This window comes from Chrysemys picta, chromosome 2 (genome assembly GCF_011386835.1).
Source record: "Chrysemys picta bellii isolate R12L10 chromosome 2, ASM1138683v2, whole genome shotgun sequence".
Lineage (NCBI taxonomy): Eukaryota > Metazoa > Chordata > Testudines > Emydidae > Chrysemys > Chrysemys picta.
Window position 1 is genome coordinate 242,630,159 of NC_088792.1, and position 55,865 is coordinate 242,686,023.

The window sequence follows — 55,865 nt, forward strand, 5'->3', positions numbered from 1 at the left end:
TTTGGTCTGGACAGAAAGAGACACGTCTGGAGGAGAGCGAGAGAGAGAGGGGGAGATGTAAGTTGTCAGCATAGAGTTGAATTTGTGTTTGCAGATGAGATTACCCATAGATAAAGTGTAGAAGGGGAAGAAAATGTGATCAAGGACAGAGCCATGTGCAGCCCCCACAGAAAGTTAGAGGGGGAATGAGGAGTATCTTCTAAAGGACATGGTGAAGAAGTGATTAGAGTTGCACTGGTCTCCTGCTGAATCTGGAGACAGATGTTTATGGATATTGGTTAAGGGCAAATATCTCATGTGCATATGTGGGGTGTCAGGCATTTCATGGGAAAGGGGTGTCCCATTAAGTGGGAGCATGTATGGAATGTGAATCTCTTAAAGGTTACTTATTGAGGAGCATTTGTCTCCCAGGGAGAATGTACAGGAAATGTGTTTTCTAGGACAGTTTAGGGAACCACAACTGACCTTCCCACCATAATATTGTTTTCTCTAGAGAGCATGGGTCAGCCAGCCACCAGCCACCTCCCCATATATATTTTAGCTAGAGCAGAAGCTGGTGGTTTGCTTCACCTCATATGTATCTCATTTGGATTTTGTTGTGATACACTTTGTACAACCTTCCCTTTATTGAGGTACTCCTTTTTCATTTACCATGCCCTTATTGAGGTGGTTGGCAAAGACAAAAGTTTCTAATCTGCTGTATCAGTAGATATACTGCAAACTAAGATTTTTATTCTATATTTCCACATGGATAATGTTATCAGTGTGGTTTGACAGCTCTGCCTCCATATTTTATTAGTCTTTCTGGCCTTATGTGAATGTTTCTGTGGTTTGATTTGAACTGTTCTCACCTATTTGAATGTTCTTGTCAGACTGTAGCGTTCAAGGTCAATAAGAGACGTAAAGCTGTACCTTGCTAGAGAAGAGTTGCCAGTCTGCTGGAATTTCAGAGCAGACGCCTGGAGCTTATAAAAGGTCAGATTTTCATTCTTGGATTATTTGGAGTCAGACTGTGCCAGAGTGTATAAAAGTAGATAGCTCAGCTCGGATTTTCATTCTTGAATAGAGATTTGGATTTCAGTTGCGTGTCATGCAAGCAAATTCCAATGACAAATGTATAATAGTCACTTACTTACAGTGATTATGATGTTCACTGAATCAAATCTGGAAGCTGTTCCTTAAATGGATAAAAATGTTATGCTGTAGAAGTCCCATATGTATGTATTGATTCATTGATTAGATGTATACATTGATTCTGATCTTCTCTTTATTGTATGCTCATTTGATCAGATTTCATAGGGAAAACTCTCTTATTTTGCCTCTTAGTTGCTGATGCCAAATAAACTCTGCTGTTTATTTTTTTTATGCTAGTTTACCTTTCATTGAGTAAAAATGAATGTAGGTCATGGACTGGTTACTGAACTGTAGCATAACTGTGATGGGATTTGGCATGTCCGCTGCTATGTACTGTGCTGACAGTATATCACTATATGCCTACTGAAATAAAAAGGGATAGAAAAGGTCTGTCTAATCTTTGTCTATGTGTGGTAGATTCTGCTGTTTGTCAAAAAAGAAAATGTAAATAAACTGGCAAATCTCCGTGTGTTATGAAGGCAGCAGAACCTATCTCCATATACTGCCCTTTTTGGTTTGGCAGCTCTTCCTACAAAGATCTGACTGTTAATGGGATTTCCATCCACGCCTACCATGCTTTCCATATCCAGGCATGCATCTCAGTGAAGTAAAAGACAGTGACAATCTGGCTCTTTGGCTGTGACATGCCTCCTAACTATGGCATTCCTCAATCAAAAGCACAGTGTGACATGCCTTTCTCAAACTGCCAGGCATGCCATGTGCAACATGCCACCAACCGCCGCAGTCCCACTCCTACTTTGCGTAATCATTTTCCATGTTGTTGTATTCTTTTCTCTCACAAAAGCTGTTACATAAAAAGGATATTTTATTTTTGCAGTGTGTTTTGAATAATTATGCCCGGATTATTTTATAAGATTATTGGGCCATCTTCCACACTGCAGTACAGTCACTTTGCACCACTTTATGGTGCAAAATAGCCTTAAAACAAGTATAGCTGATCATGTAAGGCAAGCTCACACCAGTATCAAATGGTATACAGACAGTGTAGTAACTTTTATGCCTCCCCTCTTCTTGCTGCTACAAGGGCCTTAGCCAGGACTTCTCTGTAAATCAACCATCCTCAGCTGCCATGTTGGCACCTGGAAGCTGTTGGCAATTGACATAAATTTGATCATAGCAGCCTTTCTTCTGTTTTAATTTATGCCCAGGGACTGGCCCAGCCCAGCATACAATTGACCCATGATTAGTGGAGTGCTAAAGCCACCTTTGCACATCCCCTCCCCTCTAATTGCACTGTGTTCTATGGGTGCAGCCAAGAATCAGGGCCCATATCCATATTGTTTCAAATCCTGTTCACCTTACTCAAGTGAAAAGCCCCACTGTCCTCAGTTGGGCTACTTGCATAAGAAAACTGAGCCGGATTTTGCCTATTGTATCTGTCCCAGGGGAGAAGTTGCATATTGATTCAAAATCCACCAGCAAGTGTTTCACATCCATGCACTGTTAACTAGTGCTGGCTCTTCTGTTTGGATTTTTCACGTAGATGACAGCTGTGCAAAATCCCCTTTGGATGGACAGTTTCTTATTGACTAGGAGTGAGAGGAGGCTACCAGGTGTTATTTATTCCAGTAATCTCTTGAAATATGTTGCAGTCCTGAAATAGATTCCTCATATTCAGACATAAGTGTATATATAACTGGAATGTAGCTAAAACCTCTCTGCTTTGGCCAAACTACACCCCATCTTGTTTTTCCTGAAACATAGGAGTGGATGATGTGTGTATTCGTCTGACCTACTGAAACATACTTTATGGGTGACTGTAGTATTGTAGCAGAGAAGCAGTTTAGCACGAAGGCTTGTGTTAGCATCTAATAATGTACCTGGATTATTCTCCCTATTCATGCTTTACATGTACAGATATGAGAGCAGAATGAAGCCATCTGTCAATAATCTTCTCGGAGACAGTACATAATTAGCATTATTTTAAAAAAAAATCAGTTTCCATGTCATGTCACCTGTATTTGGAATATTTTATTGAATTAAGTCTTTCAACTAAAAATGGAGAGCAGATTTATCGACATGTTAACTCATATTTACATTTTATCATCATTGTACTGACTGTGTTTTGCAGTAATTATGCAAAGATGGGTTATAAGAAGCTATATATTCTATATTTAGCATTTATTCAAAGTACAGTTTATCTGGTACCTTGTTTGTTTCTTGTTTTAAAAACAAAATAGGAATAAGTAGAGCATTCTCCTCTCTGCAATTAAAATCATAGATAACAACCTTGCCAACATTCTTTAAACCTAATCAGTAGTAATACTCCTGAAATGGGTGATAGTCTTGGCTCTATTTCATTACTTCCACAGTTTTCCTCTCCTACTTCCACTTTCCTGCTTCCTATCCCATTTTGTCATTGTAGCAAATTTGATCTTTCTGGTGAAACAGAAGTTTATCTGTGACCAAAGTCCATCTGTTACAGTGCTATCATTCAGCATTACTGTATGCAGATATGTTCTCTGGGAGTAAACATGGCCTTCTAATTAAGGCACTGGACTGGGACTCAGGAGATCTGTGTTTGGTATCCTGCTCTTCCACAGACTTCCTGTGTAACCATGGGCAAACTGGTATTTTCAAAAGCACCTAAGTGATGTAGGAGCACAAATCTCATTAAGCATTTTTAAAAATCCCACCTTTTAAACTTTCTGTGTCTCATTTCCCCATCTGTAAAATGGTCCATTTACTAATGGTTGTGATATGCCCAGATACTTCAGTGATTTAGGAGTGTGAGGTGGTTTTTATATACCTACATACTTACAAGTTCTTAAGTCACTTGGCAGTGATTTAAACTGAGCTTGTTTTGCTGACCTTTGATATTTTATTTCTTCTGGAAACTGCTCTGTTGGATAGTGCATTGACCGTAAGCACTGGAGAGGTTTAACAGAATAAATATTTGCTGCACACAGTTGTAAATTCATTAGGTATTTATCTTCTGCTTAAGCTTTCAAGGCTGGTCATTTCTTAACCAAATAATGATAGCTGCTGGAATATCTTAATTTCATGATTTGCAGAAAATATTTGCCTGCAAGAAAAAGGGGAAGGGGACAAGATGGATCTTAGGTTGACAAATAATTAATGACAAGCTTATGAACCAAAAAGGTCCTTTGTTGCCAATATCTGAAGAAGGGATATTTGGGGAGAGGGCCAAAAACATTTTAGTATGACTATTTGTTGAGCCAACTAAAGGTATCACATTCTCTACTTTGTCCAATTCATTTCATGATGAAATGCAAAGGCAAAGGAGTGACAAATATAAGTCAAAACCATACAATGTGAGACAGCTTACCAATTGTGACTGATTCCACATATTTTTTTTTACTGATTCTACATTTGTCACTTACCTGTGAACCTGTGCTGAAAGATTACAGTTTTCTGTAGTTCACAGTGAACTTATTTTGTTTGTACAATGGAATCAAGTAAAGTTCACTGGAAAGCTATAATCGTAAAGGCTTTCCTGTGGTTTGTAGGAATTCTTAATGGAAGTGATTGCTCTTAAAAAAAAAATGGAAGAAAACAATTCAGAAAAAGAGTTGGCGTGACTCTTCTTTTTGTAGTAAAAAATGTATCCCTTATTTCCATAAATGGCTCTATTATGTGTTCTTTTTCTATGTGAAGTAGATTAAATGTGCCTCTCAGCAAGACTGCTAAAGCCACCTGTTTATAATGACCAAACAACTATGAGCTGCTCCAAATGGAATTTGATGATCTCATAAATGTTTCTGTCTCTCAGTAGGTGAGGAAGAAACCATTTCTGAGGGATTAACGCCTGTGCTAAGATTTATGAATTAAAATTGCAGTAGGGGTCAGTTTTATATGCATGTGCTAAAAACAAAAGTGAGATAATACATTAACTGATGGCATGTAATGAAGGGTAAGATTATACCAGCGATTCCTTTGTGAAACTGAAAACATGTATTTATCTTTTTCAATACTGAGTTTTCAAATCATTGCCATATATTTTGCTGAATCTAGTACCGTTAAAGGAACACACAAGGAATGAGATTTTTTACAGGCCACTCCTACAAATGACCTGATCTTTCTAGCTCAATAGTACCAGGAGTTGGTGCTTCTCCTGTGACATTTTCATAATAGGAATCACTAAAGCAGTATAAATTGTCAGCAGAGGACCAAATCCCAGCAATATGAAATGTCTGAAGTGAAGGTAATAATACATTTATATCAGAAGGACTATTCTTTACTAATTCATAAAAGTAATATGAGGACTCCTAGGTTAATGTTCATGCATAGTCTGAGTGAGGTATTGGGATGAATTTATAGAGCCACATGATCCCATGTTAAAAATCTTTACAGGCTGCAATTTGACCCTCTAACCTGGCTGAACAATGCTTTAATAGCCTCTTACTCATATTCTCAATCAAACAGTAGTGGGAAAATTCTGAGGCCAGAGATGAAAGGGTCTGAGCAGCTGTTTTATTGGGCTCGTTTCTGATCTCTCTTGAAAAAAAAGTGAGTAACTTGGAATATTAAGGGTATCTTTGTACTCTATAAGGGCAACATAACTTACACATACTCCTTTGTTTGTTTTGGCAGGCATGTGGATGCAGATCTGGCTGTGAACAGGGTTTCCATGTCTTTGTTACTGCCAAATATAACCCACATATACCTAGGAAAATATATGGCCTTCTACTTAGGCATTTTTGGGCTTGCTTCACTAAAGGACTTAGGTGCCTAATTGATAGTTTATGTGCCTAAATCCCGGAAATCAGGCCCCGCTGGGATTCACAAGACCCCCACTTAGCTGTTGCCATACCTTGTTGGTGCTTAAACTCACTCAGTACCTATATTTTTGCAATAAAAGTTCCCTAGACACCTATGTTTCTGCTTCCGCTCATGCACGCTTTAGCCTTAGGGTACGTCTATACTTACCTCCGGGTTTGGCGGTAAGCAATCGATCTTCTGGGATCAATTTATCGCGTCTTGTCTAGATGCGATAAATCGATCCCGGAAGTGCTCGCCGTCGACACCGGTACTCCTGCTCCGCGAGAGGAGTACTCGGAGTCGACGGGGAAGCCTGCCTGCCGCGTGTGGACCTGTGGTAAGTACCTTGTAGTTCAAACTAAGATACTTCGACTTCAGCTACGTTATTCACGTAGCTGAAGTTGCGTATCTTAGTTCGAACTGGGGGGTTAGTGTGGACCAGCCCTATGTCTACATGTCTGGAAGCCGCAACCCCAAGGCGATGTGCAAACCAGGGGAAGATAGGCATTCCTAACTCACCCTGCAAGGCCCAATCCAGTAGGTGTGCTGAGAGCTCACCTACTGGATTGGGCCCCCATAGGCAAGCTCACACAAAACAGCTGGGGAGGGGGCCCCCCATCATAACTTTTAGTCCAGTAGTTTTGGTAGTCACCTGGGATGTGGGAGATCATTGGTTCAAATCCCTCTCTTTATCTGAAGGGGAGAAGGGATTTGAACAGTGATCTGCCATCACTCAGGTGAGTGCCCTAACCAGTAGGCTATGGGATAGTCTGATATCAGGTATTTCTGTTAAAGTTCTTCCCTTGTGACTAAATAATAAATAATGGAGATATCCTATCTCCTAGAGCTGGAAGGGACCTTGCAAGGTCATCGAGTCCAGCCCCCTGCCTTCACTAGCAGGACCAAATACTGATTTTGCCCCAGATCCCTAAGTGGCCCCCCCAAGGATTGGGCTCATAACCCTGGGTTTAGCAGGCCAATGCTCAAACCACTGAGCTATCCCTTCCCCCATAATGACTCTTTCAATAATGAAAGAGTCATTGGGGCAGGGGGACTGGATCCTAGGTCTCCCACATACATGCTCTAATGAATAGTCATTCTCATGCTGGCTCACTCTGGCCTCCTCCTCATTTCCCCAGCTTCTTTCAGAAACAGTGTAGTTACCTACTGCCAAGAGAGGGTTTGCAGCTGAGAATCTCAAGCAGAGAAAGGTGCCCAGACTTGGGCACCAAAGTGCCTGAGGTGGGCAGGTTTTAGGACACACCCCTGGCTTTGGCGTAGCCCACTGGCTAACTTAGGCAAGAAGCCACTTCGCTTGCTGGTTTTTGAGAGTCTCTCCCCATTCATTGCACAGAGAGCCTAGATGCCTAACTCAGCCTTTGTGAATCTAGCCATTTGTGCCTACTGTGTGTCTTTTTCTCACTGGCCAATATGGTATGAGCTTTCTGGCTCTTCTTCACTATTCTGTCACAGTCCTCATTCTAACAGTGATTAGCATTACTGAGAAAAATATCTATCCACCACTGTATAGTCTAAACAGCATATGTGTGAGAAGGAAATACACCCTTCCAACTTTGATCTCTTAGCCAGCAATACCCCTTGGTCACTTGCATTGGAATTGTTAGTGTACTTGTCCAAATTAGACTGCTGGCTCCTGGATTAGGGATCTTGTTTTTCATGTGTCTGTACAGGGAGGTGTATATTTATGGTGTACTTTAAATAATGAAGAAGAGAGGTAAAATATAGAAGTGATATTCTGCTAATCAATCAATGACAGTGCTAATTTTGGGTCCCCTGAGCAAAGTGCAAGTAAAAGGACTTTTGCAGAGGAGCTATGTAAGGGCTGATATGAACGGAATCCTCCTCTGCTGTCTGGTGGTGGTCTGTGAAACATAAGCACACCCGCTCCAGGCTCTATAGCTTCTAGCAGTCTCTGTACCCACTGATCTCATCACCACTAACCCAACAGGGGCTTTGGTCAGTGGATCCTCATAGCTGCAAATCCAGTCTCCTGCCATTCCCCCATACTCAGACTGTGCTGTGCACTGCCATGGAAGATGCCTCTGTTGAGCACTTTTCATGGACATGTAGGGCTGTAAATTCCTTCTGTGAAGCCTCTTCACAGCCTGCCCCATCACTCCCCATGGCAGTCAGTTCTAATACTTCATGGTCCTTGTGCAGCTGCACAAGATAGGAGCAGGATATGTCTTACAGTGCTGAAAGCATGCAGATTAACAATATATTTGCACATAAGCATCTATCCCCAAAGTACCTTCTAAGGCTGGGTCTACACTACCCGCCTGAATCGGCGGGTAGAAATTGACCTCTCGGGGATCGATTTATCGCGTCCCGTTGGGATGCGACAATCGATCCCCGAATCGACACTCTTACTCCACCAGCGGAGGTGGGAGTAAGCGCCGTCGACGGGAAGCCGCAGAGGTCGATTTTGCCGCCGTCCCTACAGTGGGGTAAGTCGGCTGCGATACGTCGAATTCAGCTACGCTATTTGCGTAGCTGAATTTGCGTATCTTAAATCGACCCCCCCCCCCCGTAGTGTAGATGTAGCCTAATAAAGATCATGCCTAACATGATCAAGTGAGCTCACCTCAAAAGGAAGTGTGAACATTGTAAGAGATACGAATAGATTGGGAGTTGGGACCATTGTTATGGTTTATGTAGGGATTAGTTTCAGCTTTTGTGTATGTGTATTTTGGTACTCACCTTAATATTTCTGGCACAGCAATTAGGGTTGATGGCTAGGGAAAAATACTGGCTTTCCCTGTAGTCATCTGCACTTTTTTCCAAACTGTTCTGATACCCTTCAGTTTTATCTGTTCCCAGTTGACTGAATATTCACCTTAAACTGTACAATTCAAGGTCAACGTGAGACACAAAGCTCTACCTTTGCAGAGAAGAGCCACCAATCTGCTGGAATTTAAGAGCAGACATGTCCGAAGTTTATAAAAGCAAACAGCTTAGATCAGATTTTCATTCCTGGATTACTCTGAGTCAGACTGTGCCAAAGTGTATAAAAGCAGAGAGCTCAGCTCACATTTTCATTCTTGTATTGAGACTTGGATTTCAGTGTGCGTGCCATGTATGCGAATGCCTGTTGCAAAAATATAGTAGTCAACTAGTTAGAGAAATTATGGGGTACTATGTGTTCAATTCCTATGTTGTTGTTTTAAAGAGCAGAAATTCACCTGTAACGTTTTTTTAACTTCACCTTTGATATAGGGCTCCAGACTCCACAGGAAAGATACACAGCTGAACATTTGTCTCACTGAAATTGCAACACTCAGGGGAAAATATCTATTTAGCAACTTGTGTTGAGCTCAATGCCAAAAACTTTGTTATGTGTACCTAGACTGATAGATTAGATTAGATGGCTGAATCGATTCTGGCCTTTAAATCTATCAATATTTATAAAGCCCCTATTGCCATATTATTTATGGACTTGATCCAAAACTCATGAAATCAAAGGGAATCTTTCTATTGACTTCAATGGGTGTTCTACTGTGCCCTAGGTGTTACATGTGGCATAATCTGGTCCTTAGTAACTATTGATATCCATAAGATACCGAGGTTTTTATTTCTGATGTATGTTTCTTTCCAGTCTGGTTTTCCTTTTACCTTTGTACTTATTTTTTCAAAAATAACCCTTTTCAAACATTGTGTAATATATAGCAGTGAACAGGTATAATTGACTCTCCATGGGCTTTTTAACACTATTGATACCCTAGTATTATCCCAAGCAATCGTTAAAGGGTCAGTTTTTATGAACATTTGCCTAAGTATGTGCCATCACTATAACAGCCTGCCTCAACCACTACATTCTCCAGCTTCATGCTCTCTCTCATCTGTCTGTCTTCTGAGTCATTTATGCTTGTGGCAAGCTTATTTTAGTCTCCTATTGTTCTGTCTTCTTCCTTCTTCTTAACTTTCAAAGCACTCTATAGCGTAGGCCCTGCCTACTTTTCCCCTCTTGTTTTCTTCTAAACCGCTTTCCATTCCATGTGGTCCATCCCACCTTCTCTCCTGATTGTTCCCTTTGGGTGACATTTTCAAAAATACTTAAAGGCCAGATATTCAAAGATATTTAGGCACTTTAAAATGCAGATCGGCACTTCATGAGATATTCAAAAGCACCTAAGCAGGTTAGGCACCTAAATCCCATTAATTTCCGTAGTTAGGTGCTTTTTCAATATCTCACAAGATGCCTACCTGCATCTTTAGGAGCCTAGATACATTTGATCTATCCCTAAGTGATTTAGGTGCCTGTGACCTGATTTCAAAAGTGACTTAGGAAGCTAGGTCCCATTGACTTTGACTTTCAGTGAGACTTAGGGCATATGCAGCAAATGACTCTTTATGTGGGGAGGCTTGCGTGAGTGCTGGGAGCTCCCTAGAAGTGGGGGGGGGCACGGTACCATGGACCCATCCCCACCCTGCCTCTTCCCCTGAGGCCCTGCTCCGCCTCTTCCCACAAGGACCCACCCTCCATCTGCCTCTTCCCCAGACCTGTCCTTTCAGCATTCTCATGACTCTTTGAACCCTCTCCAATTTATCAACATCTTCCTTGAACTGTGGACAACAGTACTGGACACAGTATTCTGGTAGCGGTCGGACCAGTGCCAAATACAGAGTTCATATAACCTCCCTACTCCTATTCAATATTTCCCTGTTTACATATCCAAAGATTGCATTAGTCCTTTTGGCCACAGTTAGGGTTACCATATTTCAGCAAGCAAAAAAGAGGACGGGAGGAGCCCTGCCCTAGCCCCGCCCCCATCCTGCCCTAGCCCCCCCCTGCCCCTCCCACTCCCCCCCCCCCCTCAGAACCCCTAACCCTCCCCCTGCTCCTTGTCCCCTGACTGCCCCCTCCTGGGACCCCTGCCCCTAACTACCCCCCAGGACTCCACCCCCTACCTAAGCCTCCCTGCCTCTTGTCCCCTGACTGCCCCCTCCTAAGACCCCACCCAACTGCCCCCCAGGACCCTACCCCCTACCTGTACCCTGACAGCCCAAAACCTTATCCACACCCCCACCCCCAGAAAGCCCCCCCTGAACTCCCGACCCCCCCGTCTCTTGACTGCCCCCTCCAAAACCTCCCTGTCCCTTCTCTGACTCCATGGCCCCCTTGTTGTTGGCCTTCGCCTAATGTCTCTGTGAACTTGCTCAGGAACGGCCTGAGCAGTTTGTCCCGTCCCCGCACGCTGGGCAGCAGTGGGGGAGGAGCTCCAGACTGCCGGAGGCGAATGCAGGGAGGGAGGGAGTGATCTCTGCTGCAGAGGAGGCGGAGGACGTGCTCTCTCTGGCTGTCGGAGCCCCATGTAAGTGGCACCATCAGGCCGGCTGCCCTGTTAGCCGCGCGCGCTCTGCATGGGGGGAAGTCCGGAAATTTACAAATTCCCCCCGGACGCTAACTTTAGCTCAAAAAGCCGGACATGTCCGGGGGAATCCAGACGAATGGTAACCCTAGCCACAGTGTCACACTGAGAGCTCATGTTCAGCTGATTATCCACCATGACCAGTTTTTAATCCATTTAATGCTTACCATAGTGATTTTTATATTGTTCTAGTTGCTTAATCAAAATGTTGTGCAGTGCCAAATCAAATGACTTACAGAAGTCTATGTACATCACATCAACACTAATTGTAATCAAACTTGTAATCGCATCAAAAATGATATCAAGTTAATTTGACAAGATCTAGTTTCTATAAACCCAGGTTAATTGACATTAATCATATTACCTTCCTTTAATTCTTTATTAATTAAGTCCCTCATTCAGCCATTCCATTATTTTTCCCAGGATCAATTTCATGCTAACAGACCCATAATTAGCCAAGTCATGTTGTTTACCCTTTTTAAATATTGGCACAACACTTGTTTTCCTCTAGTCTTCTGGAACTTCCATTGTGTTCTAAGACTTATGGGAAATCAACATTAACAGTCTAGAGAGCTCCTCAGTCAGCTCTATTAAAGAATGACCTGTCAGCAACCCTCCCTCCCTCCCCATTTAAGTTGGAGAGACTCTGAACTTAGGCATCTCTGCTGATCATAGCTGTAGTAGTATTGCAGAAGGAAACAAGGGTCTCCCCAATAGGCAGATATCAGACCATTTGAGCTTTATAGGTCCAAAATAACACATTAAACTTCACCTTGAAGCCAGTAAGTAACCAGTGCAGATCATGGACTGCAAAATTGCAAACTTGATTATCAAATAGCAAATGCACACCTTTAATCAAGGGGGATGACGTAATCACTGCCATTGCTTCCAGTTGATTCCCATACCTACCAATATAATGTCTTATATGGATTGAGCTTCAACCAGTCAGCCCTCACTCATACCCCATTTCAGTACTATGCTGGAGAAAAGTTAATTGGTTATTCTTGTAGTGGAGCCTTGAAAATCAACTTCCAACTGGGAGCTCTGGGTCAGGCTGTGTGTTCCCCACATATGTAATTCACCTGCAGGCTGCGTGCAAGTCAACAAGTATGATTAGAGTTTTGCGTGCAATTTGGTGTATAACTCCCTACTTAGTGAAGTCAAAATGGAAGGAAGGAAGTTCTTGGAGACTACCTTCATATAGCGTAATGATTTTGCAGCTTAATAGGATTCCTCTTTATAGAAAGTAGCTCCTTTAAAAAGGCTAGGAAAGTGGATATTCACTCCAAATGTTGCCTTGGTGCAGTTAGACTGTTTGTGAAGCCAATGGGACACTATAGAGTTTATGCAGGGATTAAAGCAAACTCATCCCTGGTGGAACTCTAACCCCAGAATTAAATTCAACACAATGTGGGGAAAAAATGTTGCTGAAACTGTGTCTCCTTGAGGTACTATTTCCATCTGGGCCCTCCTACTGTTACAAACTGGCTCTCCCGGAGCCATCTCCACACTGTATATAGCCATTTTTCTCCTACTACCAGAACCCAGAGAGGAATGGGAGCAGCTGTCAAATATGATAAAACATGAACAGTGGCACCATAAGTTTTATGCTATGGAGAAGTTATTAGCATGGAGCAGCTTCTATATGTCAACCTGCACAGTCAGACAGCTGCAGTGTTATGACAGTGTCTACTCAATGTGACATATCAATACTCTGCATTTTTTCAACCTGGCCAAAGAATTTGACCAATTCACATTGACAGCAGGGGTAGGGGTGGGAAGCAAGATTTTTTTTTCAAGAATAGAAACCTATCAGTTTATGCTTCCCATATATATTTTTAAATCCTTCAGTAATGAAAATGATTTCTATCATGTCACATGCATGCAGAGACAGCAGCAGGAGGAGACAGTAGCTTTGTTAAGAAGTCTGTTTCCTTTCTCAAATCTCTCCAGAATTTTTCCCACAAGTTCACTATAAGGAACAAATTTAGATTGTCCCTGACTCTAACAGACTATTCTCATCTGGAAATTGATTGCTTTTTAAAAAAATGAGCACAAAATTTAATAATTAATGGTGAAATGTGAAACATAAACTGAGAACCATGAAATAGACTGTATCCGTTAAAACCTGTCCGAGTCAGCCAAGGGCGGCATCTTAACGACATAACTCATCTAATGAATTATATGGTCTCTGCACTGCCACTGATGCATTTACTGAGATTTTAATTTATTTGTAGTACTGGTTTAAATTGATTGGAATCACTAGAGTACAAAGGAGAAGAGCTGTACTTTTGAAACTTCAATTTAAATATGCCACAGAGATTCCAGCCCAGTCCCCGTTTGCTATGCACTTCACATTTAAATAACTTGAAAAAAACAAAAACCGCCACTATGGGCATTTTTGTGAACACCTTCTGCGGCAAGGGAGCGGTATAAGACATATGGTTAAGTATAAGTTAGTCTCTCTTCCCACGCACGGCGATGTGCAATGATTTGTGCAACGCCCTGAAGTAACAAGCCATAAAGATAAATCTTGTTCCCAGGCACTAACCAAGCCAGGGGTGCACGCTGAGCCGCCATTCATGCCCAGGGTTATCAGCCCACTCTTTGTGGGGCACATGGACAATTCCAAGTAAAAAAACGACCACACGAGTGTGCTCAGCAGGGTTCTTTGATGTCTCAGCACAGGGCAGCACGAAGAATGTCTGGTTAATATGTGGACCGCTGCTGAGCATCAGTTGTACCTGCCGCCCGCTTCCCCAGACCCACCTCCCGAGAGGGAGACGGATCAAACCCCTCGTTCAATTAAAAATACAAACTAACGATCGCGTGGGGCTGCAGCCGGGAACTAGCTCTGCGGGGGCCGAGCCTGCCAGGTGCGAGCCAGACGCGCAGGGCAGCGGGGCAGAGCGAGCTGCCCCGGGCTGGCGAGCAGGGCCCTTGCTGCGCACAGACGCGCCCGGCTGTTCTGATTGCCCGGCTGCTGCCAGAGGGGAGTCCAGGGGATCGCTCTCTCCGCCCCCTGCGCTCCGGCCAGACACACCCGCCCCCTCTGTCCCTCTCCACCCCGACCGGGGGCACGGAGTTGGCGGGAGCCTATAAAAGCCCCTGGCGGAGCCGGCGCCACCGTCCTGCAGGAGCGGTCAGAGCAGCCCAGGCACAAAGTGCTGAGACCCCGCGCCGAGAGCATGGCCCAGCAATCCTGTCAGTGGGGCTATGACAGTGACAACGGTGAGTGAGGGGCAGGGCGACCCCGCTGCGCCCCGCAGATCCCCTGGGGCGGGAGCCTGCAGCGCTCGCGGCGAGCCCGGTCTCCGCTGTCACAGCATCTGTCCGGCACCGCTTGTCCGGCAGACGCTGTAAGGTGTGAGACTGGGCTGGGCTGGGTGGGGGCTGGCTCCTGGCTCCTGCATCTTCTGCTTCCATTGTAATAAATCTGGGCACAACTTTACAGCCAGATCCGCCCACGTTCCCAGTCCGATCTCCACCCTCACCCGGAAAGTGGCTACTGGACAGCTCCGGGAGCGCCGCAATCCAGGCGGCCAACCCCAGCGCCCCGACTGTAAGGGGCAGTGCAGTTCGATGGCTAAGCACAATATTCATCTGTAAAAAAAGTTTCTTAAAAGGAGTCACGGCTAATGCTTCAAATGCCTCCGTCTCGAAACCAAAAGGAGGAAAAATATCCGCAGTGAATGGCACAGCTGTGAGGCGATGTATGAATAATGTGTAACATTGATTGTATTTGTATTAAACAGATGTCAACTTTATGCCTAAGTGGAAGAGATTTTCATGACATTCCTTTTGCATTTCTTCCTAGGACCTGAGCACTGGCACAAATATTACCCTATTGCCAAAGGAGACCATCAGTCACCTATTGAAATCAATTCCAAAGAGGTCCAGCATGACCCCTCTTTACCGCCTTGGTTTGTTGGTTATGATCCCGGTGCAGCGAAGACCATACTGAACAATGGGAGAACCTGCAGAGTTGTGTTTGATGACACTTTTGATAGATCAGGTTAGTTTTAGTTTTATCCTAAGAAGTTATTCTGAATTAGTTAATGGTTGCAAAGTGCTTGGAAGACAACCTATGCTCTGCTTTATTCATTACTGCTGAAGGATCTCTGTACTGGCCCTGAACAGACCAGCACAGAAGGCCACATTAGGGATGGAACCTGGATAGACCATGATCTGCATTTGAGAGGGTCCAGTTGCCCCAATTCTCAACACAACTGGGGGAGGGAGACTGTGACTCCTATAGCAGCCCCTAGGTTTAGTCTCAGCTGGTGGTGGGGGTGAGGGAGGGAGGGGCTGCAGCAGACATGGTATCTTGGCCCTGGGCTGGAGGTTGGATTTCACCTCCCCAGCCACACTGCACTCCACCTACGTGAAGTCCAAATCCTCAGGCTTTCTGTGAGAGGAGTGAATTTTACCCAAAAGGCTTTAAGGTACACAGCTGGAATGCCTATGTAAAAGCAAAGCATCATTTCTGAAAAGTGTAATCATACTATTTTTTGATAAAACAATTTAGCTATATAGATAAACCCCAAATCCTGCTGTCCTTGCTCAAACAATGACATTAATGAGATTTTTGCCTGTTAGGACTGCAGGATTAGGTCTATAATATTTCTGCTAAATGAGACCTCAGGTACAAAAGTCTGAGAAATTTCAGCTTAAAATGAGCTTCTTTAAAGCAAACATTAACACTGTTATCATTACTCTTATTAACCTGTCCACCCACAAATACTTTACAACTGCATGCAATATGCTGCATATTTATTATGTGGCTCTTAAGGGTTAGAGTGGCCATACATTTTTACTAGATATACCGATGCTGCTTGGCAAGTGCTAGAAGTATTTATAATCTGTTGATTTAACCACTGAAATTTCATATTGATACTGTTGGCTGCACTTCATAGAAAAAAGTAATTGGCAAGAAGCTGTGAAATTTCTTCCCTACTGCATTAAAAAGGAAATCAGATGAATAATATTGCAACTCTAATTCTTGCATCTCTAGAAATCAAATGATTCTAAACTTGCTTCCACCTTTGCAAAGCATTTAGTGCATAATCCTGAATGCAGACTAGCAATAATTGCCAAGATGCCACAAACAGCTTTTGAAAAGTTATACAATATTTGGACCCAAGGATACAATCTTTGTACTTGTGTGTAAGGTCTGCAGGATTTTGCCATATATTTGTAATATGTGTAGTGCCAAGCTACAGCAAGGAAAAACAAACGTGTACATTTTATGTAGTGACAGAGCACCCAAAAAACACAACATATGGTGTTATTTCTAAACTACACAGTAAACTTCAACTACTATTGCTGAATTGTTAGTAGGGATAGTCATAATTTGTAAGAGGAATTTTGCTAATAGACTCAATGTTCTTAAATATTTAAGTGTGTGTGCATCTTAATTTTGATTTTCTTTCATTTTTTGATGGGTTAATAAATATAAATCCAAAGTCAAAATATGTATAAGCTGAGTAATCCAATAAAATAAAAAAACTAGAAACACACAAAAGACTGGGAATAGTTGCAGGATTTTGATTAGTTCTCTAGCAAAATAAAAAACAAATCTACTTCCCTAAGATCACATAGCATTTCTTTCTAATATGTTATTTATTTATTTTCATTAGATTAATTTTGTTGTCATTCGCATTAGAATTCTTTTCTTGATAAACCTCATCAAGTTATATCATTAAAGAGATGTAGCTGGAGTATATTGAAAGATCTCCATAACCACTGCTGATCATGTTTGTCTCCTTTTTCCTTTTGCTCCCCATCTGTATGTTGCATCAACTTGTTATTGTCTCTCATCTTATATTTGGATTATAAACTCTTCAGGGCTTTTTATTTATGTATTTGTACAGTGTCTAGTACTGCCAGGCTTGATCCATTAACTATCCTCACTGTTACAATTTACACCTTATTTCCAATCTGAATTTGTTTAGCTTCAACTCCCAGCCATTGGATCATGTTATATCTTTCTCTGCTAGATTGAAGAGTCCATTATCAAGTATTTGTTTCCCATGTAGGTACATACAGACCTGTGATCAAGTCACCCCTTAACCTTCTGTTTGTTAATCTTAATACATTTAGCTCCTGGAGTCTATCATTGTAAGGCATGTTTGCTAATCCTTTAATCATTCTCTGAGTACTCTTCTCTGAACCCTCTCCAATTTAATAACATCCTTCTTGAACTGGACATGGTATTCCAGCAGCGGTTATATATATTTTCTTGGAAATAGACCCTGATTCTTCCAAGGTTGGAGCTACCCCAGGAAGGCACCAGTGTCTCTCCTCACGTGCAAATTCTCTGGCCATCTGCATTCCCACCCTCCTGCTGTTGACTTTCTGTAAGCTGCAGGAAAGGAACGTGGTGCTGCACAGTTCAGACACACTTTCCTGCCAGCCTCCCCTGTGTTCATGCAGGACCTTCCACTGCAGCATTACAGCCTTTCATAGGCATGTTTCTCTTTGGAAGTAGTCCATGCATAAACCTGATAACTGAATTTTAAAGTAAAAATTGTATATGTAGACATTTCACAAAGAACATTTTATTTATCAACTTTTGATGAATGAATGTTCATTTGTTGGCTTCTGAGATAGAAACAATGAGGACAAATAATAATTAAAAACTCTGTTTTTAACTGGAAAAATCTAGCCTAAGCATGGCTTTTATTTGGTCTAATCCTACTTAAATTTAGTGTGTTAAACAAAGCCATCTGTAAGTCAAAGAGAACCAAAACCCCAAAGATATTATTTTTAAGTGCAGCAATCTATTCTAGACCCACACCTCACATTACAGGAAGACAGCATTGTCTAGCTGTGAACTAGGAAACTGTGCCAGAAAACTTTCCAGCTCTGCCACTGATTTGCTGTCTGACTTTAGGTAAGTAACTTAGCCTTTGTCTCAGTTTCCCCATAGGTAAAAGTGAAATAGGGGTTCTTCAGAGGATCCTTCTCATCTGCTTTCCAATTTTCTGTGGGTGTTCCACTGGGCTATGTCCTTGGTCCTCTTCTCTTCTCCCTCTACATCTTATCCATAGTTAATCTCATCCATAAACACCAATTCAACTACCATCTGTATGCTGATGACTCACAGATCTTCTTCTCTTCTCCTGACCAAACTAAAATCTTGGCCTGTCTCTCTAACATCTCATGGATTCATAGCCATTAGCTCAAACTCAACATGGCTAAAACAGAGCTACTAATCTTCATTTCCCACCCTCCCTATTACCTCCTTTCTCAATCAGTGTGGACAACATGTCAGTCATTTAGACATGTAACCTGAGCTCCATCTTTGATTCAGACATCTGTCTAGGTCCTCATATCCAGGCTAGATCTAAATCTTGCCAGTTCTTCCTGCATAACATCTCTAACATACAGTCTTTCTTATCCATCCACACAGCTAAAACACTCGTCCAAGCTCTCATCATCTCATGTCTCGATTACTGCAACATCATGATTTCCTTGTATTCCCCTTTCTGTCTGCATATATCTGTTGTCTCTTGTCATACTTAGACTGAAAGCTCCTTGGGGCAGGGACTGTCTTTTTGTAATGTGTTTGTACAGTGCTTAGCCAGGTCCATGACTAAGGCTCCTAGTAATTACAGGTAAATACTTATTTATCTTTGCATAGCACTTCGAGATTCTTTTATAAAAGGCTTTATATAACTGCAAATTATTTATGATGATTTATTTATGTATTACTGAAGTCAATAAGACTTACAAGAATTACACAGCTAAAGCCCAATATAATGCTTTTCTTATGTATGCCAGTGGATATGGCACATGCCAACTAAAGACAAACAGCAAAGTTAAGCCTTTCACTTTGTGTTTAGCACATCTTTTATCCCTTGATATTCCAGAATGTCTGGTATTTAGCATTAATTTGAGACCAGCAGTGCTTATGCACAAGAGGATTTAAGAATTGTATTAATGTTAATTTTGAACCTCCATGATATTGTTGGAGGTCAGAACTTCAGTGCTTTTCAGACCCTGTCTTCTGGAACTGCAATAGATGTTTGGGTTATCAATTTTCTGCCTCCGGAGTCATGGACTGTATTCTTGCTTTAGGTCAAACATGAAAATGAATTTGGGAGCTTATTTTATACCAGTGTCTGCTCAAACAGGCCCAGAATTGAAAGACTAGGGTGTTTTGGGTAGTAAGTCAGGATTGATGTGTGCTGGAAAATGGTGTGAGAAGCCCACTCTTTATTCTTCAGCATAGACACTGCCATTTGTTCCTAAAGAACCCCAAATTCACATACAAATAAACCCCTTATTTCTTTTGAGTGTTATCTTCCCTTTTTAACAGTTACTTAGAGAATTCCATTTAAAAATGTCAGCGATGTAACTATGTATTGAAGACCTTTCAGAAAAGTGCTTACCTGACTTAATTAGCCACAATGACTGTGGGTGTACTGATATCTTCTGTTGAGCAATTGCTTATTTATTTATGGATTTTATAATGTATCATTGACATAATGAGCTGTAACATTTGCTCACGATATTGTGTCTTTGTTTTCTTGCAAAGCAATATTTTCTATCTCAGGGAATAATGCCCCATTATGTTCCCTGGTGGGTTATCACCTGGCCTTGTAGATCAGGCAACAGGTGAGTGTTTTAAAACATGTTTGCAAGGACAAATCTTCCTCATGTCTATAATAAACAGGGCTGACCTTCTGTGCCAAACTGATTTTTGTCACCTGACCCTCAGTGAGACAAGCCACACAGAGGAGTCTCTGCTCACCTTAGTTGCATCCGCCTGCACAGCATTGACCTTCACTGGCTATGCCTGCCTCACTGACTTCACTGACAACTGAAAAACTGCACTGTTTGATCCAAACTCTACCTCTTGCTAATCAGAAAACAGCTCTATGATGGATAACCATGAGGAGCGCAGGAAATGGAGAGTCTCCACTCTATCAGGCATCTGTCTCTGCACACTGAGTTACAGGCCCTGCATTGTGACAGAGGCCTCTTTTAAATAGGTGCTAGGAACACTAAATTTCAGGAAGCATCTTGGACTGACTTCTCTTATTCATTGAATATTTATTACTGTGGTGCCCAAAGGCCATATCCAAGATCAGGGCCCTACTATGCTAGGCAATATACAAATACACAGAGTATGAACCAGTCACTGACCAGTGGGATGAGAGCTTGTTTTCACAAGGGTCCTCTCAGAACCAAAATGCTGCAAGTACTTTCTCCACTGAAACCCCCTGGGCTGTTTCACTCCTAGAGAAATGCACCCAAATGGCTTAGTCCATGTTGCTTGAGCCCAGCAACAGCAAACCTGAGGGAGTCACTTTTTGACTGCTGTAGATCCCTCAATGTGGCTACAATGTTACTTCCTGAAGAATGGACTGTGGGAAATTCCCAGAATCCAGAACTGATACATCAGGCCAAACACTCAGCTAAATGCTTAAAGAGGGTAAGGCACTCTTGAAGTGGACATCTCCGCCAACAAAAACGCTGGATGCCCAAACACCATGAGAAAGCCTGTGAGCTACATTATTAAGCCTTTGCTTGCTATTTTCTGCCATCCCAGCTCAGAGACCATTAAAAGAAGCTGAGAGATATTGTTGGGATTTCAATCTAGACTGTTCAGAGAGCCTCAGTTTAGCTGAGGTGTTTGTCCAATTTTAATTTTCCAGAAAAGTGTTTCTCATTAGGACAAAATAAATTCAAAGCTTAGGGACAAAGGAATTATGTGGATTATGCGCACTGAGGTGCAGAGGAACATTGTGGGTTCCAAGCTGTCCTTGCATTGAATACGACATTGCCCAGAGCTACTACAGAAGATGGGAAAGTGGGACGTTCTCTTGGAAGAGGAGGCTCCATGATAGCAGGCCAGACTCACTGCTGGGTTAATAGTGCCCATGTAGAGCAAATATTAGAGAACTCATGCAGGGGCGGCTCTAGCTTTTTTGCCGCCCCAAGCATGGCAGGCAGGCTGCCTTTGGCAGCATGCCTGTGGGAGGTCCCTGGTCCCGCGGATTTGGAGACATGCCTGCGGGAGGTCCGCCAGTCCCGCAGCTTCAGCATACCTGCCACCAAATTGCCACCGAATCCGTGGGACCGGCGGACCTCCCGCAGGCATGCCGCCGAAGGCTGCCTGACTGCTGCCCTCGCAAGGACCGGCAGGGCGCCACCTGCGGCTTGCCACCCCAGGCACATGCTTGGAGCGCTGGTGCCTGGAGCCGCTGCTGACTCATGGGTAGGAAAAGTCCTGCCCAAACCACTTGTGGTCCCTAATTGGACAATTCAGTGTTCCTAAGGCATAGTAATAGTGAAGTTTAAGAACAGAGAAGACATCTTCAGCTCTTTGGCTGGGATAGCAAACTTCAAGCCAAACAGGAAGAAGACCAAGAGGATGCAGTATCCAGCCTGAAAAAGAATTTTCAACCTTCACTTGTCTGCTCCATCTCAAGGCAAGACTATTCACCAACCAGGCGATGTGAGATCTGGGAAAGGTAAGCACAGTTTTCTTACTGACTTACAGGATAAGAGGTTGAAACTGGCAGAGTCCTTTAAATGCAGCCACTCTACATTCACTTGCAGAGATTCTTTTCAACAGTCAAAGCAGACATTTTCAAAGGCAGGAATGCTAGGGTTTTGTGTTTGAACTTGGAAAAGGTTCAATCTTCTCCTATGAATGCTGTGATAGACACCAGACAGGCTAAAATTATAGTTCAGCTCTAATCCAGTGCAGGGGGACCATTTTATATATAAACTTAGAGCTATTACTCTAGTGTGGTGGGGCGTACTTGCCCTGCTCTGGACAAGAAGGGGTTAACCCCACACTCTGGGCAGAGGAAGCCATGCATCTTTGCCCCTGCTGGGCATGCTACAACTGCTGCTTCAGTATAAAAGGGAGCAGCCCAGCTCGTTGTAGGCTGACCGCCAGAGAGTAAGGACACACCTCACAGGCTCCAGCCCAGGAGCAGATGGAACCCCAAACCACAGGAGCCAGAGGTGCTGATACCCAGGCAGATGCTCAGATACCTGTGGATGCCCATGGGAAGTTGGAGCTGCCAGGAGCAGTGCAGGGTGAGGAACACAAAGATCTTGAAGACATCCAGACCACAGAATTGGGGAGAACGGTAGGAAGTAGCCTGGGGAACTTGACCGTGGACAGTGAACTGGATTTTCGGCCGGATCCCATCTGACTCAGTGGCATGCACACTTGCCACTACCAAGGCCCTGGGCCAGGACCTGGTGGAGAGGGAGGGCCCAGGTCCCCCTACCCTGGCTGCCAACAAACTGCCTACAGTATGACTTTTGGATTTATTTTTCTGTATCCTTCAGATACTTTCTTTCTAGGACATTTCAGAAAAGAGCTGGGCATGGACTTACTCCTTGTCTTTTCAGATCCAGGGATGTAATTGTCTCTACCTGGTATGTCCCAGGTCCCCCTACCCTGGCTGCCAACAAACTGCCTACAGTATGACTTTTGGATTTATTTTTCTGTATCCTTCAGATACTTTCTTTCTAGGACATTTCAGAAAAGAGCTGGGCATGGACTTACTCCTTGTCTTTTCAGATCCAGGGATGTAATTGTCTCTACCTGGTATGTCCCAGGTCCCCCTACCCTGGCTGCCAACAAACTGCCTACAGTATGACTTTTGGATTTATTTTTCTGTATCCTTCAGATACTTTCTTTCTAGGACATTTCAGAAAAGAGCTGGGCATGGACTTACTCCTTGTCTTTTCAGATCCAGGGATGTAATTGTCTCTACCTGGTATGTCTTTACCATACGGACCCAATCCTGTGATGTACAGATCCCTTGTAGAAGCTATTTGAGCACCTTTAACTTCCATGAAAGTCAATGGGTATTGAGGATGCTCAGAGCCTGCAAGGATCAGACCTAAGCTAATAGTTGGAAAGTATGTAATTCATGATGATATCATAAAATACACGTACCTTGGTCTTTGTGGTCTACAAAGTAAAACCTTCCTATTGCTTGAAATAATGGTGGTAATGGTGGTAATGTTGCCATGGTTATTACACATACTGAACTTTTTCAGAGAATAAGGTTTGTCTGAATGCTCAGTACCACTTTTTAGCTCATCTGTTTTTATCTTTTTCTTCTGCCTTTCCTCAGGAAATAGACCTTTCCCTAGAGATAACAGACTACACTGTAAACATTGCTTGCAACATAGGTTAAAAAGCCATTACTGGTCTGGATCATAGGCAGGGCTTGTATGGCACCTCTAGGCCAGCAGCAGTACTACGTGGCTCCTCTAGGCCAGTTTCACAGAGATTCCCATCAGATCCTCAGCATAAAATTGTGAATTCCATAACAGGACATTCACTGGCGAATGATGAGCCATCCGGAGCACCCATCCTCCCCAAACTATGATACATTCTGCCATGAGGGGAATGGGATATGTGCTATAATTGGCATCCCATTCTGTGGTTTTACCCTGATTCATGGTAATTTCTATAGCTACGAAATCAAATAGTGCTGTATAGCCCAGTGATAGATAGATACAGGCCCAATCATGCAAGGTGCTGAGTGCCCTCAACTCCCACTGAAATCAGCTGGAATTGCTGTAGGTGCTCAACACCTTCAAAATTTTGGACTCTTCTGTGGTAACTGTATACACCTCTATTTTGAATCAAAGCTTCTTTGAAAAGATCTGTACCTAATGTTAATGTGAATTGTCAATTGCAGTGCTGCGAGGTGGACCACTCCCAGGAACCTACAGGCTGCGGCAGTTCCACTTTCATTGGGGTTCGTCTGATGACCATGGCTCTGAGCACATTGTAGATGGAGTGAAATATGCAGCAGAGGTGGGACCTGTTTTTGTATATATTAGCATATTGGGCAACACTAACTGCTTTCCTTTTCAAGTATTTATTGATTTTGTATGAAATATATTATTGCTGTGACTATTCATAAATGTGCCCTGGGGTGAATCATTTCTGCCAACAAACACAACTTTTCATAACAAAAATACACACACACACACACCACGCCCCCTACCAAAACTGTACATTTTTGTAAATATGCCCCAACCTTAAATTCACCATTTTTAATGAGATCTTTTTGCAGCAAACACAACTTTGGTGGCCATATTTTATTCTTACTCAAACTTCTGATATCATTTTTTGCTGGTTTTATTGGTCAGTAGGAGTTTTTGGTATACATTTAATTATTTATAAGAATAAAGTCCCAGGATTTATTTTTTCAGATGCATTACCAGTGGGAGAAAAAAACTTTATTACAAGGACATGTCAATTAGTTTAAAACTGGTGTGGTGAAGAATATCCTCTAGAGTCTAACTATCTGTTTTTAAAAATCTATCAGTGTATTGTCTAGAATTGTTTTACATAAATATTTGCTGCTATTTTGGCATGAACACACAAACTACTGAGGGCTAAACTCACTGTAGTTAATGGCTGAGTTTGACTCAGTGTGTGTTCGGTGTGGGCTTAAGCTCTGATAGCAATAAATTAATAACAAATTCTGCCTTCTTTCCACATCCTACATGGGAGGAAGTGTAAGTCTCAAACTACCATGGAAACAACATGTTTTTTCTCTGTGAGGAGTCATGCAGCAGCCTGCTAGTGTTCTTTCCAACTCTGAAAGCCCGTACATGTCACATGTACATACTGTGCAGCTCTGCACCAGCTCCCATCAGGAAGAAATGGTGGTAGACAAGATGCATATCATAGATCCCCTGGCCCAAAACTTTGTGTGGGCGCTTTGCGTGATTTTCCTCTTTCCTCCCTTTGTCTAGTAGCATCAGCCATGGTCCAGTTCCACGGGTATCCCAGTTACTACTAGTGGATTGAGTGGGAGCATTCTGTCCCCCCAAACTTTTGTTTTTAGTTCCATCAAGAAAAGCCTTTTTACTTTGCCTTTGTTTGCGGGACTAAGATTTAACCCTTAGGCCTTTACACAGAGGAGAAACAATATATAGAGTGAACAGTGCTTTGCTAGAATACAAGTGGAGCCTGTGGGCCATGTTGCTTTTATCCTCAACAATGATGTGAGTAACAACAGAGGAGTAAATAAAGAGCAATATATTATATGCCACATTCAGGGAGGGTGCTATTTTTTAAAATATCAGTGTACATTAGCTAAATTTAATGAAACTGCTGAATAATCTCATTGTGAATGAAGTCATACCATATTTGTATAATACGAAGATAAGACCAGATTCTGCATATATTCAGATACAACGGTGATGGCCATGTTATTAGAAGCTAAATAAATAGATAGCAGTCCTCTGGAAGAATAAATAAAACATTATGAAAAATTTCCTTAACATTTAGTATTGTAGACAGTAGAGATGAGAAAGAACGACAGGGTCACCTGGTCCATTCACTACGAGTGCAGGGGAGTGGGATGGAAAGTAGAGCAAGAACTGCAGAGCCATGGTTTATAAAGCACAAATAAATTTCAATTTTTTTAAAGAATTTCTTTAACCGGAAAATACAATTGAGATTAAACACATCAGTGGATAACTTCTGCATTGCATATGTGCATGTTACATGCATTTGTAAGCATCTCCTCTATTATATTATTTGATTAATTTCAAGCAAGTTTTATATTATGTTGTGCAGTCTCTCTATTCTAATTTTTATGCTTCATTTAAAACTAAAGTAGTTGACAAGCAATTGTTGCAAAAAACACAAGCTTGTGGAAGAGCAGTAGAAGCAATAGGCCATATTTATACCTATTTTCTTTTGGGGGCCCAATTCTGCATTCCCTGTGCATTCAAAACTCTTTCAGCAGGATGCACAAGGAATGCAGGACTTGCCCTGTGATGGCTTTTTATTGCATAACAGTATTTCTAACATTTACATTTCTTTGGTTCAAGCTTCATATGGTACACTGGAATCCGAAATATAGTAATTTTGCTGAAGCTTTGAAACAAGCTGATGGAGTGGCTGTTGTGGGCATTTTTCTGAAAGTAAGTTTGGAAGTGTTCATTCTTTATACTGTTGCATACCTGTATTCTTATGCTAATTGCAGGAAAAAAAGTTCCTGTTGTACTTACTTCTCAGCAATATATCTCATTAGAGGATAATATTCAGAATGATGCACACATTGGGATTATGTTGGGCCTGGATCCATAGAAATTTACTGCACCCATAAAACAGACTTTTAGCACCACCCCTAACATTCAGTAGTGCGTGTCATACATGTACCTGAATAAGAGTAATTTTATCTGCAGTCTGTACCTGTTGCTACATCTACAACACTGAGACCTCTTCTCTGGGTGCAGTATCAATAGTATGTATCTGCTCAGTAGCAATCAGCTGTGCAGTGTTACTCACTGAATGATTTCCATGACAGAGATCTCGCTTAAAGAATCTGCCTTAATCTTACCCTGACAAAAACATGCTAAAAACCAGGGTCACTTCTTCCACTGTTCATGGCAACCTGTCCCACAGCCACCCCCATCAACAGAGCTTTTCATCCGACCTCAGCAATGTACGCGATGATTTCTCATTAAGTTTATATAGGGATTATGATAAAAACCTTCTCACTGTTCAGGTCCAAAGTTTTATTCATAGATTCTAAGCCCAGAAGGGATCACTGTGATCATGTAGTCTCACCCCCTTTGTAACATAGGCCAGAGAACTTCCCTGAAATAATTCCTGTTTGAACTAGAACATATATTTTAGGGAAAAAATCTAATCATGATTTTAAAATTGCCTGTGATGGAGAATCTGCCACAACCTTTGCTAAGTTGTTTCAATGGTTAATCACGCTCACTATTAAAAATGTATGCCTTATTATTTCTAGTCTGATTTTCTCTAGCTTCAACTTCCAACCATTGGAACTTGTTGTGCCTGTGTCTGCTAGTCTGAGGAGCCCATTCTCAAATATTTGTTCCCCGTGTAGGTACTTATAGCCTGTAATCAAGTCACGCCTTCATTTTCTGTTTGTTAAACTAAATAGATTGAGCTCCTTGAATCTATCACTATAAAGCAAGTTTTCCAATCCTTTAATCATTCTTGTGGCTCTTCTCTGAACCCTCTTCAATTCATCGACAACCTTCTTGAATTGTAAAAACCAGAACTGGACACAGTATTCTAGCTGCAGTCTCACGAGTGCTAAATACAGAGGTAATATAACCTCCCTTTGACTACATGAGATTGCCCTGTTAACGCATTTAAGGATTGCATTAGCCCTTTTGGTCAGAGAGTCACCCTCTTGTTTAGCTGATTATCAACCATGTCCCCCAAATATTTTTCAGAGTCTCCACTTCCCAGGATAGAGGTCTGCAAACATGGCCTACATTCTTTGTTTCTAGATGTATGACTTTACATTTGGATATTGTTTGCTTGTGCCCAATTTAGCAAGCCATCCAGATTATGCTTTATCAGTGACCTGTCCTCTTCGTTATTTTCCACTCTCCCTGTGTTTGTGCAAGCGGTAAATTTTATCAATGATGATTTTATGTTTTCTTCCAGGTCATTGATACAAATTTTAAATAGTGTGGGGCCAAGAACTAATCCCTGCAGGACCCCACTAGAAATACACCTGCTTGATGATGATTTTCTGTTTACAGTTACATTTTGAGACCTGTCAGTTAGCCAGCTTTTAATCCATTTATTATGTGTTATGTTGATTTTGTATATTTTAGTATCTTAATCAAATTATCATGGGGAACGAAGTCAAATGCCTTACAGAAGTCTAAATATGTTACATCAACACTATTACTTTTACCAACCAAACTTGTAATATTATCAAAAAAGATATCAAGTTAGTTTTCCATAAACCCATGTTGATGGTCTTAATTATATTAACCTCCTTTAAGTCTTTATTAATCAAGTCCCATATCAGTTGTTCCATTATTTTGCTCGGGATCAATGCCAGGCTAACAGGCCTATAGTCACCTGGGTTGTCCTGTTTATCCTTTTTAAATATTGGCACAACATTAGTACAACACTGGTTTCGCCCATTGCAGAAATGGGACCCCACCATGAAGGTTGGATTTGGTCCTGATTCAAACTATCTTCAAATTCTGGAATTAGATCCAGCATTTTGGTTGAGGCACTTCTCTAATACTAATAGACACAAACTCAAAGTCCTTACTGAAGTCTGTCTTTAAGCAGGCAAAACTCAGTTGGTATATCTACATTGCAATATAAACCCAGAGTCTGAACAAATGCTCAATCCTAATCCCCCTACATACAAATTGCACCAACCTAGGGCTCAGACCCAGGATCCCTGGATGGAGGGTCTGATCCTGATTCAAGGTGGGACCCAAGTTCAAGCCCTATTGTTTTTCAGTGTAGATGCAGCCCCACTGAACTTGTGCTCTGGGAGTCTGACAAAAGTATTCCACAATTACAATGGCTGACTTTCTTTGTCCTCAGGACAGTCAAGTTTGGTGAACAGTCAAGTTTTTCCACACTGTGCCACAAACAAAGGGCAAAAGGGGACACATTTTGGGAAGGCACTGAAAAGTCTGGAATGTGTGTGGTTGGATTTGTACTCACCTAATGCAGTGTAGACACTGGAGCCCTAGGTTGGGACCCAGAGTTCAACAATTCCTATCCTGGGATTGCAAATGAGTGTAGATGCTCAAGACCCACGTTAACAATCCCAGGATCTGCTAACTCGAATTCTACTAACACTAGGCTTACGTCGCAGTGTAGAAATAACTAGTGGGTTGAATAGTAGTTGAGTAGTGAAAATTCCTCAGATATTTTATATCTGTAATGATTTTTCTTTCTCATTTGGTTTTTAGTGTCCATGATGAGAATGAGCATTGGTTATTAGCAGATGTAGTAGTAGCAGGTGCAGTGTGCAGTTCTCCACACATCTCTGGAAATGCACGTTGAGTCTGATCAGCAGGAATGCTCACATATTAGAGGGCTGAGACACTTTTCCATATTTCATTTTGATGCTATCGAAATGTTTTGAGTTTTTCAGTTCAGTCAAAACTATTCAGCAAATGTGACACAAAATCACAAATACTTGTGGGTCACCAAAACTGCATTTTCAGCAAATAAATTATTCACTGAAGATATTTCATCCAGTTCTAGGTGATCCTAGACCGAGTCATGGTGTCTTCTCTGATGCCTTACTTCAATGGATGTTTGGTTTATGTGAAGCCTGCAGAACAAGGCCCAAGAGGAGGTAGTTTAAGAAGGGCAAATGTACATTACTGGTGACATGAACCAGGTTGTAACCCATTCTTTCAGAGATGAGAAGCTACATTAGTGTTAGACTGCTGTTATCCTCTTCTGAAGTATCAAAAGGCAAAATGTAGTATTTCTTTACACTTCTTTACGTGAGATCAGATCCTTTGCAAAAATATCAGCTTTCCACTTCTATTTTCCCTGCGTACTCAGTTTAGCATGTAGTTTTATTCTTTAATAAAGTCAGGCTACTGCATAAGGGCTAAAGCATGCATTTAGTAGGAAAATCACCACCAAATTGTGTGTATATATATATGCTAAAGAAACTATACATTTTCTATTTGTTATGAGTAAAAATTGTGTGAGATGTGAAACTAATTTACTTCTAATCATCAGAATGTCTTCTTTTGCATCCCACCCTGACCCCACTCAAACCAGTGGGAATTATACTAGCCACTTCAATTGGAGCATGACTGAGCTTTGTAGGTAGTTTTAGCAAACACTACTGTAATGAAAAATCAAGCAATTTATTCTTATATTATTCTGGATGTTTTTTCCCTCCATCAGAAGTGATGTTTTGTTGTTTTTCAGTACAAAATGGTCAGAGAATGTTAATTGACAGGGATGGGTCAAGTAGTATTTTTCATGCAGTCGTGAGATATGAAGGAAAACAAATTCAGTTGGCATATCTACAGTTCAACTTATGGTTTCTGCATTACAGGTAGGAAAAACTCCCAAACCAGAGATGAAGAGAATTCTTGAAGAAATAGATAATATTAAGACAAAGGTAACAAAATAGTTTTTATTTTATTAGGTTAACTCAGTAGCTTCAGTAGCAAGAACCAGGCAGCCAGATTTGCTAGTCTGCTGTGGCTGCTTTGCATTGTTCCAGCAACACATAGCAGCCAGAGCTTTCTGGTGACTATGGCCCAGAATATCTTCTCTTCTTTAAGGAGAAATGTATTTAAATAAATTAATGGGGATGTCCTTTCTCCTAAAACTGGAAGGGACCTTGAAAGGTCATTGAGTCCAGCTCCCTGCCTTCACTAGCAGGATCAACTACTGATTTTACCCCAGATTCCTAAGTGGTCCCCTTAAGGGTTGAACTCACAACCCTGGGTTTAGCAGGCCAATGCTCAAACCACTGAGCTATCCCTCCTTCCTTGTCTCACTTCTCTAAGGTCCCCCGTTGACTTCAATGGGCTTTCGAACAGCCCCTAAATGCACAGTTGCCAGGCAGCCCTCACTGATATCAGCACAATGATCACTGAAAATCCTATCCTAAACTGTTTTTCAAATTAATTAATTACCTAAGGGCCTTATATAGGCAGAACTCCCACAGAAGGGAGCTTAGTTGCCTAAGAATTACAGTATCAGGCCACTTACTTAACACTGGAAGTAACTGCAACCACCAGATGTTTCCTAAAAATATTAGTCTGACCAACATTGGGGTCCATTCTAATTCTGTTAAAAGAAAATTCACTCTTCACTGTACCTCCGACATTGACATGTCACCCACGTATTTGAGAGAGCTCAGTTCTGCAAGTTGCTGAGTGCTTTGGCCCCAATTCAGCAAAGCACTTAAGTCTGTACTTAACTTTAAGTGCATGAGTAGTGCAATTGACTTGAGGGGTGAAGTCCTGAATCCCTCCACTGGCTCCCCCCTCTCCATCACCTCAACTTTAAATTTCTTTCTCTTCTCCTCTAATCCCTACATAATTCTACCTCTTCCTAATTAACCTGAGTCATTTATTACCCTCTCTTTCCCTCTCTGCTCTGCCAAAGACAACAGCCTTAACACTCCATTCATCTCTTTCTCCTATACGCACCTCTATGTGGGTCACCTCACTACTGTAACCAAAAGTTCTTGAGAAAGTTAACAGACGATTGAACTCAGTGAGCTAATATGGTAAAAAGACAGAATTGAAGCTAGCCCCATTACATGGCATCTGAGATTCCCTAACTGATTTTACACCTTGTTTTAGTAACAATGGAAACATAGATGTTCAGTTTTGGATAGTGAAATCTAGTCACTGTGCATACATCAAAGCAATGCAGAAGTGGGGTGTAGCTATTTAAATAGTTCAGGAAAAGCAGAGAAAGATAAGAGCATGGGGTAGGGAATTAAATAAAAATAAATACATGGTACCTTGAATTACATTTGTTACACTTATTTTTTCTTGGCAAAGTATAAATCTCAACAAGGCTACTTATTTATGTATAGGACAAGTTAGTGCAAAAATATTTTGGGCATAAATATTTCATGCACAATTATAATTGCTAGGTAAACATACATTATGGTGATAAGAGTTTGTCAGATATTTCAACCTTTATTTACAGCAGTGGACACTTTGATAAAGCGCATCTTATTTTATTTACATGGAAAATCTCGGACTTGGGCTAGTGGTCATTTCTAGAAAAGTAAATTGTAGGGCAAATGTTTGAAAGGAGGAAAAAGTTAATCTGTTACATCATGCTGGATGGTCCATTAATTATTCCATGGAAACTTGGGTCTCTCTTTAAGAAAGATTTGTGTCTCCACTAGTGTTGTTAAAGAGATTTCTCTTTTATTTATTTAAGGGGAAAGAGGCTCCTTTTTCAAACTTTGATCCATCAATTCTTTTCCCTAAATCTCGGGACTATTGGACCTACCATGGCTCCTTCACTACACCTCCTTGTGAAGAGTGCATTACCTGGATTCTTCTGAGGGAGCCTATTGAAGTCAGCCCAGACCAGGTAAACTTCAGCTGGACATTAACCTCCCTATTGTCATGGTTCTTTCACAATTTGATATTATTTATTTACACGCCATCCTGATGTTACTCTTTCAATACGGAAAACTCCCACTGGAGTCATTGGGAAATTTCATGAATAAAGACTGAGTTAAAACAGAGTTCAGAGTAACAGCCGTGTTAGTCTGTATCCGCAAAAAGAAGAACAGGAGTACTTGTGGCACCTTAGAGACTAACAAATTTATTAGAGCATAAGCTTTCATGGACTACAGCCCACTTCTTCGTATGCATCCGAAGAAGTGGGCTGTAGTCCACGAAAGCTTATGCTCTAATAAATTTGTTAGTCTCTAAGGTGCCACAAGTACTCCTGTTCTTCTTTTTTTAAAACAGAGTGAAAGCTGAATTTCAGGATTGGGCCCTTCTATTAGAAACTACTCAGTTGGCTTCATTAGGAACACCATTGGGACTCTGAAAAGAGCTGCATAAGACTCCAGCTTTCCCTGGGCCTGCCACCACATATAGCCCCCAACCCACGAGCTCCACTTCCCAGTCTATATAATTCTAGTGCCAGCAGGTGGCAGCAGAGACTGAAACCCCAAATTCCAAATCTTCTTCATTTGGAAATTGTTGTAACAGGCTGGGGTATGGGGGTGCTCACAGGGGGGGGGGCAGGAGGTGACTAGGAACTGAATGAGAGTTTTGGGCTATGTGAAGGGGACTGATTGTAGGCAGGGTACAGTAGATTGAAAGAGAAGAGGGAGTTCTCACCACATCGGCCAAAGAGGAATGGTAGCTCTCCCTTTCCTCTCTGTCTGCTCTCTCCTTACTTTAACCCCTGATAGTAGTAGATGGAGCTGGATGTGACTCACAAGACACGTTACTTCACATAGGAACTTGCAAAATCTAAAGCCTGCACTGTTCATACACCAAGCTTATCAAAATGTAAGCAACTAATCTAGATACTTCTGCAGTGTGATAAATCAGTAGAACATTTGATGCATGTAACAAAAGTTATAGTTATGTATGTTTAAACCATTTAAATCAGTGGTTTTCAAACTTTTGTAGTGGTGACCCCTTTCACACAGCAAGCCTCTGAGTGTGACTCCTCTTATAAATTAAAAGCACTTTTTAAATATTTAACACTATTATAAATGCTGGAGGTGAAGGAGGGCTTGGGGTGGAGGCTGACAGCTCGCGACCCCCAGTAATAACTTCGCGACCCCCTGAGGGGTACTGACCCCCAGTTTGAGAACCCCTGATTTAAATTCTAAAGGGTTCTTCAGTTAAAGCTGATTGGAAAAAATGCAATGAAACGTTTTATTGGAATTTGCCATTTTGTTGAAATCTAAACAAATGGCAGAGATGGTTTAATTTTGATGCAGTTTTGACAGAACCCAGGCAGGGTTCCAATGGAATCCTGCCTGTCTGACAGGTTTCCAACACTGCTTGGTTTTCAGCCAGATTGCCTGCCTGGCTTCTTGGCAGCCTGCCTGGCCACTTGCTGGAGAGCCCAGTTCCTCAGCAGCCTGCCTAGTGGGCTGACTGGGAACTGAGAGCCTGGGATAATGGGAGACATGAATCATAGAATATCAGGGTTGGAAGGGACCTCAAGAGGTCATCTAGTCCAACCCCCTGCTCAAAGCAGGACCAATTCCCAACTAAATCATCCCAGCCAGGGCTTTGTCAAGCCGGGCCTTAAAAATCTCCAAGGAAGGAGACTCCACCACCTCCCTAGGTAACGCATTCCAGTGCTTCACCACCCTCCTAGTGAAATAGTGTTTCCTAATATCCAACCTGAACCTCCCCCACTGCAACTTGAGACCATTGCTCCTTGTTCTGTCTCCTGGCTTGCCAGCTCACAGCTCCTCAAAAGCCCATGGTCCTCTGCTCCGGGACAGCCCAACAAATAGATCACCTCAGGATCTGTGGCCCTGGGGCAGCATCCCAAAGGGACTGCCCCGAGCCTGTGCTCCATTCCCTTTCTCAGAGAATTTTTAAATGTTTGGTTTTCATTTCCGAACTAAACCAAATTTCAAAATATCTCCATGAAATGCCCACCACTATAACTCCCTCCAACTTCCATCTTTCAGGCAGAAAATTTCCCAGGTCTGATGTCTATTCACGTTGATTTTTTTTTCCTTTTGAAAATTTGAGCAAAATCACCAATTATTCTTGAATGAAGACTGAGTAAAAAAATACACTTTTACTGTGGAGTGCAATGCATGAGGCAGGATGAGCGAGACTAATAATAAATAGTCAACCAATGTCTCATACACTACGCACTGAATGAAGCAGGGGTTCCTATGATCATCTAATTGAAAACTGTATCATAATGCGACCTTACATTTGGCATTTCTTAGGGATTCATTTTACAGCTATAATGTTCTTTTAATTTAGTTCTTATTTAATATTTCAAAAGATTTTTCTCTAAAATCCATTTTATTTGAAATACTAATTTCAAAAGAACAGTGACCTTAAAGTGACCTGCCCTACACATTCTAGCTGGCAATGTGTAACAAAGGCGATTGCAAAACTTGCATTAATTTCTATGTAAAAAGTACATTTCTGGAAATTTTCTTGCTAAATTCTAGTAGACAGAAGTGGTAACTTCGGGTGACCTTCATTTCTCTGAGCTGAAGGCTTCATACCCAAGATGATGGTCTTTGAGGAGAAATAAATATATTTGTACATTTCCACTCCCACTTCCCCAGCACTTAAATGGTAGAAATCTGACCATGATCCTTTTGGTGATTTCACGTGTAAAGATCAGTTTTCTAATCTAGGATTGTTCCTATACTCAGCAGTCCACAATGTATGAATGTCCCAAATTTCAAGACTCTAGCTCAATAGGAAAATGAAAATTAGGAGTCTGTGAGTGACATATTACACAGATATGTATTAGATTATACATATGTATAACTTCTCATCCTAGAATCTCAAGGTGCTTTTTTAATATGGTACAAATAAGCCAGTGCAGGCATCTTTGACCCTGCATATAGATTCTGGTTGCTATTAGCATATCACACAACAATTTAATTTCCAAATTCTCACCTGATACTTTTGTGGCTAGAACTGAGGGCTGACTTGAACCTTACTCCCAAAGGTTAAAGCTAACACACGCTCCTGTATGACTATATTTACATAGTTCATTGCTGCATTTACATAGCTCTTTCAAATACAGAGCTGATCTGGAGTTCACTTCCCTATTTATACCAAAATATAAAGGTATTAGATATTTGAAAGCTTCTCCTTGCATGCAAAATGCAAATTGGCTCTGATCAGCTTTCCTGACTCAACAACTCAAGTCTGGTTAGAGCCTCATTACTGACTCAGCTATTTATATTATGGGGGATCATGTTCGGGTTTATTTGGAACTCCGATGAAGGCATAGCTATTAATGAACAGCTCTGTGTTGCATCAGCAATAAAAATATCACTTCCTCTTCTTCCACCACTTTAAGGATTGAGCTTAGTGTGAAATTCATTTAGAATACAACAGCTACGTGCTGAATCATTGATCCATCTCCATCTGATGTGTTTCTGATCACTGTTATATTCAGACAGCGCTCTTCTTTCTAAATACTGTCAGTAGCAGGTTTTAGGCAAGGCATTAATTGTTCTCCCAGTAGCCAGCAGGTCCTGTGTGTATTTTGCAAGGAAGCACCTCGATCAGTTCATCCGGAGAGCCTGATCATTTCAAAAAGTGGATAATTAGTACTTGTAGCTAGTGCTTTGTTGTTTATTTGGGTTATGCTGCTTTACGGACAGAATTATTAGTAGTAATATTTGTAGTAGTGCCAAGGAGCCCCACTCATGGACCAAGGCCCCACTGTGCTGGGAGCAGCACAAACACTGACAGTCCCTGCTCCAAAGAGCTGACAGTGTACGTGACCATCACCTGAGAGAAATTCGCAGGATCAGACCCTTAACGATCTCTAATCCTAGAAACCTGCTAACATTCAGACTTGCTGACAGTAATTGTTGTAAGTGCTAATTCCTTTGACAAAGAGGCCAAGTTTGTTCTCCTTCTGTATGGCTGAGACACTGAGGGCTGAATTGTCCAGTGTGTAACTGGTGCACCTGGAAAGAAGTGCTCACCCCATACGCATTAGGCTCTGAGCCAGTACCCAATCCACTCTTTGTTATTATCTTATTTCTACAACACCCTTGGCGTGCATGGAGCTTTACAGCAAATGCATATACAAACACCCATTGGTGCACTCCAATGTGCGGGGGATACAGCAGGAGTGGGTTCCTTTGAAAGTAGGGCCCTTTGGGTGCAGAGCCAGAGAACTTTATCAAGTCCTGAAGAGTACTTGGAAAATGCTGCTTGTGGCATCACACAAAGAGAGGTTAACCCTGGATTTTTAATTTTTTCAGCAAAAAAGAAACAAACTGAAGGTCCTGCTTCTAACCCATCCAAAGCATTGCAGGAGGCAGCATCCTACTTAATAATATTGCTGTCACTAGTACTGGGTCTTCCTACTATACCACAGCAGGATATAGTCTATGCCTCAGCTTGCTACCGAAGCAAAGGATTTGTTGAAAAATCCAGCCCTAAGGGCTTCTCACAAAGGACCAAATCCTGACACCTCCCCCGCAACCTCTGAGGACTCTATTTCTAGGACCAAATGGTACAGTTTGTGTGCTGAAAGGGAGGGGACAGGATTTGGGGCCACTGCATAAGTGGTCCACTTCCCTTATATGTCACAGAACTCTGCAAACCAGTGCTCCCTGCACCTCATCACATTGAGCCTCGGGGCAAGACTGAGCTGGAGAATACAGGCATGGAACTGGATCTATCCACTGTGTCTGTCTGTCTGTCCATCTATCTCCTATCGATATTTATAGAGTGTTGCTGTAGTATCTAGGCAATGGATCCCCAGGCTATTTTATCCCATAGATGGTAGCACACTGGCCACGAGGGTTACTGCAGCCATTGTGGCTCTGTGGGTTTAGGGGGGAAATTTCTTCTCCCCCAGCCCTAGTGAGAGCCTCAGTGCATAACCCAGTCACTCCGGCGACGTTCTGGTTAAAGTACTGTCATCAAAGGTCAGAATTCACAGTCCAGTTTCAAACTGAGCTTTTCATTTTGGTGCAGCTACTCACTGTGTATTTTCCTTTTATACTGCACCGGGCAGATTTCTCACAGAATGGAAAACACATGCCTCTGTTCTCTAAAATAGAATTACATTCCTTCATTGGAACAAAAGCTTGTTAAACCACTCGTGCTTTTTTCACCAACCTAATAAGACAGCCTTAACATTCTGAACACAGGATACAGTGAGCCATGAGGTCCATGATGGGATTTGTTGTTATGTTTCAGATTAAAAATCCAGCTGATGAACTTTTCACTGCCTTTTGAAAATATTAACTAAGTACTCTGCAGGCAAGCTGTCGCCATGATTTCTGTCATCCTTTATACTCTGACCCTGCCTCTCTGATCTTGAAAGGTAATTTCCATTGCAGTTCCACAGCACAAGGGGCACACAAGGGCTGCCTATCCCTTGCGCATCACAGAGCTCCTCAGTGCAAGGATGTGAAGAGATGGGTCATGAAGAGGCCAGGCATGTTCAGAGGATCCACTGCTATGGAGATTTACTGTGTAAGGATCCCTAGAGGCTATTCCAGCCATTCGGCTGCAATAGTCTCCATGCAGTTGCTCCTGTGACTTTGTAGGGAGATTCCCCCCCAACACAGAGTGGTTGGCCCAGCTAGTTGGTCTAGGCATTACGTCCTGGATTTGCCCCTAAGTGAATTCCATATTGATATTTTAATTTTGCTTCCTTGCAGATGGCAAAGCTCCGTAGCCTTTCCATCAATGCTGAGACAGAACCTGCTCGCCCCATGGTGGATAACTGGCGCCCTCCTCAGCCTGTGAAGGGAAGGGTGGTGAAAGCCTCTTTTCAATAAAATCTGTACTAAAATTGGGTGTCTTCAAGTGAGGAAATTCCTACATCCCAAAGCCTAGTTAGCTTTGTGCTCTCTACTGCTCTTCCTCTGGAGGCAGATCTGTGTGTCTGATTCTGAAATGCTGAGTAATGAAATGTCATGGATCAATTAATCTAATGTTGAGAGGTCAAAAATTACTTGAGGCAAACTCTAACCTTAACATGAAAATGTGGAATCTGTGTTTGGATCTCAATAACAATTGTGTTAGCTTTAGCAGTAGTATTTTTATGGATATTTCTAAAGAAGAAAAAATGTATAATTACTAATGGCTAGAAAAGGCATTTCCCCACTGTCTTTATGTTCGTCAGTGCTCACCTTTTTCAAGACGATAGAGGTTTCCAACTAACAGAAACAATGTCATCTGAATTTAAAATGGGCAATATGGGTCAAATTCTATTATCAGTTGTACTAATGTAATCCAGTGGGAACTCCTGTGTGTAACTGAGGGCAGAGTTTTGGCCTTTGTATTCGTATAGAACTGTGGAGAGTACAAAGACTCTCTAAATTCCCATAGATGATTAAAGCAAGTTAAGATTTTAATCAACTGAAAGGTTAATATTATACAGTTTTATTTTGAAAATTGAAATCAAGATATTAGATCAAACTAAGAGTATAGAATTTGTAGGCCTTCTTGATGGATGCAGGTGGATAGATTCCGTAGAAAGCCCGTTAGCATCCTAAGAGTTATTTCAGTTCCATTTTTAATACTATAACATTTTTCTTACGTCTCAAGGCCAAATTTTGCCCTCATGCACATATGTATTTCATCCTGAGGTCACTGACATTTGTGTGCAAGTATCCAAGACCAGAATTTCATTCAATATCTAAAAGCAATTGACTGCTATGTTCTCTTCCTTTACTGTTGGACTTATCTTAAGGTAGCAAAAGCAATGAAACAGGACTGCATGACTGCACTTGAAGTAACAGCACCACTTCTGTCTTAGGACAACCAACACTAATAAATACTCTTAAACAAGAGATGCTGGTTTTGGTTTTATTTCTAATGTTGGGTGACAGGGAAAATAACAGACACAAATTTAACAGGAAGACTTGTCAATGTCTTCCATAATACATCTATTATGGGTTCACCTGAGCCAGTGGAGCATCTCACAAACAAACTCCTTGTAATTTTACAGCCGCCAAATTGATATTCAACTCAAGGTGGCCACCTGGGCTTTACATTCCACAAAGTAAACAAAACAGGCTTTGGCTGAACAAGCTGGCTTTTGGAGTTAAGATAGGAAAGATACTTCCTCCAGCTTTAGACAGAATTGCCTTTTGGATGAAGTAGCCAGGCCAGTTTACAGTGCCATCAGGCCTGATTGGCTTTTGTCCTCTCCCAGTCCTTCCAGCTGATGGAGGATCAATTCTCATTGGTTCCCTCCATGGCTGATGCTGGAAGGCCTCCCTAAGCAGTTCCTGGAGGTCTAACTTCTCTGCCATTATTTTCCCCAAAAGGATACTTTCTCCTTTGGGCAGGGCCTCCAGCAGAGGGTAGCAAAAGCCCAGTACAACCCCTCACAACATTTCTATATAACTTAGAAATGGATGAAGAATGTAGTACCGAACCCATTTAGCTATTTGCTTGAACTGAAAGATACAGTCATGACACCCGATAGCATCTCAAAGATGTGGTACTTCATCATGGCATCACCAGTTGGCACTTGCCCCCCACTGATGTCATTTGGGGGCCTCTGCTTCCAAGAAAATCCTCATTCCTAATAACATTTACTTCTCATTTGGACATGTACTATCCTTGATCCTACCTAACCATATATTCAGAAGTATTCTGCTTGAACTTTTCTGAACTGATCTGGATCATTTCTAATAATGCCATTGTACATTAACTATAGTTTCCTGCAAGGAAACACAGTTAGGTCACTTTGAAATTTCCTCTTAACCATTACTTCGCCTCTGTACTTTGCAACACACAAACCTGAAAGTTTAAGAATGGAATTAGCAGCTTCATTCCCCTGAGGACATAGAATGATCTTCAGTAGTCCTGTGAGGTGGAAGTCAAGTCAGGTAATAGATTCCAATGAGCCTGAAGAAAAGCTGGTTATTTTGTGCTAATTAAGTCTCTTGGAACCAATAGGTCCAGAACTTCCATCATTAGTGCTAATGCAAAATGCCTTTTTCTGTCCTCATACCCCATACCTGCAGGGGTAATAGAATAGTGCAGGATATATTTTCACATTGTTAGCATCTATTTAGATGTACTATTATGCATCTGTGTAGTTGTGCAAGTCAATATAACAAGCAAACATTCAACAATGTTAGGGTGGAACAAGCCAACATGAGCCAAGAAAGTCTCATAGGAATAACATGAATCTGTCTTTAATTAGTGATATTGTGAAGAAAGGATCATTTTGGGCAGAATAGGTCAACTTGGCAGTGACCTTAATGTCAGCGTCCAAAGAAATTTGGGGTACCGTTAGCAGTTGGCTGAAATGTTCACTCCAGTGCACCATGCACTTTACTTCTATATTGATTATCTGACCAGAACTGGAGTAGACCATTCTAAGTGAATGACCTTTCTCATCGGCAGTGAGGTTGTGCGAATGTTTATATAAGAAGAGTATGTCATTCCTGGCAGAAGCTTCCTCAGCAGCTCTGCAGTGGGCATCTATTGCTATATTATGAGCAACATCCAGCTTATAATTCATGACCATATAATCTCTCAAATGAACCATGCGACCCTCCTTCCTTTCTTGTATCCCGACCACTTTGACAATTCTAACATTTTGATTCAACTGAATTTGGCTCAGTCATGCATTTCGCTGTGGCTTTCTGAATGCTGTCACATAACTTGTACGCAGTGTTCAATGGATCTCTGAATACACTTAATATTTATTCATCTGCTGAAAGTAACACCCATGACTTAGTAAGATTGTACTTCCTGCCTTTACATGCAGTGGCCTTGTGGGGAAGTGCATCAAAATTGAAACTCTTAACCCCTATCAATAAAAAGGGTTAACCCATCACTGTATAAGGCCGATATATTTTCTGTTGCAAAGGCAGAAATGCCAAATAAACATAGCCTTTCAGTGGTCTATACAAGGATGCCATATACCCAGCTATGCTGATCTTCCATTAAAAGATGGATCTGTGGTGCACAGTGCATTCTCTTGTATTTTGACACTTTTTTAAACAAATGTAAAGGAACAGCTGTACCCTTGTCAAATTCACTTGCATTCCTCTCCATATGCAGAGGCTTACATGTAGGAGGGATAAGGAACCAAGACACAGCCTGAAATGATGTAGGATTACTTCTTTAAGACAAATAATATATACTATAACCTCAGTGTCATTTATCAGTAATAAAAGCCAGTCAAACACCCAGTTTGTATGTGATGGACTGGTCAAAATTTGGTCCAGACTGAAAGAACTGAGTAGAATAGTAAAGCAATGAATAGTAAATTTGCCAAAAAATGCATTTTTCAGAGCACTGAAACTGTTCATGAATTCAGGTAACAAAACTGGGAAAAAGATTGGGAAATGTCTTAATGTTTTGTTTTGGTTCAGTATTCAGTTTTGAACTGACATTTTTCAATGATAAGTCATTTCAGATGGATATTTCTGAAATGAAATGTTGTTTCAAATTAGCATTCTAAATGTTCTGTTTGATCTGCATGAAAAAATTTTGGGTTTTGCATTTTGGTAAGAAAAGACTGAAAATATTCAGTTTCAGTTCAAATTAAGTAATTTTTTCCCCAGAGTGTTCAGTTCAGCCACCAAACAAAAAATAAATAAATTATTAGTTCAACTCTAGTTTAGATCCCTCCCATGCACCCTCTTCATCTGCACTCCAAACCCTCAGAGCCTCAGTACTGGGATTAAATAGAACTAACATACAGTTGGCCCTATAAAAAAATGAACTGTGGGAAGCCACTTTTATGTGCCATTTGGTTGAATTTCACCCTCAGTGCCTGTGTTTTTCAGCATCCAGGGACATAGCAGAGTTGGTTACTAGTTTTGATATTAGCAATGTCTGATCTTATTGAATTTTGTAGTTCATGGACATGAAAAACTGTATTCAAAGAGAAGTTATCAATGGTTTGCTGTCAGACTGGGAGGATGTAACTTGTGGGGTCCTGCCAGGGTATACTCTGGGTCTGATGCTACTTAGTATTTTTATTAATGGCTTGAATGACGGAGTAGAGAGTACACTTATAAAATGTGTGGATGATACCAAGATGGGAGGGATTTCAAGGACAGAATTAGAATTCAAAATGATGGTGATAAATTGGAAACTTAGTCTGAAAACATGATAAAATTGATAAAACAGAATTGGTCTGAATTCAGTAAGATGAAATTCAATAAAGACAAGTGCAAGGTACCATGCTTAGGAAGGAAAAAGCAAATGCAGAAATTAAAAAAACAAGGAACAACTGGCTGTGCACTGGTACTGCAGAAAAGGACTTTGGGGTTATGGTGGATCACAAGTTGAAAATGAGTCAAAAATGTAATGCGCTTGTAAAAAAAAAAGACAAATATCATTCTGGAGTGTATTAAGAGAAGTGTTGTATGTAAGACCTGGACAGTAATTGTCTTGTATACTTGACACTGGTGAGGCTTCAGCTGGAGTCCCGTGTTTAGCTATGGGTATCTGTAACAGGGTTCACAATCTACCCCTCTTCCTAGGGCCCATTTGCTGCCCCAATAAGGCCCAGAGAGGCTTCAGGGTTGTGTAACACCTGTGTCTTTATTAACATAAGGTTCTCCCATCACAAATGTCTATCTATATACAAGCCTTACAGGATCAGTCACCTCCTTTACAGGCAAAGTCAGCCTTCAGCTAGGAGACCTCCAGTTCCCTCCCTGACTGACTCCTCCCTGACTGCCCCCTGCCTTCTGGCCCCCTCCCAGCCTTTATAGCCCTTGGCTTGTCAGGCCAATAGATGTTGCCAATCCTCAGACTGGCATCAGGCCTTTTCCATCAGCCCCAGTCTGTTTTCCCTGATTGGGGCTGACTGGGCAGGGGCTAATTAGGTGCTTTTGCACTAGCATCCTGCTACAGTATCACATTTTTAGAAAGATGTGAACTGTGATAAGGTGTGTACCCCACAAAGTCTCTGAAAGTGTTAATGTGGTCCTGAGAGTCAATTATGCTACCTGGCTGCACCTGAAGAGTGGGTCAGGCTTAATTAAAGATGAGTCCCAGCTGGGAGAGGAGCTGGGCCGTTAATTTAAACTGAAGAAGTTTGGAGCAGAAGGGGATTGCAGAGAAGAGAGAAAGTGGCATAGTCACTCTCTTGGAATAAAGACTGAGACGGTCAAAGAGGAAGCTTGGGGGAGAGTAAACCCTGAGTAGTCAAGATTGGCAAACAGATAGGAGAGACACAGAGCATTCACTGGCGTGGAGTATAATCTGGGGGTGTGCCCTGGAAAAGACCCTTGGGAGGCATTTAACTGATGAGTAGAGTAGGAGAAACTAGAGTGAGATGAAAGGTCAAGCCCCAAGAGGGCAGAAGTTTATACTTGTTGGTTTGGGATTTTGTTGGGAGATTACAGGAGAAGGCCCTGAGAGTCCTAATGCTAAAAGAAGGGTGAACCTAGAGAGGTTGTGGGGGAGAAGACCTGGGAAAGGAAGAAGACCTGGGATGTGGCAACAAGAAGTCTCGTGGAGTAAACCTCAGTTGCCTGTACTGGCATCCCTGGACAGGAGCCCAGTCAAGTGGGAGGGCCTGGGTTCCCCTAGCAACCCCTGGTATGAGGTGTGAGGCCCTGAGTAGGGAACAAGGGTGAAAAAGTCCTGAGAGAAGGGAGTGAGGATCCTGGCCCTGAGTTAGGGCTGAAGACCTTTTTTATAAGGATTTTGGACTCATTTATTGGCCTTTGTGACCCCAAAAGTGGTGGTATTGAACTGTGACCTGGATGGAGGCTGAGTTACAGGAAAAAAGACAACCACTGGGTCAGAGTAGCAGTCAGCAGGGTATGTCATATGGGAAAAGAGCCTGCCATGCCACACTAAGCCACAAGGGAGCACCTCAGAGGTGAGTGCACTTTTTTACGTGGACAAATTGGAGAGAGTTCAGAGGAGAAGAACAAAAATGATAAAAGGTTTAGAGAACCTATGATGAAAGGTAAAAAAAATCAGGCATGTTTAGTCCTGAGATACGAAGACTGAGTGGGGAACCTGATAAGAGTCTTCAAATATGTTAAGGACTGTTATAAAGATGGTGGTCCCGCAAACATAGGACAAGAGGTAATGGTCTTAATGTGCAGCAAGGAGATTTAGGTTAGATTAAGAAAAAAGTTGCTAACTATAAGGATAGTTAAACTCTGGAATAGGTTTCCAAGGGAGGTTGTGGATATTCCTGTCATCAGAAGTTTTAAGAACAGATTAGACAAACATCTGTCATATATAGTCTAGATTTACTTGGTCCTGTCTCGGTGTGGGAGGATGACCTGTCAAGGTCCCTTCCAGCCCTACATCTTTATGATTCTTTGTGCCTAAAGACAGGGAGGAAGATCCCTGCAAATGGGGAGGTGCATGGATAGGAGGGGGAATGAGGGGAGGTACCTTAGACTCAGTGGGGGATGAGGGTGGACAGGAGGGGAATTCCTCCTATACTGGAATTCTATACTGGGGAATTCCTTCCTGCTCCTGGGCCTGTTCCAGCACCTCCAGGTCCAGTCATCTACTCCCTGGCGTAATTGTGGGCCCTAAGGCAGCCACTCCAGCCCCTCTGTGTCCTGTGTGCGCACGTGCACACACACACACACTGTGTGTGGGAGTTTGTCGGGTGGTAGATCCAACAAAATTTTTCTATTGTGGGGGTGCTAGCCCTCCTCCCAAAAAAGTTCCATCTTGTTCTGCTGCCCCTGCTCAAAGGTGCATTTTATAAACTGGAAGAATAAACAAATCCTCACTAGTTGATAGTTCTAGTCTATTACCAAAACTCAATCTTAGCCAGTTTGTGCCAAAAGAAGTTTGACCGGTACTAGTTGCATACATCTTAAGGAAAGGGATAAACTTTGTTTTGCTGAATTGCAAATGATGTTAATTTACTCTGAGCACAGCAGATGGCATGAATACACTGTCCATTGAATTCAATGGGGCTATTCATGTGCATAAAGTCACTCATGTGCAGGAACATTTGCATAATTAAGGTAACCAGGAATAAGCTTGCACTTTTCAAGCTGTCTTTTCTATACTTTCATTCTGCTGTTCTGTACCACAGAGTTAAGATTAGATTTCCTTTTTTCCAGTTTTATCCCTAATACTTCTTAAAATGCACTGGTCTATTTTTTTTTTTTTGGTTATGATGTTGGGTGCATGAACTGATTCTACCACTTCCCGTTAAAAAGGATAAGATTCAGACCTTCTTTTGGATATTTGTGCAGATATGTCTTGTAGCCATTGTAGAGCTCATTGTAAGTTATTGCTTTAAGTGCAGTTGAAACTTTAAGGCTTTAACAACTGCATCCATATTTAATGATGCCCCTATCTTTGCCAGCTGTTAGTATCTGCAACATAAATCAAAGGTGGAAACCTGTAAATCCATGGGACTGACCATTTGTATCCTCACAAACACATTAGATGTGAGAACTGAGATGTGAGCAGGATAGGTTGATTAAAATCACTGACTTTCAGAGCAATTTTAATCAGCAAATAGGAAACCATTGATTGAAATATTCTGTTTTGTTTTGTTTAACTTTTTTAGTTACTTTCTTAAAGAAAAGTGGATTACTATTGGTTGGTAACCTTTAAAGCATGTTGATTTGTAACCTTTAAATTTGGTACTTCGTGCTGACCAGGACAATGTGCTATGTAGCAGAGAAACCACATCTATACACATTTATTTAAGCAATTATATAGCTTTACATATATTTATTTAGATACTTAATTCATTTTAGTATGTTAGAAAATGGTGAATGATGCATTTCTTATTATATGATTAATATTAATTTGATTTGTGTCAAGCTCTATGTGGATAGAATGTAGAATTCAATTAAAAATCCACAAACAGTATTTTTAATTTTTTTAGTTAAATAAAACTACCATAAGTATGCTGGATACAGAAGAAAAATGTTTATAAAACATCTCTTGCAATTAAAAGTAACCAAAGTATTGTCTGGAGTTAGTGAATTTAACTGTTTCTGGTCACCAGATCCGTCAAGATTTTAGAACTTGTAGATCTCATCCTCTCACATGTAGTTTTATTTTATTCATAGATTGGAAGGTGAAAACACACTTTCCTGAATTTTTCAACACTCACTTATTTTTTTAGATTTTGAATTAACTTGTCATTGAACTGAACTAGCTGAATAAATTGAAATGAGAAAAATTGTCTATGCACTTGCAGAAGAGGCTACTGCCATCAGAAGCTGGCTCTGCACTTCAGCAACCTCTGGTTCCAGAGGATTAGCTAGTGACTTCCACCACTTCAGTGATTTGACTTTGTTTAAAGCATCAGAAACATGTACTGCTTAATTTTTTTTAAATGTTATTTAAATTATTTTAGATTATAATATGTTTAGGCCTTAACAGAGTTGTCATAATTTCAAAATTAATTTTAAATAGGTTTATTTTTAAAACCAAATGTATTTAAGTTTAAAACTTATTTTAAAAAAATCAAGCGTTATCCATTCTGGACCTGATGCCATGTATAGACAGGAATCAGTGCTTACACACTAGGGCCTGACACTGCACTTTTTGCCCAACCTGTTCCTCACTACTTTTAATGGGGATTGGCGTGATCAGGAAATAGGGGATCTGATTCCTCATCTGGTTTGAACTGCTACACAATTGTTACAAAACTCATGGAAACAAAGTAGAAACTAGAAGATGCTCCTGTCTCTCCCTGTCTAGCCTAAATGTCAGATTTCAGAGTGGTAGCTGTGTTAGTCTGTATCAGCAAAAACAATGAGGAGTCCTTGTGGCATCTAAGGGTACGTCTATACCCAGCCGCTAGTTCGGCGGCTGGCAATCGAACTTCTGGGTTCGACTTATCGCGTCTTGTCTGGACGCGATAAGTCGAACCCGGAAGTGCTTGCCGTTGACTGCAGTACTCCAGCTAGACGAGAGGAGTACCGTGGAGTCGACGGGGGAGCCTGCCTGCCGCGTGTGGACCGAGGTAAGATCGAACTAAGGTACTTCGAACTTCAGCTACGTTATTCACGTAGCTGAAGTTGCGTACCTTAGTTCGATTTGGGGGGTTAGTGTAGACCAAGCCTTAGAGACTAACAAATTTATTTGGGCATTAGCTTTCATGGGCTAAAACCCACTTCTAGGCAGGTATAAATGCAACTCCCATCTTTTCATGTGCTGTTGTTATACCAATAGAATAAAACCCAGCAGGATCTTATTAAGAGGGATAAGGCAAAGATGCCACATTTATTGTAAATATACTGATAAAGCAAAAGATAAAAGTAAACAACGTTGTTTGACTACTTATTTCTTATACACCCACAGAGAGAGAGAGAGAGAGATTCATTCACACAATCATTCATTCAAGTTCTGTATAGGTGTTATAGTTACCAGCCTAGATGTTGCTCATGCCAAGTTACTGGCCAGGTATCTTGGTCATGAGGATGGAGCCGAGTCTGTGTCAGGTGCACCTGATGCTCCTGGAGGCTGGCAGCAGAACCAGAGACTCAAAGTCATCAGTCTTTAGAGTCCATTCTTATAGGAATTAATTCCTATGTTAGTCTATGGGAACTGTTTCATCCTGCTGTTGCTGACTCAATCAGCAGATGGCACATTCCTGTCCAAAGTGGCACATTCCTGGTGGCTCCACACTGTCCAAAGTTTGTGTTTCTCATCCTTCCAGGTGATGGGGTGGATCCCAGTTTACCCTCAGGGGGCTGTCTGGTGGTCCTACTCAACACATTCTTTGGCCGAGGCATCCTCCTTTTCTAGGCTGGCACCTCCCTAACCATTCATGTATATCAAGCATTCATCAGCATACATTCCATATCTTAACCATATTTTAATTTACTGTCTCCACCACTTTCAGGGTGTGTGCGAATTCATTTGAGACTCCCAGCCCTTTAATCACAGAGGGTGGGGGTCTGTCCTAGGAGCCATTGAATGAAGTGAAAGTCACTTAAGGGCTTATAGTGTTTGTTTGCATTGTATCAATTACTTCAAGAACAAAGTCAGTTAACTTGTTTGTAAGTTTTACATAGTAGTAAAGTATCTTTCACAGGATAGATATAATCAATGGTTTCTACAGACAGTAGCTTACAAGTTTTAACAGAAGACCCAAAAGATTTTTGTACTTGGTGAAACTGTTGGATTTTTAAAGTGTGGGGGACAAATTATGAGGGGGTCACTGTCACTTGGGGGAATCACTGTTAGTACCTTCTTCAATATCCCTACACTGTGACTTACCAAGTGGGGGTCAGAGCTAATGAGCCAATTCACTTAAGATTGAAGTGGCCTATTCTCACCAGTTCACAAGAAGGGGTGAATACCAAGCCCCCCTTACAGACAGCCCCCCAACCTGAAGCAAATACTCACCAGCAACTATACACCACACAACAAAAACACTAACCCAGGAACCAATCCCTGCAACAAACCCCGTTGCCAACTCTGTCCTCATATCTATTCAAAGGACACCATCATAGGACCTAACCACATCAGCCACACCATCAGGGGCTTGTTCACCTGCACATCTACCAATGTGATACATGCCATCATGTGCCATTAATGCCCTTCAGCCATGTACATTGGCCAAACCGGACAGTCTCTACGCAAAAGAATAAATGGACACAAATCAGACATCAAGAATTGTAACATTCAAAAACCAGTAGGAGAACTCTTCACTTTCCCTGGACACTCAATAACAGACTTAAAAGTGGCAATTCCTCAACAAAAAAACTTCAAAAACCGACTCCAAAGAGAAACTGCAGAACTGAAATTAATTTGCAAACTGGACACCATCAAATTAGGCCTGAATAAATACTGGGAGTGGATCGGTCACTGCAAAAACTAATTTCCCTCTGCTGATAATCACACATTCTTCCCAACTGTTTGAAATGGGCCACCTTGATTGCATTCCTCATTAGCACTACAAAAGTGATTTTCCCTCCCTTGGTATTCACCTGTTCTTGTCAATTGTTGAGAATAGGCCACTTCCACCTTAATTGAATTGGCTCGTTAGTACTGACCCCCCCACACACTTGGTAAGGCAACTCCCATCTTTTCATGTGCTGTGTATTTATACCTGCTTACAGTATTTTCCACTCCATGCATCTGATGAAGTGGGTTTTAGCCCACGAAAGCTTATGCCCAAATAAATGTGTTAGTCTCCAAGGTGCCACAAGGACTCCTCATTGTTTTTGCTAAATGTTAGGGACACTTAATTGCAAATGACTGAGACACTTTAGGCTGAATTCTCCAATGGTTTGGGAAAATAACTCATAATTATGCTCAGTAGAACTTTCTAATTATAATTTTGATGGATAATATTTTTAAGCAGTTATTTATTTTTTGTCACTTATGATGGGGTCAGACAATAATTATTTAATGGTAAACATTGAGAATCAAAGTTAAAGCTTTATAACTGTTAAAACACAAATTGTCAACATCATATGTCAAAAATATACGAAGTAAACATCCTTAAATCAAACTAAGTTCTTGAGCAGCATTTTTTTGCCTATCAGTACATTTCAATTATTATCAATGGAAATAATTCTTTGTCAGTTTGTGTACACAGTGAGATCAATTGTTAAGTTGCTGCTGCTCCCGTTGGAAGCTGAAGGAAAGTGCTGCAATCAGAGCATTTATTTCCGGAGGAGACATTTAATTTTAAGGACATTGAGGTCAATGGTAATTGGGACAAAATACAACATGGTTTTACAAAAGGTAGATCATCCCAAACCAACCTGATCTCCTTCTTTGAGAAGGTAACAGATTTTTTTAGACAAAGGAAATGCAGTGGATCTAATTTACCTCGATTTCAGTAAGGCATTTGATACGGTTCCACATGGGCAATTATTAGTTACATTGGAAAAGATGGGGATCAATATGAAAATTGAAAGGTGAATAAGGAACTGGTTAAAGGGGAGACTACAACAGTTCATACTGAAAGGTGAACATCAGGCTGGAGGGAGGTGACTAGTGGAGTTCCTCAGGGATCGGCTTTGGGACCAATCTTATTTAATATTTTTATTACTGACTTTGGCACAAAAAGTGGGAGTGTGCTAATAACATTTGCGGATGACACAAAGCTGGGAGCTATTGCCAATACAGAGAAGGACTGGGATATCATAAAGGAAGATCTGGATGGCCTTGTAAACTGGAGTAACAGTAATAGGATGAAATTGAATAGTGAAAAGTGCAAGGTCATGCATTTTTAGGGATTAATAACAAGAATTTTTGTTATAAGCTGGGGACGCATCACTTGGAAGTAACAGAGGAGGAGAAAGACTTCAGAGTATTGGTTGATCACAGGATGGACATGAGCCGCCAATGTGATATGGCCATGAAAAAGCTAATGCGGTCTTGGGATGCATTAGGTGAGGTATTTCCAGTAGTGATAAGGAGGTTTTAGTACAGTTATACAAGGCACTGGTGAGACCTCATCTGGAATACTGTGTGCAGTTCTGGTCTCCCTTGTTTAAGAAGGATGAATTCAAACTGGAACAGGTACAGAGAAGGGCTACTAGGATGATCCAAGGAATGGAAAACCTGTCTTATGAAAGGAGACTCAAAGAGCTTGGCTTGTTTAGACTAACCAAAAGAAGGCTGAGGGGAGATTGCTCTCTATAAATATATCAGAGGGATAAATACCAGGGAGGAGAGGAATTATTTAAGCTCAGTACCAATGTGGACACAAGAACAAATGGATATAAACTGGCCATCAGGAAGTTTAGACTTGAAATTAGATGATGGTTTCTAACCATCAAAGGAGTGAAGTTCTGGAACAGCCTTCCAAGGGGAGCAGTGGGGGCAAAAGACACATCTGGCTTCAAGACTAATCTTGATAAGTTTATGGAGGGGATGGTATGATGGAATAACCTAATTTTGGCAATTAATTGATCTTTGACTATTAGCGGTAAATATGCCCAATGGGCTGTGATGGGATGTTAGATGGGGTGGGATCTGAGTTACTACAGAGAATTCTTTCCTGGGTGTCTGCCTGGTGAGTCTTGCCCACACGCTCAGAGTTTAGCTGATAGCCATATTTGGGGTCGGGAAGGAATTTTCCTCCAGGGCAGATTGGCAGAGGCCCTGGGGGTTTTTCACCTTCTTCTGCAGTGTGGAGCACAGGTCACTTGCTGGAGGATTCTCTGCACCTTGAAGTCTTTAAACCATGATTTGAGAACTTCAGTAGCTCAGACATAGGTTAGGGGTTTATTACAGGAGCGGGTGGGTGAAATTCTGTGGCCTGCGTGGTGCAGAGGTCAGACTAGATGATCATAATGGTCCCTTCTGACCTTAAAGTCTATGAATCTATAATCCTCTCAGGCTGAGAGTTTTCAGGAGGTGCCAACATTTGAAAGCAATTACTGGGGATTTGGAGGGCAATGATTGTAGAGAGATGTTTATGAAAGACTGATTTGGAGACGCTCCCAAATAAGGGACAGTTCTGTGAGTGTGGGAATTTGCACAGGTGGCGGGTCACTGTGCCTCCCCAAAGAGTCAGGTGTGGCCCTTCCCTCTGCTTACCACCACTCCCTGCATGCGGCTCCAGTCCTCCAGCCCCCAGTGCTCCGGCTGGGGCTGCATGCCACTTGCCTTCCCGGCACGCTGGGAGGCTGCATCCGTGCGCTGCCCACTTTCCCAGCACTCTGGGGCTGGGGGGCCTGCAGCCACCTGCCCTCCTGCACTCTGGAGCTGGGGAGGCTGGGGCTGTGCGCCACTCACCCTTCCTGCACTCCTTTGGGGCTGGGGGCCTAACCTGGGGCGGGACTGGGCTGGTGGCCTAACCTGGGGGGCTCTGGGCTCCAGCGGGGGGGTTGGAAGGGGCGGAGCCTCAGGCAGAAGGGGGTTGGGGCTAGCCTCCCTCAGCCATCCGTTAATGCGCTGCCCATGGGAATTTGGAGATGTGCCCTGGAGGCAGGGACTGGGAAAACTGCACCACTGTGTGCAGCAGTTCACTACAGAAACTTGGCCCTCTGGCCCCCTCCTTCAGTTGGCTGGGGCTGGCCAGTTTGTCGCAGGGACTTGGGGTGGTGGCACTGGGGCAGGGCTGCCTGGCTGCCCAGCGCACCAGGGCTGTGGGGGGAGGGCTGCGGCCATGCTTCCCAGTTGCCCGGCACTGGTGCTGGCAGCTGCGGGGGTTGGGGGTGCTCTGGGCTCCTGCTGGGGATGCGGACAGAAAAGGAGGGGGAGGAGAGGGAAGAAGCCTTAGGCAGAAGGGAAGAGGTCAGGGGCTAGCTTCCCCCAGGGGCCAAGTTAACTGCAGCCCTTGGACCCATACTTAAATCTGTCTCCTCAGACACAACCATTCTCCACCCACATTCCACCCCTGGAAGGTGAAAACTGACTGCAGTGCTGCTCTGCAAATTAGAGAGCTGTGAATCCTAGCGCACCCTGCACATCCTTTCTCTCAGCATGAGTCTGTCGCTTCTGCAGTGCAGCTGTGATCCATCCATTGCATGTCATCTTTGTGAGCAAGTTAATTTATTGAAAGCTTTAATTATTTGGGATAAAGATGAAATTGTATAGTGAGTGGACTTCTGCTGACAGCAACCTCAGTCCTTCTGAATCATTGTTAAGCCAGCATGAATTGTTTGTTTTGGTGAATGTCAGTGAATATACTATAACAGTATTTACATACTGCATTTTAGCGCCAACCTTAACTATGCTAGGGCGAGTAACTACTCAGTAACCATGCAATTTTCTATTATAATCCCAGTTGCTATTTTGTCAAAAAATATTCTTTGTTGAGGATAACTGTTTTAAAGCATATTTTACTGCTCACATTAGTAGAGGGACAAAGTAGTTAGAGGGTTGCAATAAGGGATGATTTTATTAGAAGGAAATATAGCAATGTCTTTACTTAATGATGTTAGTTTCTCCTTGAAAGTTGCTTGCTATTTTTTCCCAGTGTCCCATGCCCATACTCCACTAGGGGGAGCCAATTCTTCAATATTCAAATTTTCAATGTCACTTGTAAATAACAGAGATGGTCTTGAGATGCAAAAATGAGAGATTCAGAGCTGGGGGAGAGGGTTAATTCTAGCCCTTCTTTAGTAAGTAAAGACACGCTAAGGAAACTGGTTTGATAGTTGAAGTTTGTTTCTCTGAGTAACGAACAAATGAAACCCAGACTTTGTAAAATGTTTCCTGTTTCTGTTGTCTGCTACATGTTCATTTGTTGATCATCACTACTAAAAGGACTGTTATTTTCCTCCATTGAGTCACTACTTCTAATCTAGCATTTGTCAGATGAGATGTTACAATACACTATAACTTCCTTTTTATCAGAAGACAAGACTATTACCACAAGATCTAGTGCATCATCTTTTCTGCACCACCCACATAGTGGGCTGTGTCTAAATGGCATATTCAACTCCTAGGCATAAGATTTATTTCCTTAAGATGTAACTGTGGTGTAACTGAGAAATGTAGATCCTCTTAGAGACTACTTGTCTGAAATGTGATGATGTATTTCCCCAACTTAGATGAGTTATAGTTAAAAATCAATACAAGAGCCTATTGTCAATCAAATACCATAAACGCTTTCCATGGTTCACATTAAAATCGGCACTGGAGAGATTTTGGTCTCTCTCTCCCAATATTCTGTGGTTCAGTTCCCATTTACATTTTTTCCCATGTCAGTTCTGGCAACTGCTCAGAGAGTCAGGCAATCTCAGAGAACCAGGTAAAGATAGCTGCAAGATTTTAGCAAGAAGAAATAAATCGTTTCTCTGCACACACCTTTCTGCTGCACATGTGCAGCACCAGACAAGGAAATGGCAGCTTGGACTTCTACTCCATTTCTGACCAGTTGAAGTCCTGAACTGAGGAGCTCATTGTGCAAGACGCGGAGTAACCTCTACTCCTATTGACTTCAGTCTGAGCAGAGAATGCTCAAATATAAAGGCACTCAACACCTTGCACCAGGCCCTCTGCTTTTATTAGTCTTAATTCAGGCTGACTCCAATTGACTTCAACACCAGTCCGCTTATATGAGGAGTGGGTGAAAGCTGAGTAAGGACCTCAAGATTTGCCACTGTACATTCATCCTTTGGGCCCTTTCTCTGACTGTTCATAATGACCTTAGTTCGGTCCTATTCAGTCTTAACCTTCACAGACTGTGTCTCCATCACATCTTCATTCAGATTCATCCTTTGCTGTGTATCTAGGGTAACTGACCATATTATATCCTGAATTTCAGTTTTCAAAATAAAGTTCTAAATACCGTTATTCATGCTGCATTTGTATTCATTAGAATCTGTAGTGCTGGATACCCTTAGCTGGAAAAAGTATTACCCAGGTAGATGGAATAGGCTAGTCAACTCAGGGTAAACACTTCCTTTAGAGCAATGGCACATAAAGGGTCTTTGAGACCAGTGTTGCCCTGCAGAGCTAGAAGAGGAATTTGGGGCTATACAAGAATCCTTTTAGGTATCCTGGAAGGGGTTCAAGAAAGAAAGTTGTTTCAATCTACTTGCATATTAATCCTGGTTAAAAGAAACTGCCAGGATAGCTTGGAGTACTCCCCTGTATTATGTTTTAGAGACTTTGTGAATTTTCCTTGGGAAGTGAGACAAAAACACTACCAAACTTGGAAAGTGTTCATCTTCACTGCATGTAGGCTGTTGCCAAGGATTGCACCTACTGATAAAGTCACTGGGAATAATCATTTTAGGATCACTCATAAAGGGAATGGTTGCAGAGAGTTGCAGAGGTTTCAACTAAACAGGTGTTGGCACAAAGGTGGTACAGCGAAGCTCGGAGTTCTTCTGACCCTGAAAGAATCTGCATAGTGCAAGAGGGAGCATGCTAGATAAGTCTCTGCAGCACTATACAAACCTGTAGATTTGTTTTCAACAGTTACAACACAGGAAGGAAGTTAGTCATCTTAATGTCCTGTCTGGGATGCAAGTGATGCTTCCAAATGCTTTCTGACATGGTCAATTGTGGTAGGAGCAGAAGCAGGGGGGAGGAGAGGAGAGACAAATCTGAAATTCAAATAGTGAGATCAGGTTCAAACTAATATGATTGTTAAACTACAGATGCTGTATGTTAGGAATTAAGATGTATTGCTGCCATAGTTGTATAATTGTGGTTTGGGGCTGTGTTCACTATCACCTCATCTCTGCCAACTGCTAGGGAAGGAAGTCATTTCAAAGCTTCCTGCAAATGCAGGATTTTTCTATCATAGCAAGCACATCAAATGGTAGACATCCTTATGGTTGTATGAGTTTGAACTTCTATTTCTGAAATAAACTGCTATCTGTGCTACCACAAAGTGTTGCCTGTTACTCACAGAATTTCCCAGTCAAAAGGTTAGAAGGGGATGTTAATCTCTTGAAAAGACAACTGTGAAACATTGCCTATTATAAGAAACAAGACGATAATATAGAAGTACCTCTGTGCACTAGTTGCATGCTGCTACATTATTGGCTAAGACACTAAGAGCTAGTGCACAGGTAAGTCTTTGCATATTTGAAATCCCTTATTCCAGAATTTTGCTGTCACCATGGGGAGAGTATTTATTACATACTAAGGCTATGGATTCTTTGGGGTCTCAGATATTCCTTGACTTCTTGTGCTTAGGGTGATAATCCCCTTTGGAATCTCAAAGTTTACTGGATTTTCTGTCTCAAAACAAGCATAGAAGAACTTAAGTCTTCCACCCTAAGTGCCACTAAATAGTAGCAC

General features: G+C 41.8%; 1 protein-coding gene across 2 annotated transcripts; it reads left to right on the forward strand.

Moving 5' to 3' along the window:
- Positions 1-14,066: 14,066 nt before the first annotated feature.
- LOC101945016 (carbonic anhydrase 3) lies at positions 14,067-39,052 on the forward strand. 2 transcript variants are annotated; one of them, XM_065585852.1, is made up of 7 exons: positions 14,067-14,498; positions 15,085-15,282; positions 23,957-24,075; positions 26,112-26,204; positions 30,113-30,178; positions 31,972-32,127; positions 37,916-39,052. In XM_065585852.1, the coding sequence occupies exons 1-7, from the start codon at positions 14,456-14,458 to the stop codon at positions 38,033-38,035; spliced, it is 795 nt and encodes a 264-aa protein (XP_065441924.1). In that variant the 5' UTR covers positions 14,067-14,455; the 3' UTR covers positions 38,036-39,052. The 2 variants fall into 2 exon arrangements, with proteins under 2 accessions (XP_065441924.1, XP_065441925.1); XM_065585853.1 differs by having other exon boundaries at positions 14,396-14,980.
- The last annotated feature ends 16,813 nt before the right edge of the window (positions 39,053-55,865 follow it).

What these genes read in the sequence shown, in the direction of transcription:
- LOC101945016 (XM_065585852.1), top strand. Translation starts at nt 14,456, where the DNA reads ATGGCCCAGCAATCCTGTCAGTGGGGCTATGACAGTGACAACG. An exon ending in TAGATAATATTAAGACAAAG is followed by an intron (nt 30,179 to 31,971) that starts GTAACAAAATAG and finishes TATTTATTTAAG; the next exon opens with GGGAAAGAGGCTCCTTTTTC. An exon ending in TTGAAGTCAGCCCAGACCAG is followed by an intron (nt 32,128 to 37,915) that starts GTAAACTTCAGC and finishes GCTTCCTTGCAG; the next exon opens with ATGGCAAAGCTCCGTAGCCT.